We start from the raw sequence: 60948 nt of genomic DNA on the forward strand, positions 1-60948 counted from the left end.
GTTGAGGCAAAACATGTGGCTTATTAGTCTTATCAGTCCACTTGTATGGGAAATCTAAAATTAATTTGTTGATTTCATTTAAAGTAATGTACTTCTTTGATATTATCAATGTGAGACACTTTGCAAGCTCAACAGGTACAATACCCTCAAAAATATCATGGGCAATGTCTGGAGGGTATCCAGTTAGAACATCAAAATGTGAAAGAGCTTTAGTTAGAGGGCAAGCTTTTTTCACTCCAAAACAACTAGTACTATTATCTTCAGCTGACCTCACGTGAGCAATGTGGAGATCTTTTGTTCTGAGGCTGAAAGCACCTGTTCTTACCTCTTTTGACTGAATGTCTAGTTTGCTTGCAGTACAAAATCGACAAATATAATGCCCTGAAAAACTTTCATTAAAGCCTGCTAAAGCATGAGCTCCTAAATTGTCTGCAGCAACAAGGATAACTGTACCCTTCAGTGATTTACCTAGCTGTGGTATAAAAATTCCATTTTCTTCCAAGGATTTGAGGTCTTTTAGGAGTGGTTCTAACACTGTGTTATAGCCATATGTTTTGACATCATCAGTTTTACATAGTAGGGCCAAGTATATGGAGGACAATGATGAATTGGACCCAGGAGGTAGGTTACTCAGCACCCAATAGACTGCACAAAGCTTGTGTTTTTTGCGGGATGTCCCCAGGGGGTTGCAGAGCTCAAAATCATCAATATATAAACCCACAAACAGTCTTAAGTCCTGTCCTGACAAGAAGCTATTTTGCTTAAAATGAAGACCATCTCTAAAAGACCGATATAGACCTTCCGCCTCAGTTTCTTGTGTTTTCAGATCCTGTGATATGTTGTCTAAAATATCTTTCCTATTTAACAGAACTTGTAGGGAATCAAGAATAGGAATGTACTGAAAAGTCTTTTTGTTTTTAGCATCTAGGATATACTCAACTGGATCAACTACATTAAAGTTAGCCTTATAATACTGCCTACGCTGATAAGCAGAACTAAGGGAGCCACCTTTTTGTATAGCTTTGTGAATAGGGTTAACTGTGCACAGTGTAGTAGCTATTTCACTCAGGACAGATTTCTCAACTTGAAGATTATGCTTCTGAAAAGCATCACAAAGAACATCCGTATTAAGAGGAATTGATAAAGTGCTATTTAGATTGTAAAGCTCTTGTAAAAATTCATCAATTTGTGAACTTGGTACATGGGACAAATGTTCAAGCTTTAACAACGCTGCTGCAAAATTGTGTTTGATTATATTTGGTAGGTCCTTTGTGGAACAGACATCAGAAGCAGAATCTATATCATGACATGCCTCTACCTCATCATCCTCTTCAACATCTGATTCCTGTGAAACTACTGTGGTAGTAGTTACTATCCCAGGTTTAAAATCTTTAAGTGAAAAAGAATTATGTTTTCTGTTTTTATGAGATTTAAACGTACCACAGATGTTTGTTTTAAAGTTACAATGTAAAAACATGCACGTTATCAATTCATTTTTTTTCAAATGTGCATTAATATGAGCCCAATAATCTTTCTCGGAGTACAGGTCTCCACAATTACATATATGGCAATTAAATATGCTATTTTTAGACTGTCTCTGCCTAGTTTGAGTCACATGGAATCTATTCAAATGAATCTTAAGAGCATTCCACGTTCTAAACGAGCATGGGCAGTTTAAATATACACATGGAAAACAACTATTACGTCCAAAATGTCTATGTTTCAGCCTATAATGCTGCAATAGTTTCAACCTACTTGTTACAACTACTGAACAGGCCTTGCAAGTCCACATGTACAGCAAATGTTACTGAAAAGAGAGAAATACAAACAATTAGTCATGAATAAAAACAATAATAAAATTATATAATCATAAGATATGACAAAAACATATTAAACTAGGTGAGTGTATTATTGACCGTTTGCAAAGACCCGCCCCCCTTAGTTACTGTCCGACAAGCTAACTTACGCCGTTCTCACGCCACACCATGTTCTCACGCAGTGAAAAATACATCGCGGCACGCTGACAGACAGGACAGACCAGGTTACTTTTCAGTTACGTTTGATATTAAACATATTAAACAAAGTCTCACCTTTCAAATTTGGTCACTTTTTAAAGAAATTTAAACAATAAATACCGTTTTGTGGCTCTTTAATGTGTCGTGACAGATCGCTGTATAGAGCATCAGTTAAGCTGCTCGTGAACCGATCATCTCTTCTTTCTAGTTAATTTATAGCCTCAAATAAACATGAACAAACATAATGAATGTTGTTTTAACCACGGAAAGGCGTCAGTACACTCCGTTTTACAAGTTCAAATCCTCCTATGTTAATCTACTAGCTGCTAACTCTCCTGACTGCTTTGTCAGACAAAATGGCGGATGGCGAAGTATGATTGGTCAGATCACCTGTCAATCAAGCTCCCTGCGAAAGGTCAATTCAGCAATTCTTGAATAAATCTGACAGTAATTTTATAAAATCTTCACATGTTAATAATAAAATACAAATTACTACATGTATACTTATGAAATACATTAAAGAAAAACAATTTAAGTTATATTGCTGTTTGCAATGTGCCCATGGAGTCACAGTGCGCATTGAAAAGTATGAAAAATACACATCCTAGTGTATATCTATCCAACAGTTTACAGATTATTTGTTTCTTTACAGTTTTAAATTCCAGTTATTCTGCTTATGATGCCAATTAAAGTATTAGTGCTAGTGTGATGGACTGAAAATCTGAACGAGGCCTAACAGACACCGGTAGCAGTGACGACATCGTTTAGAAACCGTGCTACACTTCAGCAAGACGAAGTAATTTTATGCAGATCCACAGCCCTTTATATACAGATCAAGCATTATAATGGGATTATATCATATCAGAGAGAGTTTTACCGTGCTGACTGTCGTAACGTTAACCGTATGAGGCACGCTGGAATGCTGCAGCTGAACGGAGAATGATTGGCAGCCACAGCAGACGGAAGACAAGTTTCCTTGAACTTTAATTTTAGGATGTAAATATTCTTCTGTCCCTCACATTAATCTATAGAATGGCTTTCGATAACTTTGAATATAGTGGGACGAACTTTTATGGAGTCGGTCAGGCGGAAAACCTCGTAGTTTTCTATGCAGGACAAACCCTGACCAAGCGGCTAACGTTACAACACTCGACGAAATAAACAGTCGACATGATTTAAAAAGTGTGGGATTATCTTAAAAAACTATTTATTGTATTTAAAGTTAGATGGACAGATATTTTCAGAATATAATATTAAATTTGTAAGGATAATCTTACCTCATAAAGTCAATCCCCTCAGATGTCCTTCTCCAGACCAACGGTCCTGTCGTATATTGCGCGTGCGCGGCCGCTCTAGTCCAAATACTCCCGCGCACACGAATATTTAAAAATAAAAAAAAACTCAAAAAAGACAGACCAAAAAAAATATATATGCGGGGAATTTTTTTTCCTTCCTTTCTTCAATAAAAGCCAAATTGACTTTGTGGGCAGCATTTCAACATAAGTCTAAAAATATGCTTTTTTCCCCAGCACTGAAATGACACATAACGTTACCCAGAAACCCGCATTTGCTAAATTTTCAGATTGAGAACGCATGGAAGCCAAATCGCCTTGTTTGCATCATATAAAAATTATAAAATAAAATAGAATAAGCTGAAACAAACATGTACCTCTCTTTTTTTTAATGCAGTTTCAGAAATACACTGATGCAATATTTACATGTTGCAACAACTGAATTAGGTTAATTATACATGATGAAATTAAGTGCCAAAATACAACACAATTGTGTTGTATTAGCTCGTTTTAATTAAGTAAATTCGACAGCAGTAAAATCATTTTGAGTGAACACCATCTGTTTGATGGTAAATTGAGTCTTAATTGATTTGAACATATTATTGCAACATGATCATATCACTTTTTGATGACTGTGTTGAATTCTCTTGGAGTTTATGCAATGTAATTATGTTTGCATCGCAAACATAAATGTATTAAGTAGATTGTAAGTGTATTATTTTAGTATTCTCAATAAAGCTGCTTTCCTTTTTTTTCAGTGTAGGTAATTTCCTGTTTTTTTTTTCTGTCAATGTGTGGGAGTCATTTTAAGAATAAATGCAATGTGACTTTGTAAATGTAAATAATTTATTTAGTTTTCATCAGTTTTGACGAGTAACTAACTAAAAGCAGCAACGCTACAGTTTGGCATAGAGGTGGGTGAACCAACATCTTAATTCATGATGAGTAATTTAATATTTTTTTATGCAATTTTATATAACAATAAAGTTATTTCATTAAATGATTTATCTTTTAAATATAGAATGATGCACATTACAATAAATATGACAAATACAATATAAGAAAGATACAAATGAAATAAACAGTGCTTTAAATGTTGTTGTTTGATTATCAATGACACAGACAGCAGGTTTATTAGACTGCAGTCTCTTTAAAGGGATAGTTCATTTTGAAATTAAATTTTGGTATGTTTTAGCTTACCTCAAGGGCATCCAAGATGTAGGTGTCTTTGTTTCCGCAGTAGTTTCAGTTTTGATATTTTTAGGTCAAACCATTTTTGTCTGTCAGTCATATCATGCAGGTCTACGGTCACTGTCTCAAAGAGCATGCACAAAGTCCAAATTAAAACAATTCCCCATCGTCCAAATTAAACAATTCCCCATCGTAAGTACACATTGATGGCCTAAGACACAAAACGAGCGGTTTGTGTGAGAAAACGAACAGTATTTATATCGTTTTTAGCTCTTATACACGTCCAAGTGATCTGAGGGCGCGCGCATCCTGGTGTGTGACGTGTACGCAGACTGGTGCATAGATATATACACTAGATGTCGCCTTAAAGACATTCGTTCTAATGAACTGCCGTAGACAAGGCGACATCTAGTGTATATATCTATGCACCATTCTGCATACACATCACACACCAGGATGCGCGCGCGCCCTCAGATCACTTGGAATGTGTATAAGAGCTAAAAACGATATAAATACTGTTCGTTTTCTCACACAAACCGCTCGTTTTGTGTCTTAGGCCATCAATGTGTACTTACAATGGGGAATTGTTTAATTTGGACTATGGGGAATTGTTTTAATTTGGACTTTGTGCATGCTCTTTGAGACAGTGACCGTAGACCTGCATGATATGACTGACAGACAAGAACGGTTTGACCTAAAAATATCAAAACTGAAACTACTGCGGAGAAAGACACCTTCATCTTGGATGCCCTTGAGGTAAGCTAAAACATACCAAAATTTAATTTCAAAGTGAACTATCCCTTGAAGACCTGATGCACGGATCCAATACATTAGAACACACCTGATTTCTTTCTCTAAAAAGTAATTTGCGTTACTTACCCCCAGCACTGTGCACAATATTGTGGTGTTGTTGAGATGCAAGACAATTCATCAGACGAGTTTAAGGGTAGTAGATCAGTTTTATTGAGGATTACAGAGAGGTGGAAAAAACATCTGTGTCTTTCTCCCCTCATCTGTTTTTGATCATTCACTACTCTCATTAAAAAGTGTTTTAATGCACAAAAAGTGTTAACAGAGTGCTTAAGAATTCAGTAGACTAGCTGATTCTTGCACATTATAAGCACAATTACACACAGAGACATGCATGAAGAAGTGCAGGATATAACATTGTAAGCTCACGCTCGATCAGCCCAAAGCTGGCATCCGGAAGGTTACGTGTCTCTATGTGTTACTGTCTTTTCTCGAGGCAAAGTATTTTTTGATTACATGCAATACATTTGAATATGTATTCTCTTGTTATTTCAATCAAATGTAACAATTTATTATGTCAGGTAAATGTATCATGCCAATTACATAATCAATTCAAAGATAATCAATACAAAACATCAAAAGCTCTGGAATAAAGAGAAGAGATGCAAACCCGACATTAAAATACATGATGCGGAAGTCTTTGAGATCCTTTAACATCATGGGCTCATCTGAGTAACAGAAGGCCCCGGTCTTCTCGTTGCATTTCCTTATATAGACAGAAACTTCTTTCACATGGAATGGAAATTTACATTCAGAGGTTACACCTTTTGGGGGTGTGAAACCATTTGTCTAGAGACCACCTTCCTTTGTGTGCCAGCTATCTCTAAACTCTTAAAACCGTATTACCTTTTGTTTTACTTGTTTGGAAATGAGACCTTTGTACCAGTCGCACTGAGACATTTGAAATGATACCAAACACTTATAAAACCAGATAATTGTTATCATTTAAACCATATAGATTGTGTGTAAATCTCATAATTTTAGCATAAGAGAGAGAGGGTGGGGGAAGAGGGAGAGAGATGTATTCTGAGGTGAGACTTTTGTCTCAAATGGTGAGTTCAATTGGTAATTTCCTTTGTTCTCTCAGAGAGTAGCTCTCTGACAACATCAATTTAAAGAAATAACGTAAAGTCATTTTAACATTATGCTCATTTAATGTAAATCATGAGACAGTGGAGATATTATTGTGTGCTGCTCTTCAAAAAAAAAAAAAAAAAAAAAACCTTCGCACTGATTTTGCACAAAATATGAGCACAAATATAATTAAGTACAAGTATAAATCTGTTGTGTTGTGTCATTATACTTTGCTCTCAAACTGTGTTTGTCATGTTTACAGCACATGTGAAGAACTTTTTTTTTGCTTCGTAATTGATTCTCATTGTGTTTTTTTTTCTGCACTTGAAAAACAAAGAAAGACAGAAAATGAGAAGTGAACAAATGATTAGAAAAGTATTGTAAAGCTCTGTGAGGCTCTTTTCAGTCTGTCATCTATAAATTAAGTTTGCCGTACAGGCCAGCCTAGTTAACACCCCAACACAACGTAACGAGTGGACCTCTTCCCTCTAACATATTCACATCTCTCGACCCACTTTGTAATTTGTACGTGATCACAGGAAAAGGCTGGTTGCTCTTAAACAGGTTACCGCCCTGTGGAGTTCCCCCTCTGCCACAAACTGCTTTTCACAAGTTCACACTTACATACAATTAGAGAGGGTAAAGTTTAATGCGTATTTGGCATGCTGTCTGGGGGGAGGGCTCCGAGCTCGGAGTTCGGCCCAAACCCAGAGTAATCCCCCCCGTATGTAAATGGTTATGGCTAGAAGTGTGGAGAAGGGGTGGTGGAGGGATGCTGCTAAACTGTCAATGGATTGAGGCGAGACAGCTGAATATATATATATATATATATATATATATATATATATATATATATATATATATATATATATACCTCTTATCATTGATTGCTGAACTATATAAAACATCATTAATATTATTTGAATTTGCTTGTATGAAGGTGTTGACATCTTTGCAGCCATTTTCAATGATGTCTCTCTTTCTCATTTCACTGTCACACTTCTGCTCACTCAGGACCGAAATGCAGAATGAGTAATTTTTTATGAGTTTTATGAACTCCATGACCTGGTGAACAATACATACATCAAAACACCTTTACTGACATTTGACTTATAAAGTAGTTTGGTTGTGATTAAGAAAATACTGTTGAGTATCACCTTTTTTTTTACTTGCACATATATTAGTTACTTTAACCCAGCTGTGCACTGTTTCGTACACACACAGTTCCGGTTCCTTTTGTTTTTCTGTATTTGTGTTAAAAAATAAAATATTGTATATCTTGCTGAGTAAAGCTCTTAAGCCCTTACCTTGTTGTTGTGGGTAAATCAATATTTTGCTGTCTTTTTTTGCCTGAAGGCTTTACGGTAATCAACATTACGGTAATGAACAAACCTTAGAAAATACCGATGAAACTTGCTCCAAACACAAGTTTAGACTCCACTGTTGTCTGTCAGTATTGCTGGAGTTCTTATTTCAAACCCAATGTGACCTTTAAACACTGGACAGGGCAAACATGATCTTGATTGATGGGAATTTCATCACCATTATTTGTTATTTGCAAATATTCAAAAAGGAAAACATAACAAGTCCAGTTTCTACCACCTGAGCTCCTTTATTCAGTTTTTTTTTAATTATGTCAAATATTGTGTCGTGATTCACACTGTTGATTTGATTGTTTTACTCTACATTGGTGGTTGTCAGATCGGGTTTGTCACAGGGTAAGCCTGTGACTATGCACGGACTGAATACGCACACACACACGCACATTTCATACACCGGCGTCATGTTAACACGGTCAGTTTGCCGGCACTGACAATCATGTATACACGGACTTGTGTAGAATTTGATGTTATTGTATGTTTAAAGGTGTGTTGTGGTTAAGGATGGCTGACGCGAAACAGTCGTTCCGAAGCTTTGCGAGATCCTGAAGCGCAGACCCGCAGATGTTTCGAAACACTGATCCGATGCGTGATTCAAAACACCTATGTCACGTGACTATGGCCAAACGAAGCCTCGAAGTGTTTCATCAGTGGTCCGCCGAATCAGCGTTTGATTGACACGGTCGGGAACAGACCACACAGTCGCACATCTGTATAAAAGTGAAATCAACGCATCTTGACCTCGTGGGTTTTTGTGAGAGGAGTTTGATTTTGAGATTGCGGATTTTTGGTGATATAGTGACATAGTGCGATTTGATTAGTTATAGGCTATTTAGGCTTGCATTTAAATTTAACTGGAATTTAAATGAAACTGGAAAGAGATAGCAGTAATCTTTCCTCATTTGTATGTCCTAGCTAAAAAATAACCCTGCCGTCGGCGCCTATGGCCTCGTGGTCAGTGCGCCGACATGTAGCGTATTTGCACTCGGGCGTCCCGAGTTCGAGTCCCGGCTCGTGGACTTTTCCCGCCTCGTTTTTTTGTCATCTCTCTACTGTCCTGTCACAATAAAAGGAAAATCACCAAAACTATATATATATATATATATATATATATATATATATATATATATATATCTTTGCATGCCAGCAACAAGTGTCCCTTGTGAGAGGATTTTTTCAAAGGCTGGAGAAATTATCTGTAAAAAAAGTAGTCTAAGTCCTTCCACAGCAGAGAAATTAATATTTTTGAATAAAAATCTCTAAAAAAGTGAGACATTGTGGCTTGATTTCTTTTATTAATATTCATTTTGCAAGACCAAAATAACATTATGCACAGTGAGGAGCCTATAGGTTACAATCTTCACATATTAGAAAATTATAATAATACAAAAAAACAAAACAATTTTTTTTAATGGCTCGTCAAGGTTGTTTCAGATCAACACCTGCAAGTGGCCACTAGGTGTCACCGTTGAGACGGGTGTCGGATTGATTCGAAGCCTCGAAACAATATGGCACATTTGGTTCAACTGTTTCATTGCTTCACGAGGCCTCGATCTGGCCATCACTAGTTGTGGTACGTCCTCTATGTTGGTACCTGGTTTACGTGAGTTATATGGTGAATCAGTGGCTGTAACATCAGTGTATAACATGATAGGATGTTGTCTTATGTACAGAAATAAATCACCTCACCATTATTATTTGGTTTATATGGTTTATTAAAGGGACACTTCACCCATTTGCATTAAGCTTTGTATTGTTAGAAACCCAGTCATATATTATAATAAACGTGGATTTTTCGTTCATTTTTCCCTGAGATGGGAGAAATAAGGATTTAAGTGTTTTACTTCCTGCTTATTATGACGTAAAAATCATCATTTTGCGTCATAATAAGCAAGAAGTCACATTTCATTGAAAAGTGTAGAGACTACAAACACTAGCTCCTCATTATTCCAGGGGGCGGGACCCGCTCACGCTACAGACCTATTACAGATCAGTGGGTGGGACTTCACTTTCTGAAACTGAAAGCAATATCCTCCATCTTGTTTGGAAGCTAAGCTAACAGGCACTGTGGAGCCAGCTGTGAAAATATGACAATAGCGGAGGGTAACGTTACTCAATATGATGTAGAAGAAGAGGATTTCGGAAGTCTGCTGCTCGAATCGGGTGTTTGTGGCTACCTTTACAAGCCGCATTATAGCGAAGAGCAGCCGAGGCGGAAGACCTGCCTGTCGCGGACGAGAAGCCCAGACTGGCTCGAGTTAGGGCGGACTGGTGGCGCCGGTGATCTCACTATGCAACTACGAACCGCTACGAACACAGAGATAGAGTCCGTCTGCGGCAAAGAATTTCTCCTAGACGAAATCTCTGAATCAGACGAGGACACGGACGTTTGTGTTGTGAACCATCCTAGTTTCGCACCGCATCTGACTGAACATCCCGGTAACGTTACCATGCAATAATTCACCATTTCGAAAGAAATACAAATGAGGAGTAATTCATTAATGAGTTCGCCAAATAACTAACGTTAGACATTTTGTGTGAAATGAATTTCAAGCTCCGGTTGTAGGTAGCTAGCCTTATGGACGGATGAGTAATTCATATGCTGTTCTGGATTAGTGGGAGTGGCTTGCGCAGCTGTGCAATGTGGTGCATTGTGGGAGTTGTTGTCTTTCATACAAATGCGTCCTGAAGTTACTTTCTTTCTTTCCTCGGTCAAGAAGGCACCAAATTCAAAATTTATTTTACATTTCGACTACATATATGACCCACTTTCAATGAAGATCAATGTTCCCATGGGTGAAATGCTCCTTTAAGTACAGTGTTAAGAGTGATACAAATATACTTACGACATTTGACGAGTCATTTGCCAAACCTGTTCAGTTAAAAATCCGGTCTATTTATACATGGTGTTCGCGCCATCTTGGTAGTCCGTGTGTGTGACGTCACCGGGGGTTTCCATCCTTCATAGCTGTATATATATCAATATAAGAATGCAGAAAATGCAGTAGGGTCTAATGATTAGACACACAAGGCTATAATAAAACTTTGTCAGAAAGGAGATTTAGAACATCCCAAATGTAAAATATGTTTTACACAGTGGGGTGATGTACCACATGAGGGCGCTCCACATTATGAGAACCATTTGCTCTAAATACACAAAATGTGATTCTTAGTTATAAAACAATTCTGTTCATGAATATTGATTTATCCATGATTTATTGATCTCAATGTATGGACATGAAAATGAAACAAAATATCAAAGTGCTGGCATGACTGTACTTCTCACTTACACTTTTAATTATAATAAAACTAAACAAAATGATTTTCAGTGTGGATGGATGTCCTTCTTACCTTTGTTCAGTGAGACGAAAGTCACTGTGCGGTCCCGTGGTGAAATGATGTCCAACCTAGTGGTCCAGGAGCGAACCGTTCCTATGCTTTGCATTCAGGGACGGTCACAGCTTCCCATTTGGGCTGTCCATGTCGCCCTGCCACCCTTACCCCTCTGTGGGAAGTGGGTGTTCGCATCCTCAACTATATTGATGACTGGCTCACCCTGGCCCACTTGTGAGATCAGTTGTGTGAACACAGGGACTTGGAGCTAAGACACCTCAGCCATCTGGGGCTTCAGGTCTACTGGGAAAAGAGCAGACGTGCAGAGGATCTCTTTTCTCGGTATGGAGTTGGACTCGGTCAACCGGACAGCTCGTCTCACGAACAGGCGTGCTCAGTCAGTGCTGAACTGCTTGAGTTCATTCAAAAGCAGGACAGCGGTCCCACTGAAACAATTTCAGAGGCTCCTGGGGCATATGGCATCCGAAGCCACGGACACACTGCTCGGATTGCTTCATTCAAGACCATTTCAACAGTGGCTACACAACCGAGTCCCACGAGATGGGCATGGCACTGTGGCACAATCCGGATGACTATCACTATCGGGCTTTCAGCCTGCGGTCAGACCTTGCTTTACTACGGGCCAGAGTTTCTCTACAAGTGTCCAGGAATGTTGTTGTCTCAACAGATGCCTCCACCACCGGCTGGGGTGCCGTGGTCAACTTGCATGCAGCCTCGGCCTCCTGGGCGGGACCTCGACTGCAGTGGCATATCGATTGCCTCGAGTTAATAGCAGTATTCCTTGCCCTCGGTCGGTTTCTCCCATTGCTGCAGGATGCATATACTGGTCCGGACGGGCAACACATTGACCATTGCGTACATCATTCTCGAAGGTTGTCTACGCTCCCGTCGCATGTTGTAACTCGCCCACCATCTCCTCTTCTGGCTTTTGAGCTCAAATGTGCAGCTGACGCGCTCACAGCAGCTCACACTCCCAGGAGAGTGGAGACTCCACCCCCAGTAAGGTTGCTTAAAGGCGCTTTGGAGTTGCTCAGGTGGACCTGTTTGCCACTACGGACACGTCCCACTGCCAGTTGTTCTATTCCCTGACTGAGGGGATCCTCAGCAAGAATGCACTGGCACACAGTGGCTCCCAGTGAGCCTATACTCGCACAGACCCTGTGCAAGATCAGGGAGGATTGAAGAGCAGGTCTTGATGGTTGCACCATACTGGCCCACCCGGACCTGGTTCCCAGAACTCAAGCTCCTTGCGACAGACCTTCCTTGGTGGATTCCCCTTTCTCAGGAACGGAGCATCATAAGGTGCCCACGTTAAGACTTCTAGAACCTCTACGTGTGGTCTCTGGAAAGGACGCAGAGGTTTTTAGTGACCTACCCTCAGTGGTAGTAGACACTCTCACTTCAGCTAGAGCCCCCTCTACGAGGCGTGCTTATGCTTGGAAGTGGAACCTGTTTGTTGAATCGGGCTCTTCTCACCAGGAGGCCCCCTGTAAATGTCCAATCAGAGTCATTCTTTCCTTTCTGCAAGAAGGGTTGGAGTGAAGGCTGTCTCCCTCCACCCTGAAAATGTATGTTACTGCTATCATCTTACATCACAATGCAGTAGAAGGTGAGTCGGTGGGAAAGCACGACCTGTTAATCAGGTTCCTGAGAGGAGCGAGAAGGTTGAACCCTCATTGACCTCGCCTCATCCCCTCTTGGGACCTCTGTCTTACCGGCCCTGCAGAGAGCTACCTTTGCAGTCAATTGAGATTCATATCCAAAATATAAGTAATACAAATGTTAGTAGTTAACTGCATGAAACAAGTTGACTGTTGATTAACCAAGCTCTCCATTAAACGACCCTAACAGCCCTAAAATTGAATAAAATATAAAATATTATAGACACTTCATATTTGATAGTTTTAGATGATAATTGCATTTAACAGATTACACCTTCAATAAAACATTTGCAATTGTTTTGTAAAAAGTGTTTTTTATGCATGTTTGGACTGAGTTTTCCCTGCATTTACACTGTTCTGACCAGCAGGGGTCACCAACAGTGAATCATTTTGTGAAGCAAAATGAAAAGCTTTGTTTCTCCCATCATAGCAACAGATGGCAAACTGTCTGAGGCAGGACATTGTGAGAAGAGAAACCTCCAAATCTCTTCTTGCTGTGCTTCTTTGGCAGCAGCACAGAGGAAAACAGAATAGAGAGGGAGAGAACAGACAGTAAAACAAACTCAGTCGCCCATCGATCATGACATTACAACATGTTGTTGACGTAACAACAACCATTATAAAGTTGCTATAAAGTAGCATCAGTGTTGAAATCATTTATAACGCAATGTATTATATATTATATATATTATATATTATAACTTATATTATATCAATATTATCAACAAAAATATTTTAAATACATACAGATTCCAGCCATTATGAATGAATTATGTTTTAAATAAAATGTATCACATAAACATGCAAAGATTTTCAAGTTCATTTCCTTGTTTCAGAAAAGAAAACCATCCTCTATTAATTCTATTTACATATTTACAATGAGCACCAGAAAAAAAGAAGAAAAAAAAATCAAAAATTTGGGACAAGAATGTTGCCAAAAGAAAGAACCAAGAAAAACTGTAAGTCTAAAGCTAAATGCTAGACTGAACAGAGTATTTAAGTGAAGGCAATCGTCTCAAAACAGTGATAATAGTCTAGAAGACAAACACAAAATACAATATTTAAAAAAAAAACAATCACATGTCAATCTTAACACAATAAAACAGCACCTCATAAAATTTCACGTTATTTTCACAACTTCAGGTATAGGAAAACGGAACGTTGCACATTTCAACAAACAAGTCTATATTTCTACCAAATAAAGACTTTAATTTAATTACAATCTTTTATCAAGTATACAAACATTTGTATGTTACTATATTGCTGTAACACTCCCGACAAACGTCACATCAAGTAGGCCTAGTTTCAGGTTTAATGCCAGAGACATTAAACTTTTAACAGTCTGTATCATATATGCATTCAATTACAGGCATTTATCAGAATAAATACATTTAGCAAAGTGTTTTACCAACTTTTAAATAAATCAATGAATTTCAAAGCTTATTAAGGCTGGTTTTTGGTTCCAGTGTAGCTGCTGGAGAGTGTTTTCTGATGAAGGTAGATAAGTACGAGTTAATGTTAGTGTTTAAACCATAAATATTAGCAACATAATTACGTCACACTTTTCCAGGAACAGCAACAATACCAGTAAAAACCCCTACAGAATCAGCAGTGCAGAATGTCCTTGTTATCCTGGTCATAATGCCCGCCTTGAGGTAATTGTAAAAAAACATATGCAAATAGCCCCGCCTCCACTCATTCATTTACACCAGCTCACAGATTCTCTCTGCCAACTTGAGGTAAACTCTGCACAATGATATCGCTCTCTACAACGTCAGACACATAAGGGTCATTTATGATTCGCCTTTTGCTTGACTATTGTCAAACAGCTGTGTTACTAATGCTACACAAACCATGTTCCCGTTCGCATCTCAGAGTCAGAAAGCTGCCTCAGTATCCGTACAAACGCTTTGAACAACTCAGAACATCAGTGGAGAACGGCATATAATTCATCGTAACATCATAATATACATCATACACCTGCTATATTGCTAAATCTATTTGATTTTTCCTATCTACAGTAAAATATACTGGGACAACCTGTCATCTCTCGAGACTTCCCTTCTAGTTTGCTGTTAATGATATGCTAAAGCCCGCCGGAGCGTTGATCTGATTGGTTACAAGGTAGTTTGTGACGTCAGAAGCACCAGCGATTTCAAACCGTGTTTTTGAGACTGTCTTTGGTTCACTGCAGTTTTAAGGAGAAAATACTCAGCAATGGTGTTGACTTATGAATTTACACATGGTTTGTCTTAAAGCATATTAAAGACACCACATAGACATATTAACAACATTAAAAGCTGCATTTTAAATCATTATTTTTTATATATATATAATTCTAACAAATCATTTTTGGATGTGATATTTAAATTGGTATGTAATAGGTGAAATTTTACTGGTATTGGTACCGACTGCTGAAATCCTGGAATCGCGACACAGTTACTCCGTGAACGAAGAGAGTTTCAGCTGATCATCTTTACTTTACTAGTAAGAAGTTTAGGAACTCTTTACAAGTGAAGTTGTGGAATCTTTGACGGCTAACATTGCAAGGATGATTGATTCTAAACTAGAACTGATTTTGGAGAAAATTCAAGATGTTACAAAAGAAGTGCAGCGTACTAATAACCGAGTGAAAGAATCCTACTTCTTGAAAATGCGGCCACTGGGACTGAGAGTCGAGCTATAGAGATTGAAAAGACAATCGATTCCCAAACCAAGCGATTAGATGGTCAGGAAACAGAGGGCACGTCGTAATTTGAGGATCATTGGCCTTCCAGAGAAGATCTGGCTGTGGTCAACTTTACGGAAAAATGGATTTAGCAAGATTTTAGGAAATTTTAGGATAGCACGCATTGCAATTTATGCGCGAAAATGAGTTTAGTAGTGTTTAGGTTTAGTAGTGGTGTACTGTATGTATCTAATCTACGCTTGGCTAGGATTAGTGGTGTGGAGTGCGTGTGTAATAAAGTGCTTATCATACGCACGCAAAAACTCATTTTCGTTTATAAATTGCACGGAAAACAATGCATGCTATGCATTTTCATGCGATCAGGCTGGGAGACAAAGCACAGGCAAGTTAAACTGGAACAAGCACACAGGATTGGCACCATAGGGCCAAGAGGTATAACTTTACTCATTTCCTAATTCTCTTCAGTGTCCCTTTCAATGAAAGTATTAACCAGCTAAACTATGTTTTACTAGCAGCCTCAGCCTGAATCTGAAGTATGTGTCCTCCTCCTCACAGATCAGGTGGTAAGCAATCAGGAATCAGATCAGGTATCATCACCCTCCTGTAAGAAAACAGATTCACAGAAGGTTAAAGTGATGAGATACACAACAAACACAAACACACTACAGACTGAATTTTGTTTTTTCCTGTTGCTTGTGAGAGGTTTAAATTTCCTAAATATTGTGTCAAAACACTGTCATAAGATGCATCACATCTTTTGTGCTACAGTAATATAAACCTGAAGTATTATGATTTCAATATCACATTGAAAATGCTTAAAAAATTCTGTCATCCTATACTCACCCTCATGTTGTTTCAAACCTGTATGATTTTCTTTCTTCTGCTGAACAGATATTTAGAATAATATCAGTAACCAGACAGTTTCTGGTCTCAATGACTTCCATAGTATATATATATATATATATATATATATTTTTTAGTATATGTTTTTCCTACTATGGAAGTCAATGAGACCAGACACTGTCTGGTTACTGACATTCTTCTAAATATCTTCCTTTCTGTTCAGCAGAGGAAAGAAATTCATACAGGTTTGAAACAACATGAGGGTGAGTATATGATGACAGAATTTTTATTTTAAAGTGGAGTATCCCTTTAAACTGTTGTATTGGCGTTTTATAATAAGACTGAATAAAAATAATAACTTTGGTAGTTATTGGTGTTTTTGATTGTTTAGTTGTTTCACTAGTGAATATTTGCTTCTGTACTATTAAAAAAGATCACTTTGAAGTGTACATTTCTGCTACACACATAATTCTAATAATATAAAAATATATTCATACCACTGTTCTTTTAAAGGCATTTTTGCCCAGTAAATTTCTTATATCTTGTTAAATCAGCTGTATGTAATACTTACTCTCTGTGGTACTGCTGCATGGCTCTTGCGGTGACGATAGTAAATCACAGCAGCAGCAGTTACAACAGCAAACACCAGCAGAACAGCAACTATTCCTGCTACAGCTCCTGAAGACAAACCTGAATCTGAAGATAAACCTGAACCTGGAACAGCTACAGAGAAACAGACATTATTACGAGAGTGAATGATAATACATCCAGTATTTAACAAAACAGTAATGATTTAATTGATAAATGACACCATAGCAACAGCAGTTAAAATAGCATCAGCACTGAGAGATCAACTGGAAACACTGTTCACAGGAAAACTGCATTTTCATGGTAATAACATTAGTTAAAGTGCCATTGAGTCAAAACTTCAGGTTTTTAAACAGTCCAAAAGCCAACATTTATTGGGTTGACTTAAAAATACTGAACTGTTTTTTTAAACTCCTCCAAGGAAAAATGCATTGAAAGATTGAATTATACACTCACCAATGACAGTACGATTGAATCTCTTCACACTAGTGATGCTGAAGCTGCTGTTGTTGATGATGATCTGTAGTTTATAGAGTCCAGAGTCTGTGTTTGTGGTGTTTGTGATGGTCAGAGATCCAGTCTGATGATCCAGCTTCAGTCTGTCTCTGAATCTCTCTTTACACTGAACATCTGTACAGATCTCACTCTGATTTCCAGTGATTTCAGCGACGAGAATGTCATTAAAATACCATGTAATCACATCATGTGTGTTTTTTATTACACCAGGATCTAAAGTAACAGATTCTCCCTCGTTTGTCTTCACTTCATCTATTTCAGCAGCAGGAACACCTGAAACACAAACCGGAGGATGGAGGATCTTTTGCTGATGAAAAAAACAACAACAAACCCTCCACAACATGAAAGAACTGTGATCATGAATGCGAATGCACAAGCTCTTTCTTGACTTTCACTCTGAAATAGAAAGTTTGTGCTTTTAAAGCAGATTTTACATCCTTATTTGATATCAAATCCTCATTTAAACATATAATAATAGAAGTCAGAGATGGCATGATTATACCTGACATCTCTATTTGAACTCAACTGAAGCTTCCTGTGAAAGCTAATATATTTATCATCATAGGTCTTTATAGTTATTGTTCTTGTGAGAATGGGCCTTTAGTTTTATATCAAACTAAGCTATTTAATGATGTAAAGTGAGATAATTCTATAAACTGCACTTGTATGTGTCCAAGAGTGTGAAGAATGTGTAGAATGTGAAGTTTTAGCTCAAAATACCCCACAGATATGTTTATATAGCATGTTGAAATTGTCACTTTTTGAGTGAGTAAAAACACACCATTTTGTGTCTGTCCTATAAATGCAAATGAGCTTCAATAACGCAGACACACACTGAAACCTGGAGGAATGTCTTGTAGTCTCTACCAGCTGTTTGTTGTATTCCTTAAAAAGCCATTTCTTCAAAAGAAAATATCTCCAGCATTTGCTTTGAACTTTGAGCGCTGTAACTTTGCAGATGTTGTTTGTGCTCACACAGCAACATTACACACTAACTAAAGTTAGAAAAGTGAAATCATAATCAACCACCCCTTTAAACATTTATAAACTGTATTTAAACATTCATTAAATGACTCACCAGTGACAGAAAGACTGAAGATCTTGTCACTGCTGCTTTTGCTGCTGATGATCTTCAGTTCATAAAGTCCAGAGTCTGTGATATTTGTGATGGTCAGAGATCCAGTCTGATGATCCAGCTTCAGTCTGTCTCTGAATCTCTCAGTACCTTCATTACACTGAACATCTGTACAGATAAAACTGAGATCTCCACTGATTTGAGCTATACGAGTGTCCTTAAAGTACCATTTAATATCATCTTGTAGGCTTGTTTGAACACCAGTGTGAAGAGTGACTGAATCTCCCTCTATCACTGACACTGACACTTCATCTGATCCAACACCGAAAACACCTGAAGAAGAAACACAAGCCACACAAAAATATACAATAGTGCTGTGAATTTTTTCTACATATGACGATTTTGATTTAAGAAATATGTCTGAATAACTTTCTGACTGTATCTTCCTAACCCTTAAAGGTCCCGTTCTACATGATCCCATGTTTCAAACTTTAGTTAGTGTGTAATGTTGTTGTTAAGTATAAATAATATCTGTAAAATTATAAAGCTCAAAGTTCAATGCCAAGCGAGATATTTTATTTAACAGAAGTTGACTACAAAAAACGGCTCGATTGGACTACACCCCTCTACTTCCGTCATTAGTGACATCACCAGAACCGTGTTTAGACTAACCTCCACCCACAGGAACACAGGCGTATTGATGGCGAAATGTCAACAGATGGTTGATGTTTATCTATAATCGGATACCGCAAAAGTTTAATTCGAAGTTGTTAGTTTTCTCTGTCCATTTCACCACGGACTGTTTTTCTAACCTGGGATAATATCAAGCAGGCTTCTCTCAGTGTTTCATACTGACGAAGGGGACAATTTCAACTATATTCCAGCAAGCGGTAAGTACAAGTAGTGATTTAATATGGAAGTAGCGATCAACTTCACATCGTTTCTCTTAGTAGAATGAAAATAATCTAACTTAAACTGTGATTAATATACAGAAAGCGATCAAAGAACAATCCCTTTCCAATCGTCCAAGCTGTCAATCACACAGCGCGAGTTTATCTGACACTTGCTAAAACTCGTTATGAAATCAATGACGCTGTTACACTGCACAACGAAGCTCTTACTGTATTTATATGCCTCATGTTTGCATTGGTGAAATCATTAGTGAGTGCAGAAACTGCGTTGCAATGATAATATCTTTTTTCACGCGATCAACAGGCTGTCATCTGCTCAATGCTCATCACTGCAATTTTTTATGTGACTGAAAGAGATCTAAATACTTAAAAAACTTCTCACGATTCGTTAATCCCGATAGCTGTAATAGTAAAAACGTATAATAGCTGTAATAGTAAAAGTTTTCCAGATAGTTCCACATGTAATGCCAGATATTTCATATGCAAGCATTTCAGCCAATCACAGCAGAGGGCGTTTACACTGAAGTCTCACAGCAGACACGCCCCTTCAAACAGAGTGTTCAAACCAGGGAATGAAATCAGGCTAGGAAATATGCCTTTTATTTCTAAATTATAAAAAAATTTGATCTAAAAAACATACTAACATTATAAGGGCACCCCTGGAAACATGATAAAATAATAAAAATAATCCATGGAATGGGACCTTTAAGACCATGATTAGCTTGTTCAGGTGTGTTTTATTAGGGTTAGAAACCTTAGTGTTTACACAACACCTTTTTCAACTAAAATCATAAAACTTTTTATGCGTTTTGGACGTTAGTTTACACTACAACTGCGTTTTGGGTGCCTGAAAACACAAAGTTTTGAAAACGGTATCCGTGTAAACAGCAAACATACGAATCTCTGAAGATGATGACGTCATGCACATGCGTATTACGTGTTCAGATAGTGTTTCATCGCCATCTAATGGCCTGGTAGCAGAGTACTTAATCGGTTTCACGGATCCGTGTGAATGGGGATTGTTTAGACAATGGTTTCGTCTGGCAAAGACTGAGCTTCTCGTCCTCCCTGCCAATTCATCTCTACAGCACGACTTCACTATCCAGCTAGATTCATCATCAATCACCCCATCAAGGTCGGTCAGAAATCTTGGAGCAACATTTAATGACCAGCTGAACTTCACAGATCACATTTCAAAGACAGCTCGATCATGCAGGTTTGCACTGCACAACATCAGGAAGATCAGGCCTTTCCTAACTGAGCATGCAACACAACTTCTCGTCCAGGCCCTGGTCATTTCTAGGCTTGACTACTGCAATGTTCTTCTGGCTGGACTTCCATCATGTGCAACTAAACCTCTGCAAATGATCCAGAACGCAGCAGCTCGTCTTGTCTTCAACGAGCCCAAGAGGGCCCATGTCACTCCTCTGTTCATCTCTCTGCATCTCTCTTCATCTCTCTTCATCTCTCTGCCTAAGGGGCAGTCAAGGACTAGTGGTTAGGGAGTTGGACTGGTAACCCAAAGGTTGCTGGTTCGATTCCAGAACCGGTGGGAAATGACTGAGGTGCCCTTGAGCAAGGCACCTAACCCCTAATCGCTCCCCGGGCGCCACACAAAAAGGCTGCCCGCTGCTCTGGGTGTGTGTATCCACGTTTGCAGTGTGTGTGTGTTAACTACTCGCTACTCTGCTCCTAATGTGTGTGCATTAACTTGGATGGGTTAAATGCAGAGGTCAAATTCCAAGTATGGGTTACCATACTTGGCCTTCACGTGTCACTTTCACTTTCACTTTCTCTGCACTGGCTACCTCTCGCTGCTCGCATCAAGTTCAAGGCATTGACGCCTGCTTACAGATCTGTCACAGGCTCAGCTCCCTCCTACTTTCACTCACTCCTACGAGCCTACATCCCTACCAGAAGCCTACGATCGGTCAACGAGCGACGTCTCATGGTTCCATCACAGAAAGCCACAAAATCACTTTCCAGAACATTCTCATTCACAGTTCAATGCTGGTGGAATGATCTCCCTACAGCCATCCAGAATGCAGAATCCCTGACATTCAAAAGACAGCTGAAAACCCATCTCTTCCGTGAGCACTTAACCTTATGAAGGGGGTGGATTGGAATCCACTGCTGCTTCAATGTATATGTAATGAGTGATTACAATCAAGGTATTAATCAATATTTTTCCTTCTAAATATCAAATGAGCTGAATGACTTCTCTGGAGATTTTATTTTGTTATTGAAATTACCAGTGTGATAACTGAAATGTTATTTTCATGTATTATTTTTGATGTCAGTATTTGATATCTGAATGCAGTAACAGTGCTTGCTTATTTATCCCAGCTTCCAGAAATTAAATAGGAACTGATTTTGTGTTTGAGAAAGGTCTTCAACATGTTAAAACACATAGGGGTCATTGAAGTCTATAGTTTAAGGGACCATTTGTCAGTTAAAGCCTATATTTTCCATTTAGACCAAAGTGTCCTATCCTGAGAGAAAGAACTTGTTATCTTGATGTTTTGAGATGAGACTCTTGTTTATAGTTAGAGTCTGGCCAAATCCAACCTTGGAACAGATGTGTGTCGGTGTGTGTGTTAGTCTTCTTGCTTACAGGTTAAAGGGATACTTCACTTTTTTTGGAAATAGGCTCATTTTACAACTCCCCCAGAGTTAAACAGTTGAGTTTTACCATTTTCGAATCCATTCAGCCGATCTCCGGGTCTGGCAGTACCACTTTTAGCATAGATCATTGAATCGGACAGGACCATTAGCATCTCTCTCAAAAAAATGACCAAAGAGTTTCGATATTTTTCCTATTTTAAACTTGACTCTTCCGTAGTTACATCGTGTACTAAGACCGACGGAAAATGTAAAGTTGTGATTTTCTAGGCTGATATGGCTAGGAACTATACTCTCATTCCTGCATAATAATCTGCTCCCATACCATGAGTCCAGCAGGCGTAATGATATGACACAGCGCCTGAAAATAGGTCTAATAGGTTAGACAAACTTAGTCCCGGTCTCTCGTAAATCTCATAAATCTCTCGTCTCAGGGGGATACTTTCTACATGGTATTTTCTACTAATACAAAGCTTAATGCTATATCCTGAAGTATCCCTTTAATATTGTGTGTTGCTACCTGGATGATCAAAAGCTGCAAATGTTCACTGATGCTCTAGGCAAAAAAAAAAAAAAAAAAAAAAAAACACAATAAAGGGATAATTCACCCAAAAAGTCAAAATTAGCCCATGATTTACTCACCTTCAAGCCATTCTAGGTGTATATGACATTCTTCTTTCAGATGAAAACAATTGTAGTTATATTAAAAATGTCCTGGCTCTTCCAAGCTTTAAAATGGCAGTGATCGGGCTGTATATTTTTTGAAGTCCATCAAAGTGCTAGGCTGGATGGCAGTCGAACTTAGCCCCGCCCACAACATTTTTAGGTCGGGAAGTTCGGTCTGGACTTGATCCGTTGTGGTGCTATTATGTCCGAACAAAAGCTGTTCGGACCAATCAAATTGTCAGGGTGGGCTTTATACGATGATGGACAGATGATCAACAGTAACATAATCATCCATGTCACCAACGAGTGCTTGGGTTGAATTCGTTTACAACTAAGATGACTGCCGCTGGAGAATTGAGATTTCACGAGTTCACACTTACAAATAAGTCAGATAGGATAAATGCATATTTGGCGTGCTGTCCGAGGAGAGGCTGCGGGCTCGGTATTCGGCCCTAAGCCAAAGTGGATGGATGCAAAACAGAAACAACCACTGCCATTTTAAACCTTGGAAGAGCCAGGACATTTTTTTTAATATAACTCAGATTGTATTCGTCTCAAAGAAGAATGTCATATACACATAGGACGACTTGAGGGTGAGTAGATCATAGGCTAATTTTCATTTTTGGCTGAACTATCCCTTTAAAAGCCAGTGGGTGAAAACCTTTGAATAGGAGGATTGGAAATGGTTCTTATTTAATTTAAAGATCTTATTTTTTAGTACTGCCCAGCAGAAGTTACATAAAGTACTTACAGATTTTACAGAAGACAAAATAAGAACAATTTAACCCCCTACCCTGAAAAGTTTACTGTAAAATGTTGACCTATATGTAAACATCTGTTATTTAATAAAAGATTTGTTGCCGTGCTAAAATAAACACAACATGTAATCTATGATCTCTCATTTATTTATTTTTTAAATTATTTATATTTTTCAGATTCTGCAAGGTGTAACTTATGACTTCAGCTATTAAGAGAAACAAAGTGCTATATGCTGATAAAATATTATAGAGCTGAGCATGTATAAGCAAAACAGGAGAGAGATCAGTTAACAGGTGTTACACCCCATTCTGTGACTTTAGGCGACAGTAACCAGATCCATAATCCCAACAATAACCTGAATCCCTCCATCTCTCCAACGTCTACATTCACACAAACACCGGAAGAAAGATTGTAACAAGCAAAGGTCTTACCATTGTCGAGTAAAAACAAGATCACTGCGAGCAAATTAAAGAGAAACTTCATTTTCCCAACTTTTTCCCTCAGAAAATGAATGCAGATTCTGATTCATTGGAGACGTAGTTCTTTCGCTGTGTATTCCATTGCTTATTCCTAACTATCAGGAAGGCAGAACTCAGGTGAAGAAGAAGAGGGAAAACCATGAACAGAGTCCTGATGGAAAAAAGATAGCGTCTCCTTTTGTCCCATGCGCATCTAGTGATAGATATTTAACTATACTCAATGTTTTAACTACACACTCTCACTTTGGGAAGCATCATTCTTATTTAATTTCACGATTCACTAGTTCGACTGCCCATTCAGACTTGAAGGTTAATAGTAAACTAACCTGTTTAGGCTAGGCTACTATTAGTCTCCCTCCCCACCCCCACTGTTTAACTCCAAACCGAGAGAGAGCGAACACAAAACAAACGCCACCTGTCAACCAATGCAAATAGGGGAATAAAAGCTAGGCTTTGTGTTGCTTAAGATAGGCAGGATATTTCGGACCCTTTAGATACTTTTGCACTGAACTCCAAAAGATCTCCAAACCGATATTCTGATAAATAGGCTGCACAAATGAAAGAAGCATACATAATTGCAAGTGCAAACAGCAAATCTAGTGAAACGGGGGAAAAATATTCCGATCATCAGTCAAAAGGAATTGTTGTCCAAACCGGTTGACCAGAAAAACTTCAGGATAGTAATTCATAATAAAGATGAAACATTACTAAAATCAGCAGTACAGGCTTAATTCAGTACCTTTACCTTCCTACAGTATTTCTTGTAGGGGAAGATATTTTTTCATGTAAAAAATACATTACTTGGGTTTATCTTCCACAAAAGTGTAAACATTGAGCCTCCCCAGCACCATCTGTGCTGCGCTTCACACAGATCTGTCGGCCGATAGCATGATTTTGTGGTGTGTGTACTTTAACAGGCAGAGCCAGACAGTGTCAGCCTCTGTGGTTACAGACGTGCAAGACAAAATTAGCTGCATTTAGAGCTTCAAAGATTAAACAGGTCATAAACATGTTAAAGCAAATGCAGCATTATGATGAAATGTGCAATAAATGGATGCTTCAGTATCAAACCGCATCATCCTGTTCATAGTGTTTACTTTGACGTGTACAGTGTAGACAGACTCAAATAGTTGTGGTGCCTACGCAATGTTTGAGTTGGAGGTGCAGTGTGTTAAGTCAACTAAACAAAATGAGTTAATAGATAAATCTGCTATACCTTGTAAATGAATCCTGTTGATCTACTGTACCTGATATCTGAGATGCCTAATGAAGCAGGAAAGAGGAAGAACAGAAAGAGAGAGGTACTTCAGTGAACAGCGATTTTTCAACTTGTTTATGAATACTGTTGTTTAAAGCCAGAGACACACCAACACACAAAGCTGAGTGTGTTGTTGCCTCTTGTCGGCTGCGTCTCGGCTAGAATGCTGCGCTTAAACACACCAAAAGAACTAAAGGCCCTGATATACTCACAGCGAACCTCTTTCAAAATACGTGACGAGAGATATACTGTAATTGAGCATCTGATGCCGCCCACACTGCTGAGAGCGACGGGATATGCAAATATGTGCTGCGCTTCTCTCCAGACAACATAACAAACATACATACAACAAACCTGAGAAAACAGCTAGCATTTTAATAAAGCACACGAAAAGCATCTGATTATCATAGCTTTTCTGTAGCTTAAACAGCAGGTCATGGGTTCAATTCCCAGGGAAAGCAAGAATTGATAAGAATGTAAATGTGTACCTTAAAATGCAATGTAAGTCGCTTTGGATAAAAGCGTCTGCCAAATGCCAAATAAATGTAAAGCAACGTGGATATGTTTGCACAAGCTCTGCAATTCCCCACTCCAGTAAAGTCACGTCACGTTTTTTATTTTATTTAGCACTTAAAATCAAGCAGTTTTACCGTATTAAACATAAAGTGTACAACTTAATTTTCTACTATAAACAGCTGTGTGCTTATGTTTTCACTCTCAGACGTCTGACCTCCACGGCCTCCAACTGAGGAAATGAACTGGAAAAACATGAAAGAGGGCGGGGCCTTCGCGCACACCTACTTATTACATAATTGCCACGGACCAATGGCAGTACGAAGGTTCAAAGGAACTTTTCCAGAAAGTTCGCTCTGGCAAGCGGTTTCAAAATCCCAAAACGAACTCCAAACGAAGATAGTTTTGGCCTGATTTTGTTCGAAATGACCTCACATCGGTTAGTTCTTCGATTTCGTTTTAAGTATTTAGGGGCCTTAAAGGCAAATATACTTATAATATAATATACATATAAATGTCTATATCAGCAGGTAACAATAGTCTATATTCACCACTCAGAAAGGTAACCTGACACTAGGTCTGCAGATGTACAAACCTTAAACAAAGCAGTTCTTGCTTATCGTTTTGACTATCAATCATGCAGATTTTTTTAGCCGACTGACTGTGCTACTAGTCCAATAACAATCAGATTATTATGGTCCATGTAAATACAGCTAATGTGTCTCTCTCTGTCATTCACTGCTTACAGCTCACAGCCAAAAAAGGTCTGGTGTATTATTTATTGTTTTGTTTAGCTGTCAATATGTGTATAGCAAAGCTGCGTGATTGTCTAGTTTAACTTCTGACACTGATTTGACTGTTTTTGATGGATTCAGAACTTTGGCCAACCAAGATTGATTTTAACTTGGTCAACCATAATCAACCAAGGTCGATAATAAAAATTTATTTGATTAGATTTTCTTTCTTCTTTTTTTTTTTGACTAAAAAGCTATTTTGTGAAAGCATTAACTGTGAGATTCATTGTGAAGGTAGTAACCGTGAGATTCATTAAGCAGGACAGGAAGAAGCTCTTTCACCTAGAAAATAAACACACGTGCACTGAATACCCACACTTCATCTCGGAAGAAAACCCACCACAGCAGGTTTCAGTTTAACTCAGAAGATGAGCTGCTAGAGTCACAATGTGAGGTAGCAGACATTAACTAGACTTTAACTAGACTTTTTTTAATTAGACTTTTCACTGAACAATTGAAGAAAATGATTCACATGTTTGTTTTGTTCTGTTTGTGCTGGTGGCATCTGACTGGTAAGTTATTTTATTTTATTTTTTTTTTATTTTTTTTTGGGGGGGGGCTTAATATCAAAAACATTCTTCACAGATGTTAAAAAGTCGTGGAAAATAATGTACATTGCTATGATGAATGTAGCTTCATCCAGTGGAGACTTCTCCATTATGCTACTTTCAAATCTCAGGCCAGGCCCAGCTTGCATGACTTGGGATGGGGCCCGGAAATCGCAATGATTAAATTACCTGATATTTGCAGGTTTTCCCTGATAGTGTATCAATGTATCAGTGATGCTTTGACTAGAGCCTCAAGCTAAATTTTGAGCCAGTTGCTTCGTGTGAGAGTCAGTGGCTGTTCTGAGAAGCGATCAGACACGAGGTGATCGGAAAGCCTTAGAAAACTGTTTAAAAAGAGCTATGAATGTAGAGCGGAAGCAAACCGTAAAGAACGATGAAAAGTGCGAAGCATGAGAGGGAGAGTTGTGAAGACACACGCCACAAGGCAGGCTAAAGAAATGTGCCTTTTATATAATTAAAGATATTTTTAATATATTTAAAATATTGTATGCTATCAAAAATTAAGCATCCTACGAATGCTTGAGCATCATATGAAGCTCATAGCTTCATACAATTATTGTGATCTAGATAACAGATGTTTAAAACTCAAGTTCATATATCAGAAGTATCAATCTGTGTAAATCTGTTTGTTCTCCAGGTGTGTTTGGTGATTCAGTGTCAGTGATGGAGGGAGATTCTGTTACTCTACACACTGATGATACTGAAATACGTGAAGATGATGATATACTGTGGAAATTTGGAGCTGAAAAATCTCTAATAGCTAAAATGAATAAAAAGAAGCAAATCTTCTCCACATATGATGATGTTCCTGATGGGAGATTCAGAGACAGACTGAAGCTGGATGATCAAACTGGATCTCTGACCATCACAAACACCAGAACTGAACATGCTGGAGTTTATCGACTAGATATAAGTGGAGCGAAAAAATCATCAAAAACATTCAGTGTTTCTGTCTATGGTGAGTAGAGACGTCATTTTGTCCAAACATTCATATTCTTGTTTTATTAAAGAAATATTCCGCATGAATTAAATTCAATCAACAGCATTTATGGCACTGATTATAAAAAAATGTAAATGCAAAAAAATTCCTTTAATTTTTTTTCAAAGCAAAACTCAAGGTTACGTCAATGGGATTTTTGGAGGACTTAAAAAAAGGCCCTTCCATTAATTCTTGTGTTAAACGTTGTGCATCAGGTCTCTTATGAGGCTGCTGAGAGCGACGAGCCGGTCCCCAATCTTAGCGAGGGGGAGCGTGACTCGCCACACTCTGATTCTGCGCCTCATGTCTCTGAGCAGGACTGGGTTTGGGCCGGGTGGTCGACAGCCCCTCCCCTTGAGTGGGGCGAGAAAGGAACTGGAAAAACGCTTACTCATGTCTCTTCACCTCTCATAATCTGATGGCAACTGTGTTAACTGATTCGTCAAACATCCCAGAAGGTGAAAGAGGGGCATTGAGCAGAAGCGTCCTTTCTCAGTCTTTGATGCCGATAGGTTCAACCACAGATGTCTCACTGTGGCGACCAGACCACCATTAAACGGTCGCTTTAGTTGCATGGAGAGACAAATCTGTGGCTCAGAGAATGACTCTTCGTCGATCGAACCACCCGCTCTCAAATCCTTCCACAGGTCAGCCTGGTACAACTGTAACTGTGCAGTGCAGCACCAGCCTGACCTGCCACCTGACCCGTCTTTCCCCACCAGTGTAGAGGTTGTTCAGCACGGCTTAAGTGGGGAGGTGGTTTCTTTGATGATACTGCAGACTCTACTACCTGAGGCATCATCGTATAACCGCGTGCATTCACACCCACGCTAACCGAATATGTCGACTTCGAAGGCACAAAGACACGCGATGTGTAAGGTTTCCCCCAATAGTGAGTTAACTCACTATGAAGGTCCTCAAAGAAGGGAGAAGCTGCTGAGCTGGATGTCTAGCGAGGAGCCACAACTCCATCCCTCCACCCCATTGGACGTCCACTCTGCAGTGAGTACCATGTGAAAGAAGGGGAGAGCCCGAAGTTGAGGTCCCTCCTCCTGGCCACCAGACAGAAATCTGTTCTCCAGTCTAGAGTGTTTGGGGGGCTCTTGTTCCCATGGCTTGTCTAAAGGTGTGTTCACACTTGTAGTTCGGTTCGATTGGTTCACTTGGTCCAGACCAAAAAAGGCAAAGGGATTCATTCATAACCTGATTGGTCGGCTTTTATTACTAATTGCCTATTTTAAGACGGAACTTATCGGACATCCAAAACTATGCTGTGTGCTGGGATAAACGCACTCTTTGTTTGTGCGTGGCCTGCATATGATGGTATTCTGACCAGCTGAGAACTCGTGAAGAGCTTATAAAATGTGTAAAGGAGTCATGCAAACTCCTGGTGGGAAACATCGCAACTATGACGGGAAAAAAGTTTTTGGTTTTTTTACATGTATCTGGTCCATGTTGCGTTGATATTTCAGTCGAACCGAACCAGGGTTTGTTTGGAAGCTGATCGAGACCCATCTTTTCGATGGCCTCGGTCCGCTTGTTTGGTGGCACCAGGATTCAGATGGCAGCACTAACAGAGCAATCGCACCAGGTTTCTTTTAAATCCAACCAAACACAACCTAATGGTAGTCTGGACACTGCATGAGTCACAACCTCAAGTCATTCCTTTCGCACTTTATCACATGAGAAACAAGAGATTTCTCCAGTGTCCTCCCTCTGAGCCGATGAGGTGCCAGGGCATGCTTTGGAGTCCGGCAAAGGGACATCCCGATCTGGAGAGAGAGAGCGGGCAAAAGGGACAGACCCATCTATTCGCCTCTCGCCCAGAATGACACACAATCGCATTGTGGGTGCTAGCACTTGGAAATAAGCAAATCGAGCACGAAGCACTTTAACTGTAAACGACAACGTTTCACAACGCAACCTTGCTCAAACGCAAGGGCAGCATGCTCTTCTCCCAAAGAAACTAATTTATTTAAAACTGGTGTGTGTCGTATTCAGGCATTAGCCGTTAACACGGAAGCACACACCGTTTACCTTGAGTGACGCTCATTTTTTGTCTTCATGCTGTAGATGCAAATAAATTTCTGCACACTGCAAGCTGGAAACTAACTCCTGTCAAGAGAGTGACAGAATGAGTGTAACAAACACACACACTCACAGGACAGTCTATGAAGACAAACAAACCTGAAAGCCGCACATGTTTCACATCTATTTGTAGCCTCTGATGAGCAACGCATTCCAATGGCGTCACCGTCAGAGTTTCAAGCTCAAGGCTGATTTCATTGGTGTGTTTGAACACACTCTTCATAGCCGGTCACACACAAAGTGTTCCCATAGCGCTACAATCAGCACAGCATAGATATACGTTTTTGAAAGGGAATCGCTCCGTTGTTTTGATGTGTTGCTCGCTTAAAATTGTAGAAATGGCGCAATCATGTCCCACGGTTTGGATGGAACCATGGCGATCTAACATTTGAATATCACTGCCCTAAACACTCACTCAAAACATTGAGCTGGAAATAAGACTCTATTGTAGATTTATCAATACTCCTCTTTATTCTCTCATGTTTTCCAGCTCGTCTGCCTGTTCCTGTCATCATCCGTAACTCTTCACAATGTTCCTCGTCATCTTCATCAAATTGTTCATTGGTGTGTTCATCAGTGTTGAATGTGTGTGATGCGACTCTCTCCTGGTACGCAGGAATCAGTGTATTGTCCAGCATCAGTGTGTGTGATCTCAGCATCAGTCTCTCTCTACCTCTGGAGGTGGAATATCAGGATAAAAACACCTACAGCTGTGTGCTGAACAATCCCATCAGCAACCAGACCACACATCTGGACATCAACACACTCTGTCACACATGTGCAGGTACCACAGCACCGATGATATATGTGTGTGTTTACTGACCTGATCTCTGGCTTCTGTTGTAGATCTGATTCAAGTCACTTACATTAATCTCTCTTTAGACATTACAACACAGTCTCCTTCTCCTCCTCCAGTCTCAGTGTCTCTGATAGTGTTGATCTCTGCTGCTGCTGCTGGATCTCTGATGATTGTAGTTGCAGTCGTGATCTGCTGCATCTACAGGAAACATAAAAAATTAGGTCAGGAGATCAAACACTTAATGCAAATGCTAAAATATTTAACTTTTATAAGGCAACAATTTCAATATTAGATTGGAAAATGTGTTGTTTTAACATGCATGCATTATGTTATTGTTAATGCAGTTCAGACCCGGGAGAAAAACATGAATGATTCTGCATTGTGTAAACCAACAAGACGAAAAAAGGTAAGATCATTCTGTGTTGCAAGAAGTTGTTCCAGTCAGTTAATCTGTTAGTTATTTTTTGTGTTCCATTATGCATCACGGTCAGTGAACAGATGTGGATGGTCAACCGTGTTAATTATTACTTTCAGTAATTTTCCTCCATAACAATTATTATATTCAATGATTTAAAAAAAAAAGTCTTAATTTACTCACCGTACTGTTATGAGTTTCTTTTTGGCAATATGACAGCTTTAGTCACGATTAACTTTCATTGCATATTTTATTCCATACAAAGTGTACTTTACTCCGTTTGCAGTGCGTATATGCGGTGCGTTTTGCTGTGCTTGTGTTGTTGCAGGAGCAGCACGTGCTCTTTCACATATGCTGCGTTTGCAGCGCGCAACCGATTCGCGGCTGTACCACAAACATTTATTCACTATTTTTATTTGAAATCCAAAAGTTTTTTATCAGCAACTTTTATAAAAAAAAAAAAAAAAAAGTTGTCACCATTGCGATTCTCTTTGTACAGACGTAGGCCTATTTAAACACAATTTCAACAACACATTTAAAGCAGCTTCTTTATATTAAGTTTATCTCCAAACTTATGCAAATGATGGGCGATACCCAAAGGTTAGGTCACCTTGGCTACAATCAATTAAAATGTTCAAAACTTAAAAACTGCCCAGTCAAACAAATAATTTTACAGAAACTTTATAGGGTCTTGTGAAGCCTACATAAAATTGTATTATAATAATAATAATAATAAATAAATAAAAGTATTTAAACTGTTGCTCTTGATTGACTGTCTATTGTTCCTTGCAGAAATCAAAGGAGCACGTGTATGGAAATTTCACCTCACAATAGTGATCAAATTCAACATCTCTGCCAGGATGTTTTTCTTCGGACTCTGTTTTGCTTGCTTCACTCTCATAAGCACTAATGTTATGTCTGAAATTGTGTTGTTGTGTATTAGTTTAATTTAGTGGTGAACAAAAAGCACAGCATTCAGAAACTTAACTAAATGTTCTATTTTTAGCTTAACACACATAGAAACTTTATTACATTTTGATCTCAAGATTCGCTGTTCTGAACCACTTGGTCTACTCATATGGAATACATATAGTTTACAGTATCACAGATAATAACACACATGTTCTGGATATTCAAATTCAGCACAAGCACATCATCGCTCTCTGGTGTCCAATTCATAAAATCACTTCTCTCTTATAATAGTGCTACTTTTACCCGAGAGAGTGCGGCTGAGTGCGCTATAAATAAATGTTTCTGTTCTCACAGAGGAAGATCTGAAAATATGAACTAGTGATGGGAGCTTTCGAAACACGCTTCATGAAACTTCGAAACCTTTGTGAATCATTTGTTTCGTATAATCGGGATGCCAGTCTGTCACCTTTTTTTTTCTTTTTTTTTTTTTTTTCTGCCAAAGTCACATGATTTCAGTCAACGGGATTCCGTGAAGTCATAACTGTTCGGAAATTTCAGTGGTTGTCTACATGATTTTTACCTGATCACGGATCGATTTTATACATTTCTATACATTTAATTACACATATGTATAATAAAAAGAAAGAGTTGTAGTTAAAAGTCTCATTGCTCTGATTAACCAATCTCTCCATAAAACAAACAAAACAAGTTTAATAAAATAACACATATTATAAAGACTCTTTTTATTGAATGCTACTATATAATTTGTTAATTGCCTTTAATAGATTACACCTTCAATAAAACGTTTACAATGGGGTTGTAAAAGGTGTTTTTATGGATGTTTGGACTGAGATTGTGTTGCATTTCCACAGTTCTGACCAGCAGGGGTCGCCAGCGTGTGGAGATTCGAGCGATTCGAAACAGTGAATCATTATTTCGAAGCAATGGTTCAATTGATTCAAAGTTTCGAAAAGCTTCGTTTCTCCCAACACTATAACGAACTAAGACATCTAACTGATTTCTGCGCTGCCTCATGATGCCTAATAACTAACTCAATTAAACACAGATTGCTTTGGTTTATTAGGATACAAATAGGCTACATATTTCCACAGAGTTGCTGCAGTGATAGTAGGCCTAAATCACCCCAGAAGAACAGCAACACATTCCAGCTATAGGACCAGAAGACAGACCTGAAGCTGTAATGATAAATACATACAATTATTGTTATTACAGATTGACTGTCTTTGACTCATATTAACTGTCATCACTTTCATTCTCGATATTGAGTGGCGCCATCTGGTGGGTTTTGAATTACAGCAGCTAAAACAGCATTACAGCACAATGCAACAGGTTACTTTAAGACCAAGAGTCATGTGACATATGTGAAGGTGATAGAGATGATCTCAGTTATGTTTTAATACTGAGTCAGAGCTCACGGTATTCATTTATTGGGTCGATTTAACTAAATATTAAACTGTATTTTAACATCCTCAAAGGGAAATGCTGTGAATTACTAAATTATAGCCTACTCACTATGACAGAAACACTGAAGCACTTAAAAAAAAACTGTGAAATAGTTTGTTTTCTACATAAAGATTGTGAGTAAAGAAATATGTCTGGAATCATAATGTAACATACAAACAAATAAAAAGACCATTAGTGATTCACACATTCACTCATCAGACAAACTTAAATTAATCTAATGGATGATCTTGTGAAATGTAATGAACGTCATATAAACCACATCCCGATTCACACCCCCATACAATCAGATGTTCAATAAACCACAATAACAGTTTTTTTCAACAAACTGTAAGAAATTAAAATGGCTGACAGTCGAAAACAGGGTGAGACAGTTGAAACTGAGAGTAACACAAAACATTTTGTATAGGAATGAGCCAAGGTTTTTTAAAGATTATTTTAGGAACTCTCATAGCTACTCAACTAGGCAGTGCCACAGACATAGTTCCTTGTAGATTTAAGAGCTGTTCTGGGCAAAACACCTTTATGTACATGGCAGCAATGGAATGGAATAAACTCCCAGTTGAGATTAAGTTAAGACAGTCAGATCGCTGTTTTAATAGAGCATGTGGTGAATGGTTGCTAAATGATAATTAGATTTTTTTTTTTTTTTTTTTTTATGTGATCTTAAGGAATATTTATTATTGCAGTGTATGTATTTGTGTTTATTTTATTTTGTATTTGGATGTGGTTGAATGTACAAGGTACCTTTAGTCATCTGTAGCTTGCCTGGCCATCTTTATCAGACTACAACTATAAGTTTGTAACTTTCTTGTGTTTATCCTCGACAGTTCTGATAAATGTATAATGTCACTGTGATGGCTTCTTGTTATGCATTTATTTTTGATACTGTCTAATAAATCAAATCAAATAAATAAAAAAACAGCAGGCTCCAGCTGTGTGTGTTCTGTTGCGTTCAGGACTATTATGTTGAAGTTACTCAAGGACTTTTAGTTTGAAATTTCGCTCTTCCTGTGTTTTCTTCCTGTTAATCTGTTCCTTTCTTACCCATTTCACTCACTGGTGTCTTGTTTATTCTGTGTGTAAATATAGTTTTAGTCATGTAGTTTTTCTGCGCACCTGTGTCACAGGGTGTTTCTTTTCTTTTTTTTACCAATTTGATAAATACCACTTTGAAAATGGATTTACGCTTCAACTTTCTCCCTCCAACCAAGCTCTGGCAGACTGTTTTTAGCGATTCAGACTGAAAGAAAGAAACACATTCTAAACTTTTGAACCGTTAAATATGATCATTGTGTTACTGCTACTGTTTCTCTCCCTCTGTGTCAAACAGTTGCTCATCTTGTAGATTTTCTCCAGTAGATTAAAGTGTCTAAAATCTGATAATAGAAACAGGACAGGAAGAAGCTCTTCACCTACAAGCTAAACACTCATGCAATGAAAACACACTCTCACCTGCAAGATGTTTGTCCACCAACAGACAAAACCACACTTCTGTAGAAAACCGACCGCAGCAGTTTCAGTCTGACTCAGAAAATGAACTTCAGTGAAACTGGCACTGTGAAGTGGCAGACAATTTTATCTATGTACTTGTATGTAAAATTTTGGAAAAACATATACATTTTAAAATCACTAGTTAGGCTTTCTGGCATTTCCAAAAAAGTTGCAAATAAAGTCAAGAATCTGTGATTTGTTAATTCTCCAGTCAGATGATTTTAGTCAAATTTTATTTCTTAACAGCATACAATTAAATAATAAATGAAGAGTAAAATGAAATCATCCATAAACAGGATTACAATTTTAATAAAGAAACAGTTTAAAATGAACAGTTAAAATGACTTTCCAGTCCCTCTTTCCTCTGATATTGAGCAGGCACTGAAGACACAAACATATACTGTATGTTCTCACACTCTGAGGTGTTAGCCCGTACACTGCAAGATGTTCAGCTAACATTCGCTCACCACTTTATTGAGACATTCGAGCATTTGTGGTCAGCCTATCGGAAACTTACTGTCTTTTGCCCTTCTCTAAAGAGCTAGTGTAAAAGCTCACCCTAAGTCAATCAGCTATACATTTGAGGCATACAGATTAATAAAAGAAAAGTATGAAACATACATTTCAAATGATAATAATGGTAAACACATCAAAATGGTAGTAATGATTTCTTAAAATATATTTGATTAAATGATAAAACAAAAGCAAATGATAAAACACAAGCAATAAATATATATATTTCTTTTTTTTCTGATTCATCAACCTTCATTTTAACTGACAAAAGTACAAAGAAAAGATTTCCAGTGCTTTCATTGACCAACTTAATATTTATTTTGTAAATATGAAAAAAAAAAAATATTTTGATGGCTGCAACAAACTCTTTTCTCAGTGTTTACCACTGTCACATCACCTTTCCTTGAGTAACAGAGATTCAAGTTGCATTTCTTGATGCATTAGCAGATCAGGGGTCAAAGTTCACACACATTCAATGTGGCAATATTAGAGATTTCTCTGAATCTTTTCACAGTATTATGTATGGTAGATGGTGAAACACCTGAATACTTTGTAATCCTGCATTGAGAAATGTGATTTTTGAATTGTTAGAGAATTCTCTCATGATATTTGGCATAGAGTGGTGAACCATGATACCCTGGTAATCCAGAGTTCTCGCGAGAGCACAAGTTGAATTTGCTCAGCGAGTTACTCTGGTGTCGAGTAATGATGCTCATTAAATATGCCCCTCGATCTGAGCTGCACCAATCACATCGGGTTATCTGATATAGGCGGGCCAGAGGCGAGCTAAACAGAAGACGACAGCGCTGTGACGTGGAAGTCATTAGTAAACATTGCATGATGGCTATGGATGAACACCAGTTTGAAACGGCTTTGGCCGCCACAATGAACGAGTTAGACATGGCTTTTTTATCTAAAACAGGAACAGAAGACGCCGCTCGAATCGTTCCTTTGCAAGAAGGATGTTTTTGCTGTTTTGCTGACCGGATACGGCAAGAGTCTACCGCTAGCTAAGCGTATGGGGTTTATTGTTGTGATTGGTCGTAGTGTTATCCAATTGCGTGCAGTGAGATTTTCAAATGCATGCTTGGTGCCGCCCCTCGAGCTGGGCGATATTCATTAGTTGACGCCAGACCATTAATCTTTCAGATTTAGGTCAGGATTTCCAGGCTAGAACCATGATCCATCTTTTGCGGATGCTTCTTTTTATACCCAAATACGATACCCTCACCTATTACCAGTTCACATACTTATTGTGGGCTGTTTCAAAACCATTTAACTTTTGTTTGGAAGAGGTGTTAGTGAGGCCAGCAGGGGCGCTCACCCTGTGGTCTGTGTGGGTTCTAACGCCCCAGTGTAGTGATGGGGATTGGGGACACTATACTTTCAAAGAGCACCATCCTTCGGATGAGACATTAAACCGAGGTCCTGACTCTCTGTGGTCATTAAAAATCCCAGGATGTCTTTTGAAAGAATAGGGGTTTAACCCCAGCACCCTGGCCAAAGTGGCCCGGTGGCCTCTGTCCATCATGGCCTCCTAATCATCCCCATACATATATATATTTACTGATTGGCTTCATCACTGTCTCCTCTCCACCAATAAGCTGGTGTGTTTTCGTGTGCAATATGGCTGCCGTCACATCATCCAGGTGGAGCTGCACATTGGTGGTTGGGGAGATTCCCCCCTTCCATGTAAAGCACTTTGAGTACCCAGAAAAGCACTATATAAATGTAACAAATTATTATTATATTATTATGTTCTATAATCTTTTCTCTTTCATTTTGCATCTGTCCTAACTTTATTTGAAGTGTGTGCAGCCATCAAAATCCAAATTTATGTTTACAAAATACACGTACGTTTGTCAATGAAAACATTGGACTTCTTTTCTTTGTACGAATTTCTTTGTACTTAATCGACTCTTTGTCAGTTAAACGTGAAGTAAAAATGCCCCAACTTTTCTGGAAATGCGGTTGTACCATGAAATGTAGTTCATCCACAATTCACACAATATTCTTTCACTTGTATCCATTTGTGCTACCCCAGTTAAAGGGTGGTGTGGCGCAATGGATAAGACACATGCCTTTGGTGTGAGAGACCTGGGTTCGAATCCACTGTGAGACACCAATGTGTCCCTGAGCAAGACACTTAACCCCTAGTTGCTCCAGAGACGTGCGACCTCTGACATATATAGCAATTGTAAGTCGCTTTGGATAAAAGCGTCAGCTAAATGAATAAATGTAAATGTAAAGCTTTTGTGCCTTTTTTTCTGAGAGTATCTTACGAAAAGCAAGTTCAATGACAAGAATAAGGAATATTTTACCCATTAAGAACAGTTAAAGTCTTAATATCAGCAAGATGAACTAGTATATTGTGCAAATGCAGGGTTGTGAAACTAGGAGGGTCACACTGTCTCGTGGGAGGATTCACAGAATACATAACACTTCTGCTGTATGTTTAGCAGGAAGTTTCATTAGATCAGACTCAAAACTATAGAACATGTTTCACATGTTTGTTTTCTGTCCATGCTGGTGGAATCTGATCGGTGAGTTATAAAAACATTTATTTCAGAGTAAAACTTTCAAATGTGATTATTTTCATCTGCAGTTATGTATCGATGAATCATGACTATTGTGAAATCTACTAACTTTGAATTCAGTCTCAGGTAATCCGTAAGCGCTTCTGCAATGTTTTCTCTGTTTGCTTGATCTATCTGTCTCTCTGTTACAGTAGCATTTGGCAGTTTACAGTAGCAGTTTATGAATACATTTTACACATTTTATATTTCTTTATTTGAATCAAAGGAATGTCCATATTGCCGTGATATACAGCTATAAGATATACATTTAATTTAGTTCTTATTGGTGCAATAGTTAAGTGATCCAATCAGTGCTAAGTATATTTGAATATAACCATCAGAATCTTTAATCTGTGTAAAATCTGTTTGTTCATCAGGTGTGTTTGGTGAATCAGTGTCAGTGATGGAGGGAGATTCTGTCACTCTAAACTCTGATCTTACTGAAATACGTAAAGATGATGATATACTGTGGACATTTGGAGCTGAAAAATCTCTAATAGCTAAAATGAATAAAAAGAAGCAAATCTTCTCCACATATGATGATGTTCCTGATGGGAGATTCAGAAGCAGACTGAAGCTGGACAATCAAACTGGATCTCTGACCATCACAAACACCACAACTGAACATGCTGGAGTTTATAAACTAGATATAAGTGGAGTGAAAAAATCATCAAAATCATTCAATGTTTCTGTCTATGGTGAGACGTCATTTATCTAAACATGTAAATATTCTATTTACATATTCATACATACATAGACTAAATAATTGTATAGTTTGAGCTGAAAGACACATTTAGTGACTGTTAACGCACTAAACACTCACTCCACACAAACTACAATTCAAAACACCTAAAATAGACTGATTGTTGTGTTCACATTTCTGTCTATTCTCTCATGTTTTCCAGCTCGTCTGCCTGTTCCTGTCATCAGAAAAGACTGTTCATCATCATCATCATCATCATCATCATCATCATCATGTTCATTGGTGTGTTCATCAGTGTTGATTGTGAGTGATGCGACTCTCTCCTGGTACGCAGGAATCAGTGTATTGTCCAGCATCAGTGTGTGTGATCTCAGCATCAGTCTCTCTCTACCTCTGGAGGTGGAATATCAGGATAAAAACACCTACAGCTGTGTGCTGAACAATCCCATCAGCAACCAGACCACACATCTGGACATCAACACACTCTGTCACACATGTGCAGGTACCACAGCACTGATGATATATGTGTGTGTTTACTGACCTGATCTCCGTCTTCTGTTGTAGATCACACTGATGCGTTCACTTCTTTCTTTATCATTACAGAACGGGACGGTCAGTCTTCTCCTCCTCCAGTGTCAGTGTCTCTGATAGTGTTGATCTCTGCTGGATCTCTGATGATTGTTGCTGCAGTTGTGATCTTCTGGATCTGCAGGAAATGTAGAACAATTGACACAGAAGGCAAGTATTACTGCTTTTAAATAAGTAATATAACAAATACTATTTTGAAAATATGCTCTAAACCAGTCAACTGATTTGATCATTTAATTAAAAGTATTCTCGTAATTTTTTACTTGAACTTTATACAAAACCAAACTAATATGTGTAGTTATTCTCTGTAGATTACACTCATATCATAATGCATGTCTATTTCTATATAAACGTCGCTCATCTCACTCGAACAAAAACAGATTTCTCAAACTGCATCAACACAGCGTTAAAAAAATTAAAAAAGCTTTCTCAATTTTACATGCTGGTGCTCAAATTAAAATCTAAATGAATGATGACTTTTGTTGTGCTTGTTGAGCCTAAAAGCTGATTAAACACAAAGAATGTAAAATACTTTACTTTTGTCAAACATCCCATTTGGTTTGATTTATGTGTAAAGAATTTTTTTTTAAGGAACTTTTTGTTTGTGGAAAAAGTTATAGGCCTAATGATAAATTCAATTTGTTAATGCCGTTTTTAAAAACTGCAGTGTTAAACATTTATTTATTTAAGTTTGAAAGCCCTAATAATAACATAAATATTGTGAAGAACCATCTTTTTAAGATTGAATTTTGCGATTTTAATGCATTGATTATTGTTCAAACAGTTGCGACAGTTGAAGATGAGTCCATCACTTATGCTGAGACGACATTCGACAACAGAAGCGCACAGAAATTGGTGAGACCAATAAAATTGAGTATTTGTATAATTTCAGCAGAGAGTCAGATGTAGATCACTGCGTGTGTTTGATTTTGTCTTTAATGAAGCCCATTTCCACCACATAAGAAAAAAATGTATGGTCTGGTAATTCATAATTATGACAAAAAGCCGAAATTATGACATACTAAATAAAAATTATGATATGAAAAATAAAAATTATGATTTAAAAAGGTCAAAAATATCACATACAAAGTTGAAATTGTGGCCTTTTTTGTCGAAATTGCAGTATGACATACTAATTTTGACTTGGTATATCATAATTTTACATTTTTAATGTCGTGATATCGACTTTCTATGTCACAATTTTGACTTGTGTCTTAACTATGATTTACCCGAGCATTTTTTTCTTATGTGGTGGAAATGGGCTTCCATATTATAATGATCTAAATCTCAAACACAACAGCACCATCAGATGTTTATAAAAGTCTTGTTACTTTGAAAAACGTATTATAAACGTATTATTATTATTATTATTATATCTTGTCTTATGCATTTTTTCACAGAAAGTTGAAGAAGAGGAATGTGTGGATTATGCACCAATCGCAATGAGAAGTTGATCAGACTTCAGTCTTTTTCTGAGAACAAGACCCAGATTGTGATCATTTCACTAGGAAGCTCCTGCAACAGCCTCAGACTCTAAGGGCCCTATTTTAATGATCTAAGCGCATGGGCTAAAGCGCCGGCGCGAGCGCACTTATGGCGTCCGAATTCACTTTTGCTAGTTTAACGAGGGGAAAAATGGTCGGCACTCCCGGCGCATGGTCTAAAAGGGTTGTCCCTATTCTCTCAATGAGTAATGGGTGTGTTTTGAGTGTACCGTGCAATAAACCAATTTGAGTCTCATCTCCCATTCCCTTTAAAAGCCAGTTGCGCTCGCAATTTGCGTGTGAAAGACTGAACGCTTGTCCAGAGAAGAAAGGGATCGGCTCGTGCGCAAGGTTAAAGCGCAAGCAGACCATCTAAGGGGAAAAAAGTTTACGCACGTTGTGGACCCGCCTATAGGCGCACATTACAAAAGCGCTCTTTAAAAAAAAAAAAATCTATTTCAGTTGCCTCAAAATAGTAACGCGCCAACAGACCAGACCAGAACGTCCATGGGCACGTTCTGCGCAAATGGCGCAAATGCATTTGCTATTTAAACAACGTGGCGCAGGACGTGTAAATGATAACTGCATCGGGCTGAAACTAGCAAAACACACTTGCGTCGCGCCTGGAGTCGCATTGCGTCGGGTGTATGATGGGGCCCTCAGTCAATGGTTGAGTTTCAGGATTTGGAATGTTTCATCAGGAAATCACAGCAGACGTGCAATAGGATCATCCAGAAGGGCTTTAAAGAATGACTAACAATGGATTAATTAAAAGATTTCAAAAAAAACTTCAAAGGTGAAGGGTCATTTTGTGTTACTGCTCCTATGGACCTCACTACCCCTCACTCTCCATAACATTTAGTGTACTTTCAAGACCCAGCTAAAAACATAACATCTGTTTGATATGTATTTTAAATAATGTGGCTGCATGTGGCCTTATGTGTGTGCATTATATGCATATTTGTAATCTACTAAGCAACCTTAAGAAATGTAAAGGCGCTATATAAATTAAACTTAACCTTGAAAAGCATGGACTTTAAATAAATTATGTTATTATAAGTATCCAATAGTGTGTTTTAATTTTTTACTCTTCCAGTGCAAAATGTAGATGAAACTAAAGGAACGGACACCTTGCTGGGACTTCAATTATGTATGTCTGTACAGAAATGTGGTCTGATCTGCTGGGTGAACAGGTTGTGCACGAGCACATTTCTGCTGCTGGACGTTTGTGTTTGATGTCAGCTTGTGATCGTCTCTCTCTGAGGTGTGAAAAGTGTGCATGTGAATAACATGCGGTTGAAGGTTTTTTTTTTCCATTCCTGCGTACATGAAACCATTTGACTTCTGCTCAACAGAGAAACCACTTTGCAACACACCAGTGATACTGATCCCATCCATGCTGATGTTTGACAAAAAGGTCTCAAATCAAACAGAGATATTGAAATATGAAAATATATACCTTGTGTGCATATGCATCATGATCTTATATACTCATGCAGTGACCGTGCAGTTCAGCAGTGCCAGTTTCAGTCGTTTTTTTTCAGCTGTGACACTTCCTTCTAAGAAGAACTATTCTTGATACCTTTGTTTCGTATAAAGGTCATCCTGTTTTTTGTTGTTTTTTCTGCCATTGTTTTGGTAATTACAGGGCTATGCATAAGTTTAGACACCCATGCTAAAGTTGACTAAAAAGAGGAATAAAAAAATCATCTTTTGGAAATTGAACTTAATGCCTTAATTTAAAAAATTTGGAAAAATCCAACCTTTAAGGACACCAATTTTCTTTGTGAATGAATAATGTATCGTAAATAAATAAATGTTCTTCCTTAAAATACAGGGTGCGTAAGTTTGGACACCCCTATGTTAAATTCCCATAGAGGCAGGCAGATTTTTATTTTTAAGTATTTTTAAGTATTTTTTTTTTAGGATACTATGCATCCTGATAAAGTTCCCTTGGCCTTTGGAATTAAAATAGCCCCACATCATCACATAGCCTTCACCATACCTAGAGATTGGCATGGTTTTTATTTCAGTTAGCCTAATAGCTAGTTTGATTTGCATTGAGAGATGATCTTATGGAAAGTACCCCATGCCAATCTCTAGTTATGGTGAAGGCTATGTGATGATGTGGGGCTATTTTAATTCCAAAGGCCAAGGGAACTTTATCAGGATGCATAGTATCCTAAAATAAAAAAATAAAAAAATACTTAAAAATAAAAATCTGCCTGCCTCTATGGGAATTTAACATAGGGGTGTCCAAACTTACGCACCCCGTATTTTAAGGAAGAACATTTATTTATTTACGATACATTATTCATTCACAAAGAAAATTGGTGTCCTTAAAGGTTGGATTTTTCCAAATTTTTTAAATTAAGGCATTAAGTTCAATTTCCAAAAGATGATTTTTTATTCCTCTTTTTAGTCAACTTTAGCATGGGTGTCTAAACTTATGCATAGCACTGTATCTTAAGAATAAATGCAAGGTATGATTTACAATTTATGTTTGTTAATAATTAACTTTTTTTTATTTTATTTTTTTTTTATCAGTTTTTAGAAGAAACTAACTAACACTGCTAACAGACTTTTTTTTAGAACCATACATTTTTATTTTATTTTCACAGGTAAACAAATAAGGTCCAAACTTAGATAAAATAGTATTGTTCGATGCAATATGACACTGGTGGGTGTGGCCACATGTCAAAGCAGAATTCGCTCAAGGTGAAATATAGAGTAACCCTTTGAGATTCAGATGTTCATTTCTAACTTGAACACTAAATGTAAACTGTACACACTATAACACTGCAAAGAATAAAATGTTTAAAAATTTGTGGGGGGTTTTTTGTAAGGTGTTTAAATATTACTGGCTCACTTTGGCTGAATGTGTTTGATAAAGTGGGATTCAGGTAAAGAGGGCGACCTTTAACCTTAAATTCATTAAATAAATGGGCATTTACGGGTCATTCAGATTTTTTTTGTATGTGTTGTACTCACATTTTAATGTTGTAGAGATCTTTTTCATCACAAAATATTCTATCAACTGTTTTGAATTTTACACATGAATTGAGTGATATCATGAATTTCACTCATATGTTGGGTTTAAATGTAGAAATAGTTCAACCTAACAGCCTCTGTATAGAGTGCCATCTAGTGTTCAAAATAAGACTTCACATCTGGAACAATAATACTAGGGTTCTTTCTGTGTTTGTTTATCGGTCAAACGAGCCGACCTCGAGTCTCTGTGATCTTCTGTCTCTATATAGCTCAGGTCCCTCCTTTAATGCAAGTCTGGGGGATTTTTTCCCACCTGTTTATCATCCAGTAAGTGAAAATGGTGAGAAGTACACACAATGGATGATAAATAATATATAGTAAGCATACTACAAGCCATATGCATACAGCACGATTTAGATAGCAGAACCAGGAATCAGCTCCACCAAAAAAAAAAAGAAAAAAAAAAGAAGAAGCTTTTAAAGTGACAGTTATAATACAAGCTGCTGCTCTCAGACTGGCAACTGTCAGAAAGTGGACATCGACTGAGGCCATACAGCAAGCAAAATCTGTTGGGGGTATTTTGTAGGACAGGTGCAGCAGGGAAAAGGGTTTTTTGGACTCAGGACAAGCCGACCCATATGGTACAAGGCAACATCAGCCCAGAGAAGAAAGCTGGTAGTAGCCGAGGTCCGGCAGCAAGACGAGGAAGAGATGCACAAAGGCATTCTCGCAGTCCAAAAAGGGACAGAGGACTAACTGGGAAAGCCTGGAGAAACGTAAGCTCACCTGGAAGGATCTTTGGGAGATGGAAGGGAACAGACTGAGCTTCATCATCAAAGCCACGATGTTCTTCCCACACCCAAGAACATAAACCAGTGGACTGAAGAAGATCCATTATCCTCTCTGTAAAACCCCTGCAACGCTAAGGCAGATCCTCGTCAACTGAGACGAGCTGAGACAGATCTTTCCCAGCCTTACACCTGGAGGCACAATCAGGTCCTGGGACAACTGGCGATTATCCTGGAAGGAAGGAGAACCTCCACCAATGCCCTTCCTCCTCCTAAGCATGGATTCTCAAAATCCCCTGCCTTCATAAGAGCGGGACAACTTCCAGTGAAGCCAACAAGCGTGTCGCTTGAAGCCAGCAAGTTTGGTCTTATTTATTTATTTGATGCTATAAAAAACGGGAATGTGACGTCATGATTGACGGGTTCTCTAAATGAAGTAGTCCAACAAACTTTTTGGGGGATTTTTTAGGAGGAGATTGGAGCTTCAACTTTAATTTCTACATCTCCATAACTGTTTATTTCACACTGACACAACGAGTTGCTCTGCAATAAACTTTGTACTAACAGTTTCTGTGGGAGTGAGGGCTGGACCTTGATATCATGGCTAAACTTCACGTTCACTACTGAGCAGAATCAGGTCCCAAATCAGTGCAAGATGTCAGCGCTATATTAGGACTTTGGCAGCTTCACTTTTCACCAATGGAAAAGAGTGAAGGGGCGTCATCCATATTTTTTTACAGTCTATGGAAGCCAACTGCAAAAATGTAATCGACCCTGCTGGAAGCTGCCCGGGACTGGAAAATGCAAGTTGATCTAAACCAGAAGCTCAGTTTTCCGCCTGAGATAACCACAACTAACTTCAGGCCGGACCTGATCCTGTGGTCAACAAAAGTCCATGTTCATTGTGGAATAAACTGTGCCATGGGAGGTTACAATTGATGAGAAACCATGAACATGTCGGGAAACAGTAACCCAACAGTTTAATCCAGATGAGTGAACATTAATCAGGTGAGCTGCTTTACTTCCTCATTAACTTCAAGGTTCAAGGTATTTTATTGTCATTCTGTACATGTTTGACACATGAGAACGAAATATGTACTCAGGACCAGCAGCGTAATAAAAAAGATAAATAATATACAATATAACACATAGTAAGACATAGTATTATATACTAAATTTAGAAAAACTTTTCAAAAGCAGGAAGTTTTTAAAAGCAGTGTGTCAAATTCACATATAAACCAGAGCATACTTATGAGACAGTGAATAAGAGGTATAAATTATAAGGAGAGATCAACCCCTAAGGCAGGGAATTCATGAGTCTCACAGCCTCTGGAAAGAAGCTGCATTTGAGTCTTTTAGTTCTGGTTTTTTACGCTTCCTGAGGGGAGGGGATCGAAGAGTTCATTTGCAGGGTGAGTGGGATCCTTCATAATACAGGATGCTCTGCTTCTGCACCTGCTGGTGTAAATGTCCTCAACAGAGGGAAGGCTGTTAGAAGTTATTTTTTGGGCAGATTTGACCACCCTCTGCAATTTCTTTGCAGAACAGTTTCCATACCAGGCAGTGCTGGAAAAGGTTACCACCACACACCAGTAAAAAGCTAACAGAACAGGAGTGCTGAGACCAGTCCGCTTCAACCTCCTAAGAAAATAAAGGCGTTGTTGGGCCTTTTTTATAATGCTGGCTGTGTTGATGACCCATGTTAAATCATTGGAAATGTGTATTCCAAGATACTTGAAGCTCAATACCATTTCCACAGCCACTCCTCCGATGAAGAGGGGAGAGGAGGTGTAACCTCTCCTCCTAAAGTCCATGACCATTTCCTTGGTCTTCCCACATTAATGCAGAGGTTGTTTGCTCTGCACCAGTCCACAAGTTCTTCCACCTCCTGTCTGTAAAAGGACTCGTCATCGTGGGATATCAATCCCACCACAGCCGTGTCATCAGCAAACTTCACAATATGACTGCCCGGATATTTAGCCGAGCAGGACACATCCCTGGGGGGAGCCGGTGTTAAGGATGATAGACGAAGATGAAATGCCATGGACTTTGACAGTCTGTGGCCTGTTCATTAAAAAGTCATGGACCCAGTTACAAAGTGATGGTTTAAATCCAAGTAGCAGCAGTTTATTAACTATAGTCTGTGGAATAATTGTATTAAAGGCCGTACTGAAGTCCAGGAAGAGCAGCCTAACATAGGTGTCCCTGCTCTCCAGATGAGTGAGAGAAGAGTGGATGACCGATGAAACTGCATCCGATGCAGACCGGTTCTCCCTGTAAGCACACTGATGGGGCTCCACATTAATGTTGATGGTATCCTTCATGTGGGCCATAACCAGCCTTTCAAAGCATTTCATAATTATCGGAGTGAAAGCCACTGGATGTTAGTTATTCATGCACGTCACGGCCGAGCTTTTGGGTACGGGATGATAGTAGATGTCTTGAGACACACTGGCGCCACAGCCTGGGAGAGAGAGGTGTTAAAGATGGCAGTCAGCACCCCAGCCAGTTTAAGAGCACAGTCTTTCAGAGCCCTGCCTGGGATATTATCCGGATCTGCTGCTTTGCGTGTGTTAATTCTCAGCAATGTCCTCCTCACATCCTCAGCGGACACACTGAAAGGCAGTTCACCTGGATGGAGTGTGAGTCCAGAGAAGATAGAGGGATTGGATGTCTCAAAGCAGGCCTAAAATGTATTCAGGGCATTGAAAAGTGATGGATCCTGAGGGCAAACAGCATATCTTTTGCTGTAATCACGGATGCTCTTCATGACCTTCCACATGCTCCGGGGGTCATTGGTGGAAAAGTGACCCTGTATTTTGTGTGCATACTTAACCTCTGCCCTCTTGATCCCGACCTCTAATTCCCTCCTCGCCGTTCTCAGTGTAAGTGTGTCTCCTATCCTAAAGGCTAAGTCCCGTGCCTTCAGAAGACACTGCACCTCTCCATTCACCCAGGGTTTCTGATTTGGACAGATGGTGATCTTCCTGGTAGTAGTGACATCATCAATACATTTACTGATGTAGCCACAAACAGATGATGTATATTCCTCCAGGTCCACCCCACCAACGCTGGTTGCCGCTTCTCTGAAGATCTGACAGTTGGTGCGCTCAAAGCAGTCCTGGAGCATGAAGTCAGCTCCACTTGGCAACACCGTGATGGCTTGGTGTCTTTCAGCAAAGGACGATGAGCAGGATTCAGCAGGATGGAAATGTGGTCAGAGAAGCCCAGGTGGGGGCAGGGCACCGCTCTGTATGCTTCCCGTCTGTTAGTATACAGAATATGCATATCCATCAAATTAACATGGTTAAAATCACCTGCTACCACAAAGAAAGCCTCTGGATGTTTGTTCTGTAACGCATAGATATGGTCATGAAGTTCCCCGAGAGCAATGCTAGCGTTAGCACTCGGGGAGATGTAAACAGCCACAATAAACAACTGTGAACTCCCGAGGCAAGTAGTATGGTCGGCATTTCAATGTCAAGTATTCCACCGCTTCAGAACAGTGGCTGCTTACCGGAGAGCAGTCTGTACACCAGTCTTTGCTTCCTCCTTCCCTTTAGCCGGTGTGTATAACTCCTCCACCTCGCTGTGCTCAGAAGCCTTAACCTTCCCAACATTGCTTCAATCTCTGGTTTAATCACTATATTGCGATTATTAAGTGTAAGAAGTACAGATAAACTGTACTTTAACTGTACTTGTTGCCACAGCAACAACCGGGGTACTGAAGGGGTTGGGGGTCAGAGGACAGCTTTCCGACAAGCTGTTGGGTCACTGTCAGAGACTGATGAGCAAAGCAGAAACTGGCAGTGGCTAAATCGGAAGAATCCCAAATGGGCCACAAAATGACCAAGAGGGGTAAAAGTAGAGGGGAGCGCATGGGACACCAGTTGTTGCTTTTGAGCCCTTTGAAGGAGTCGTGGGACTATAAATGAAAAGAAAACGTGAAAATTGACGTCAACTTGACGGTACATGCAAGTCGATGAGATGAATCAATGTAACTCCACAACAACTACATAAATGTATCCACTAACCATTCAGAAATGTCCAGGTGCGTCTAAAAGTTAAACCTCTTCCTGAGTCTCTCTGTAAGGCTGCACTCACTACTGGTTATCTCTGAGATATTGGATAAGTGAGATTATTTGCGTGTTTTGTCATTGCTGGAGTATCCGAAGCTTGTGTAAAGGATCGACACTCTTCTGAATGGAGGTGAGGAGCAGCAGCTCATTTACATTTAAAGTGACACACGCGAAAATGGCGCGTTTTGCTCACACCCAAAAAAGGGAAAATTTAATCAGCTACAATACCTGATCTGTGGGGTATTTTGAGCTGATATTTCAAAGACACATTCTGGGAACACAGTAGATTTATATTACATCTTGTGAAAAGGGGCAAAAAAATGTCACCTTTAAAGAAAATGCAGTGAAAGACTAAATTACACTTACTAATGACAGAAACACTGAAGCTCTTTATAATTCTGATGATCTGTAGTTTATAGAGTCTGTGTTTCTGGTGTTTGTGATGATCAGAGATCCAGTCTGATGATCCAGCTTCAGTCTGTAAATGTAACATATGCAAACAAACAGTAGAAGATCATCATTGATTCATACTTTCACTCTCAGACAAACATGTCTCATGATCTTGAACAACTTAATGCACATTCAACTCACATCCTGATTTCTAAGCATCACAGTGCAGTCGCTAGAATGTGAATGTTTTATTCTTTACCAAATTGAAATAAAATTATATTTTTTTGAAACAAAAGAATAAATAACTTTTACAGACTAAACTTGTGAATGGCAGTGTTAAATATCATTGCGTTTCAATTGTTTTCCTGTCTCTGTGTGAAACAGTTTCTCATCAAGTTTCTGTAGATTAAAGTTTAAAGCTGTTCGTATAAGCAGGACAGGAAGAAACTCTTCACCTACAAACTACCACACACACACACACACACACACACTGAATGCCCAGTCTCACATATAAGATGTCCGTCCAACCAAATGATCAAACCACAAAAAAAAAAGAAGACAGAAATAACCCGCAGCAGGTTTCAGGTTGACTCAGAAGCTGAACGTCAGTAAAACTATGAGATCAGATACGCTTTTAACTTTGTACTTTATTTTTATTCATACACTAAATTTAAGAACTGAAAAAATATATACACAACCATTTTAAAATCAGTTATGTTCTTAGCCATTTAACACAGTTACAACTACTTTTCAAAAAGAATGTTAAATGATAAAAATAAAGAATATCTCACCCATTAAGAACAGTTTAAGTCTTGATAAGGCCAGATGAACTATAACATTATGTCGTGCAAATGCAGCGAGTGAAACTAGGAGGGTCAAACCGTGTCGTGGGAGGATTCACACATATAGACTGAGTGTTTCCAGTGGATAGTTTCATCAGACACTGAACTACTGAATAAAATGTTTCACACGTTTTTCACATGCGTTTTGTTCTGTCTGTGCTGGTGCCGTTTGATTGGTAAGTTATAAAAACATTTTTATGTTTTGATGGTGATACAGTGGCTGCTACACACTCAGAAAAAAAGGTACAAAAGCTGTCACTGAGGTGACACACTTTCAAAAGTAATATAATAATTTAAGTACTAAACCCTTAAGATACTAATAGGCATCCTTTAGGGATTAATAAGTGAAAGGGTCTCGCTCCAGTCACAGCTTTTGTAGCTTTTTTCCTGACAGTGTCTGTTCAAATGAGATTATTTTCATCTACTGTTATGTGTGAAATTAATCATGAATATTGTGAAATCTACTAACTTTGTATTCAGTCTCTGTTCAGAATTTTAAACTGAAATTTTCTGCCATAAAGTTGGACATTTTAACATGGGGGGTTTGTGGGTTGGCTCTCTTTTGGAGCCTGTCCCTAGTGGCCAGACAATGAATTGCTGTTTTAGTCACTTCTGTGTTGGATTCAGGAGAGAGACAGGAAGGTCGCCAAGATCACTTGGTGCAAACACACAGGCTGCATCCGAAATTTGAAAAATTACAGACAGGATAGGGAGGTAGGAAGGTAACAAGGCACAAATCCAATGATCGATCCACATCCATCAGGAGACCTTCATCTGATTGATTTTTGAAGGCAGCATAGATGTATCCTTCACTGGCTTTGATATCCCACAATCCTGTGCATTCCATTCTGTGACAGTTAAATAAAGATTGCGTTTGAAATTTGAGGTCGGAGGTCAGTTTGTGTGTAAAGTGTATATTTTGACCAACATTTCCCTCTTTTGATGACATTTCTAGTGAGAAGTTAGTATTGTAGTGATCAAATATTCAATTTGTTGTCACCAAAGCTCTCTCTATTTTGTCATCGATCATTAAATCGTTACGCTGCCTCAGAAGTCTGTCTGAAATCAGTTGGTGAGGTATCTTTATATGTAAACGCTGTCTGCTAAGTCATAGTCTGACAGGGCAGGGACTGTCTAGGTTTTCAGATGCAGCCACAGTTTGTAGCCTATATATTTACAACACTAACTAACTCTATGAACATGGAAAACAGTGATAAATCGACCTCTCAACCTTATAACTAAGGAGGAAATCCAACGCAACGTTGAGGGGACCAAACGAAACATGATCAGTTAGCGACACTGGATATCAACCACACAGCAAATACTAAGACTTTTTCATATACTGTCTACTTTCTTTGTATAACAGTTCTATCTAATAACGTATTAGTCATGGCTGTTAAACAGATTGTAAACTAAAGACGGAGAATAAGAGTGCTGTGTTATCAGGCTCTGGTGTTCTCAGCACTGTCAAAATAAAAGTCACAACAACAAGCGCAGGGAACCACCCTTTTGGATTGGGTGCCAATTGCCCTATAGCTTTGGGAACATTTAGTTCTCGGGGAACTAGTTTCTAGAACTACCTGGTGTGAGAGCGCCTAATACGTACTAATATGCACCCCCTAAATAAGGTACCATTTGAAAGCTTTTGTACCTTACAAAAAGCAAGTTAAATGACAAAAATAAGGAATATATTGACTATTAAGAACAGTTAAAGTTGAGATGAACTATAATAGTACATCATGAAAATGTGGGGTTGTGAAACTAGGAGGCTCAAACTGTGTCGTGGGAGGATTCACACCACATCAACACTTCTGCTGTGTTTAGCAGGTATTTTTATAAGATCAGACTGAACAACATCTAATCTGTAGGTTATAAAAACATTTTACTACTGTTCAAATGAAATTATTTTCATCCGCTGTTATGTACCAGACGAATCACAAATATTGGGAAATGTCTCTGCATCTCTACAGTGAATGTACATATATTTCTGTAAATCTCTGTTTTCTTAATCTTCAAATACATTTTTAATGGATTCACATCCACATCATGTATCCACAAATAAACTTGCACATTCAATCTGCAATAATTATCAGGTAACTTTATACATTGATCCTGAATTGCGTTCCTTCACATTAAAGAACAGGGTCAAAGTTAATCTTAAAAGTAAACTCCTTTATGAAGGCGTATATGATATGTTGTTTTTGGAAACCTGTCCGCTTTGAGTTCATATCTGTAATTAATGCATTTATGTTTTTTACTATATTAAATAGCCTGTAATATTTAGAATGACAATCCAATGTATTACGGCTTGTTGGATCATTTGCTTGTTTAATATTTATGGTACATCTGTACAAGTATGAATACAAGTATGTACAAGTATGAATAATAATGATAATAATAATAATAATAAGGCTGGCATAAGAATAGTAGCATTAAGCCATTATCTCTAGACTGGCTCCGCTCTCCTATGTACTTCCACTAAATTAATTTTATGAGTATGAGAGTCTGATAAAATCAGGCTAATTATCTCTCCTTTTTTTCCATAAATGATGCTGCTGTATTAGTACATTAATTGATACTGTCAATATTTTTATTTTTTAACATATTTATATTAATTTATAAGCAATTCATAAGCACTACTGCAATGACATTAATCTGTGTAAATCTGTTTGTTCTCCAGGTGTGTTTGGTGATTCAGTGTCAGTGATGGAGGGAGATTCTGTTACTCTAAACACTGATGATACTGAAATGCGTGAAGATGATGATATAATGTGGACATTTGGAGCTGAAAACTATCTTTTAGCTAAAATTAAAAAAAAGAAGCAAATGTTCTACACATATGATGGTCCTGATGGGAGATTCAGAGACAGACTGAAGCTGGACAATCAAACTGGATCTCTGACCATCACAAACACCAGAACTGAACATACTGGAGTTTATAAACTAGAGATAATTAGAGTGGAAAAATCATCAAAAGCAATCATCAACGTTTCTGTCTATGGTGAGCAGAGATAATTTGTCCAAACGTTCACATGTTAATTTTATAGTGAGAAATAAAAGACACATTCAGTGACCGTTAACAAACTAAACACCAACTCAACACAAAATCCTCAATAACTATCATGTTTTCCAGCTCGTCTGCCTGTTCCTGTCATCATCAGTAACTCTTCACAATGTTCTTCATCATCAAATTGTTCATTGGTGTGTTCATCAGTGTTGAATGTGTGTGATGCGACTCTCTCCTGGTACGCAGGAATCAGTGTATTGTCCAGCATCAGTGTGTGTGATCTCAGCATCAGTCTCTCTCTACCTCTGGAGGTGGAATATCAGGATAAAAACACCTACAGCTGTGTGCTGAACAATCCCATCAGCAACCAGACCACACATCTGGACATCAACACACTCTGTCACACATGTGCAGGTACCACAGCACTGATGATATATGTGTGTATATACAGATTCACTCACACTAATGACTCTCTCTCCTTCAGTTCCTCCAGTCTCAGTGTCTCTGATAGTGTTGATCTCTGCTGCTGCTGGATCTCTGTTGATTGTAGCTGCAGTCATTGGGATCTTCTGTATCTGCAGGAAAAAATTAGGTAACGAGATCAAACAATTAATGCATATGTTGAAATATTGATTTTTTATAATTCCAATTTCAATAGATTGAATGTTGTTTTTAACTTGTATGCATTATGTTATTGTTTATGCAGTTCAGACCCAGAAGAAAGACATGAATGATTCTGCATGGTATAAACCAAAAAGACGAAAAAAGGTAAGACTATTCATAACTTTGTTGCAAGAACGTGTTGTCTGTTTGAATTTTTGTAATCAATATGCATCAGACGGTCAGTAAACAGATGTATTGTATTTTTCCACAATAACAATAACATATGATTAGATTCAATGATTAGTTCATCCAACAAAACAGTCTTAAAGGTGCCATTGCATTGATTATTCTAAACCTGTATATATATATATATATATATATATATATATATATATATATATATACAGGTTTAGAATAATCAATGCAATGGCACCTTTAAGACTGTTTTGTTTTGTATATATATATATATATATATACAGTGCAATGCATAAGTGAATACACCCATGCTAAAGTTGACTAAAAAGAGGAATAAAAAATTCCTTTGGAATTAAAATAGCCCCACATCATCACATAGCCTTCACCATACCTAGAGATTGGCATGGTTTTATTTCAGTTAGCCTAAAAGCTAGTTTGATTTGTATTGAGAGATGATCTTATGGAAAGTACCCCATGCCAATCTCTAGGTATGGTGAAGGCTATGTGATGATGTGGGGCTATTTTAATTCCAAAGGCCAAGGGAACTTTATCAGGATGCATAGTATCCTAAATTTTTTTTTTTTTTAAAGGTGCATTGCGCAACTTTTCATGTTAAAAATACCCGTTTTCTAACCCATACATGCTTAAACAATTGCCTGATGGGCTGAATGAGCCCTTCTCTGATCACTGCGATTGCCTCTATAATCCTGTACAGTAAAATAAATAAGAGGGATTCGGGTCGGAATCTGAGACTGGGCGTGACGTCATGCGCGTTCACGGCACGCTCATATGTCTGGCAGGTTTGTGTATGCGCCGACGCCGCCATTCTCCGTAGAAAATGGATTCTAAGAGACCGGCTTGTAGTTCATTTCAAACACCAACGCAAACTCCACGTAAGATAAAAAAAAGAGAACTTTTGTCTAGTGCAACCAAAAGGTCCAAATTGGAGTCAGACAGGCGTCGGGGTAAGACGAGAGTAAACATAGGGAAGGCTTTCAACAAATGGAGAGATCTCCGGTCTGCTCTAGGGCTCAAACGGGATCTCAGTTGGCTTTTTTCTTGATAAAAAGGTAAGATATATCCCATTCTCTAATGTCTGATCCGGCCAATAATGACAATAAATGACGATCCATAAAATGTGTAATGCTTTAGCGTAAGCTAGATAAATGTTAAATCGGAATAGGTTTTACTAACTTACCATTGTCAGTGATCAGGTTCAGAATGATTGTGATATAAAATGCTGATATATAAGTTAGATACTTAGACACAAATTTTGAGCAAATTACTGCTTAATTACGATGTATTGCTATTGGAATATGCTACTTAGCTGATCAATAAAACAGGCTAAACCCCCGCAAATCTTCGGCGGATTAGCCTGTTTGGCTTTTATGGTAACGTCATAGTGCCACTTCATTGTTTATTACCTTGAGACATTTGGGTGTACTTTGTTGACCGACTGTGTATGGTATGGTATCATGATTACTATTTTGAGCTTTTACAAAGTAATAACTTATATTGTTCATGAACGTGTTTCCATAATAATAGTCATAAGTGGATACAGTAAACACATAACACAGTTCAACATGGAGATAGATGGGAATAAAAAACGAAGTTTTCTACTACCCCCATTTTTTCCCTCACACATAAGTGTGTTATTTACTCAATTGCCTTTCCTTTCACATATTTTAAATTACTTGCAGATTTAAAACTTTATTACCTCTGAAGACATTATGATTGTAAACAAAAGATTTGTGCGGCTGATGCTCCTTGGGTTATGACCAGCTCGTGCTCGTGCAAGCGTGCGTGTGCGTGTGGTCCGTGAGCGTGCACACCTCTGGTTGCAGTTTCGCTTGCCGCCAGAGGGGGCGTAGTTCTGCGAAAACTCAGACTCTTGCGCAATGCACCTTTAAATACTTAAAAATAAAAATCTGCCTGCCTCTATGGGAATTTAACATAGGGGTGTACTCACTTATGCACCATGTATTTTAAGGAAGAACATTTATTTATTTACGATACATTATTCATTCACAAAGAAAATTGGTGTCCTTAAAGGTTGGATTTTTCCAAATTTTTTAAATTAAGGCATTAAGTTCAATTTCCAAAATATGATTTTTTATTCCTCTTTTTAGTCAACTTTAGCATGGGTGTATTCACTTATGCATTGCACTGTATATATATATATATATATATATTATAATTATTATTATTTATTATTATAAAAAAGAACTCTCATGCTATAATGGTATTCTATAATGGGGTCCATCAACTGTCTGGTTACCAACATATTTTAAAATATCTTCTTTTGTATTCAACAGAAGACAGTAGCTCATACAGGTTTAGAACAATTTGAAGGTGTTCAGTTAATGACAGAATTGTCATTTGTGGGGTGAACTAACTCTTTAAAGCTAGTGTGCTCCAAAACAATGACAAGATTCACATTTAGATGATATAAGTACAAAACTTAGCATCTCTCACTTCTGCCAATATTAATCGATGATTTTTGAAGACATCACTGCACTTCAGCTTCACATCAGATTTACTGTCCTATCAAATGCTCTCTAGAATCTGAAGTCCCGCCCCCAACATTAGTAACTGGGCTGAAATCAGTCACTTATTCACACAAGTATTATTTTCTACATGGTGAATGGCACACGGTGCAATTGGGTCAAATTAAGTCTGGTTTCACTTTTTTATTTATTTAGCACAAAATCGCAAAGTATCCTTTCACCACACATAAGTGTTGCAGATTTATTAGTAAATAAGATTCTCATAGACGCAAAGCTCTGAATAAGCCCACTAGTTACAAGTGTGTGATTATCAGTGACAAAGCGATCGGACATCATTCATTTGGATAGGTTGATGACTTCTGCCGATACGGGACAGTGACTGATCAACAAGAGATCAAACTTATGCAAATGATGGGCGATACTCAGGTTAGGTCACGCAATCAATTACAATGACTATATTGATTGACTGCATTTTTTTTTTCTTGCAGAAATCAAAGGAGGTCGTGTATGGAAATATCATATACCTACAGTGATCAAATACAGCATCTCTGCCAGGATGTTTTTACACATGCAATATCATTAGCACTATTGTTAGGTCTGCAATTTTGTTGCTGTGTATTAGTTTAATTTAATGTTGCACAAATAACACAGCATCCAGAAGCTTAACTAAATGTTTTATATTTAGCTTGACATTAACACATGGAAACTTTATAAAAGTTTGATATCACCCTTCACTATTCTCGATCACTTGGTCTTCACCTGTTTTATAATTCTCTCTAATAATAGTGCTACTTTTACCCGAGACAATGCGCTATAAATACAGCTGCTGGTCTCACAGAGGATGAGCTGAAGAACAAATATGAAATAATGATGGGCACTTTCGAAAATTTTTTTAATAATTTGTTTCGAAACAATCAGAAAGCCAAAGTCACATGATTTCAGTAGAAGAGGATCCGTTATGTCATAACTGTTCGAAAATGTCGATGGTTTGCCGCTAGGGGGCGATGATATCTGTGAACCCATGAACCAGTGGTTGTCAATATGATTTTTACCATCTTGGATCAATTTTATAAATTTCTAGACATTTAATGACACATTTGTAAAATAAAAATGAAGAGTAGTTAAAAGTCACTTATTGGTCTGATTAACCAAAAGTCCTACAATTTAATAAAATAAAACATATTAAATACACTTTTTAATTTAATGCTATTACATAAAAAATAAAACATACTAAAGACAATTTTTATTTAATGCTATTATATAATTTGTTAATTGCCTTTAATAGATTACACATTCAATAAAAACGTTTACAATGGGTTTGTAAAAGGTGTTTTTAAAGTTTTTGCTGCATTTCCACAGTTCTGACCAGCAGGGGTCGCCAGCGTGTGGAGATTCGAGTGATTCAAAATAGTGAATCATTTTTTCGAAGCAATTGGTTCAATTGATTCAAAGTTTCGAAAAGCTTCGTTTCTCCGGGAGAAAATTAACCACTCTGGCCCAGCCCACAAATACACTCCTTCCAAAACAGTCTTAACGAATGCAAAGTCTGCAACAAATTTGTACAACAACTCACTAAAAGAGTAAAGAAAAGCAATATGAAATGAAAAGAATGTGTGTAATGAAAATAAAATGTAAATGTAAAGACAACTAAACGAACAGAAAATATGCAAATAAGCCTTTAAATAAATGCTCTTCATACCCTTTTGTGTTTTCATTAAGAATATAGTGAATGTTCACAGCATGTCAATGTCAACAAAGGCCTATCATTGGCTTTATGCACAGCTGCACTACTTCCTGAACTTCAGCCAGCTCCTTTGTTTCCTGTCTGCCATTACTGGATCAAACTGATTAATCCAGGTGTGCCTGACCTCAGTAGTCACAACAACATTAATCAAACACACTGGATTAATTAGTTTGTCCAATAATGGCAATAAAGCCAATTGTAGTTTATAAGTGGTTGACAAGTGGTGATTTTAGCTTTCTTGTACACCTGTCTTAAAATGTAAGAGATACTGGAGCTTGGTTGGGGTGGTGGGACTGCTCGCGGTGGGCGCTGGAAAATTTCCCTTATTTTCAAATCCAAAACTTGACAGGTCTACTAATAAACGAAATAAATAATACACGTAACTGTAATGATTCCTGTCTTGTGTTTCCCTCATCTTGTGTGGACTTTAGTTATTTCCTGTTCTGTGTCATGTTTTGTAGTCCTTTGTAGTTTTTCTAGTTTATTAGTATCCCCAGGTGTTTTCTCTTAGTCACGCCCCCCTTGTTATCTTGTTTAGCTGGTTAGTCACTGTATTTATACCCTGTGTCTTGGTTCAGTGTTTGTGGGTTCTTGTCATTTGTGATGTTGTTTTAGTTTGGTTGTTCTGTTCCTGTGTCTTGTTCCCTTATCTAAGTCTGTCTTGTTTCAAGTTTATTTATTAAATCTGTTGCTTTTGGATCCTGCTTCCTCCGTTGATTCAACCCTGCATCGTCACAGAAGAACCCACCAAACAACAAGGATCCAGCAACAATGATTCCCAGGAATCCTGTAGCACGGATTATGTGTCTCCGTCAAGGAGACCGGAAAATTGAGGAGTACGTACAGGAGTTTATCAATCTGGCAAATGTTACCCCTATTGACCCTATGTGCCTCATGATCTTTTTTAGAGGAGGGCTATCAGAGCCACTTGGGTCAACCATGCCACTGCATTCTCCCCACGGCACTTTAGAATTTTATATTAACTTGGCCCTGCAGCTGAGTGATTCGGGATATGCTGTGGGGATCACGGAAGAGAAACGTGGTACTCCCACATTAGCTCTCATTCCAGAGACTGTTCACGTCGCTTCCGCTGATCCAGAGACTGTTCACGTCGCTTCTGCTGATCCAGAGACTGTTCACGTCGCTTCTGCTGATCCAGAGACTGTTCACGTCGCTTCTGCTGATCCAGAGACTGTTCACGTCGCTTCTGCTGATCCAGAGACTGTTCATGTCGCTTTTGCTGATCCAGAGACTGTTCACGTCACTTCCGCCGATCCAGAGCTTCACGCCAGTCCAGCCGAGCCTGCACTTCACGTCAGCTCAGAGTCTTCTTCCCCGCTGGTCCTGCCCAGCTCAGAGTCTCCTTCGCCGCTGGTCCTGCCCAGCTCAGAGTCTCCTTCGCCGCTGGTCCTGCCCAGCTCAGAGTCTCCTTCGCCGCTGGTCCTGCCCAGCTCAGAGTCTCCTTCGCCGCTGGTCCTGCCCAGCTCAGAGCCCTCTTCGCCGCTGGTCCTGCCCAGCTCAGAGCCCTCTTCGCCGCTGGTCCTGCCCAGCTCAGAGCCCTCTTCGCCGCTGGTCCTGCCCAGCTCAGAGCCCTCTTCGCCGCTGGTCCTGCCCAGCTCAGAGCCCTCTTCGCCGCTGGTCCTGCCCAGCTCAGAGCCCTCTTCGCCGCTTGTCCTGCCCAGCTCAGAGCCCTCTTCGCCGCTGGTCCTGCCCAGCTCAGAGCCCTCTTCGCCGCTGGTCCTGCCCAGCTCAGAGCCCTCTTCGCCGCTGGTCCTGCCCAGCTCAGAGCCCTCTTCGCCCGAACTGCTGTCTCCGCCCTGGCCGCCTGAAGGGTCGTCTCCGCCGTGGCCGCCTGAAGGGTCGTCTCCGCCGTGGCCGCCTGAAGGGTCGTCTCCGCCGTGGCCGCCTGAAGGGTCGTCTCCGCCGTGGCCGCCAGAAGGGTCGTCTCCGCCGTGGCCGCCAGAAGGGTCGTCTCCGCCGTGGCCGCCAGAAGGGTCGTCTCCGCCGTGGCCGCCAGAAGGGTCGTCTCCGCCGTGGCCGCCAGAAGGGTCGTCTCCGCCGTGGCCGCCAGAAGGGTCGTCTCCGCCGTGGCCGCCAGAAGGGTCGTCTCCGCCGTGGCCGCCAGAAGGGTCGTCTCCGCCGTGGCCGCCAGAGGGGTCGTCTCCGCCGTGGCCGCCAGAGGGGTCGTGGCCGCCAGAGGGGTCGTCTCCGCCGTGGCCGCCAGAGGGGTCGTCTCCGCCGTGGCCGCCAGAAGGGTCGTCTCCGCCGTGGCCGCCAGAAGGGTCGTCTCCGCCGTGGCCGCCAGAAGGGTCGTCTCCGCCCGGGTCGCCTGCACAGCCTGCTCCACCCTGGTCTCTCGTCCTGTCGCAGTCTCCAGGCCCCCTTCCGTTCCATGGGCCTGGCCCTCCATCCCGCCCCCAGTTCCGCCTCCGATCCACCACCCTCCTGGACTATTGTTTTTTGAGGAGTGTCTGGAATCCACTCCTTAAGTGGGGGGCTATGTAATGATTCCTGTCTTGTGTTTCCCTCATCTTGTGTGGACTTTAGTTATTTCCTGTTCTGTGTCATGTTTTGTAGTCCTTTGTAGTTTTTCTAGTTTATTAGTATCCCCAGGTGTTTTCTCTTAGTCACGCCCCCCTTGTTATCTTGTTTAGCTGGTTAGTCACTGTATTTATACCCTGTGTCTTGGTTCAGTGTTTGTGGGTTCTTGT

At 39.0% G+C, this 60948-nt stretch overlaps 3 protein-coding genes across 5 annotated transcripts in view; 2 read left to right on the forward strand and 1 right to left on the reverse strand.

The window, feature by feature from the left end:
* LOC308701845 (uncharacterized protein) overlaps positions 1–3384 on the reverse strand; it is a 14277-nt gene extending 10893 nt beyond the window's left edge. For 2 of the 3 annotated variants that reach the window (XM_081384310.1, XM_081384311.1), the window contains exons 1-2: positions 3293–3374; positions 1756–1807 (exon numbers count right to left, since the gene is read on the reverse strand). The gene's annotated coding sequence lies outside the window, so the exon portion shown is untranslated. Of the gene's footprint in view, positions 1–1755; positions 1808–3292 lie in introns of all 3 variants that reach the window. The other variant, XM_081384309.1, reaches the window with a different exon arrangement.
* A 34826-nt stretch (positions 3385–38210) lies between these two features.
* LOC308701464 (SLAM family member 5-like) lies at positions 38211–42152 on the forward strand. Its single transcript, XM_081383766.1, has 6 exons — positions 38211–38283; positions 38694–39014; positions 39222–39521; positions 39623–39757; positions 40392–40462; positions 41008–42152. Exons 1-6 carry the CDS (start codon positions 38238–38240, stop codon positions 41059–41061), a joined length of 927 nt encoding a protein of 308 aa, XP_081239892.1. The 5' UTR covers positions 38211–38237; the 3' UTR covers positions 41062–42152.
* An 8128-nt stretch (positions 42153–50280) lies between these two features.
* LOC308702270 (SLAM family member 5-like) lies at positions 50281–58194 on the forward strand. The gene is made up of 6 exons (XM_081384978.1): positions 50281–50357; positions 52862–53182; positions 53315–53602; positions 53673–53780; positions 53895–53956; positions 56982–58194. The coding sequence occupies exons 1-6, from the start codon at positions 50300–50302 to the stop codon at positions 57024–57026; spliced, it is 882 nt and encodes a 293-aa protein (XP_081241104.1). The 5' UTR covers positions 50281–50299; the 3' UTR covers positions 57027–58194.
* Positions 58195–60948: the final 2754 nt, after the last annotated feature.

Source organism: Scardinius erythrophthalmus, assembly GCF_964197995.2.
Source record: "Scardinius erythrophthalmus genome assembly, chromosome: 14".
In the NCBI taxonomy this organism is placed as follows: domain Eukaryota; kingdom Metazoa; phylum Chordata; class Actinopteri; order Cypriniformes; family Leuciscidae; genus Scardinius; species Scardinius erythrophthalmus.

What these genes read in the sequence shown, in the direction of transcription:
- LOC308701464 (XM_081383766.1), top strand. Translation starts at nt 38,238, where the DNA reads ATGTTTCACATGTTTGTTTTCTGTCCATGCTGGTGGAATCTGATCG. An exon ending in ATGCTGGTGGAATCTGATCG is followed by an intron (nt 38,284 to 38,693) that starts GTGAGTTATAAA and finishes TTTGTTCATCAG; the next exon opens with GTGTGTTTGGTGAATCAGTG. An exon ending in ACAGAAGCGCACAGAAATTG is followed by an intron (nt 40,463 to 41,007) that starts GTGAGACCAATA and finishes ATTTTTTCACAG; the next exon opens with AAAGTTGAAGAAGAGGAATG.
- LOC308702270 (XM_081384978.1), top strand. Translation starts at nt 50,300, where the DNA reads ATGTTTCACACGTTTTTCACATGCGTTTTGTTCTGTCTGTGCTGGTGC. An exon ending in GTGCTGGTGCCGTTTGATTG is followed by an intron (nt 50,358 to 52,861) that starts GTAAGTTATAAA and finishes TTTGTTCTCCAG; the next exon opens with GTGTGTTTGGTGATTCAGTG. An exon ending in ACTCTGTCACACATGTGCAG is followed by an intron (nt 53,603 to 53,672) that starts GTACCACAGCAC and finishes TCTCTCCTTCAG; the next exon opens with TTCCTCCAGTCTCAGTGTCT.